This window comes from Sceloporus occidentalis, unplaced genomic scaffold (assembly GCF_023333645.1).
Source record: "Sceloporus occidentalis isolate IW3139 unplaced genomic scaffold, rSceOcc1.0.p SCAF_68, whole genome shotgun sequence".
Lineage (NCBI taxonomy): Eukaryota > Metazoa > Chordata > Lepidosauria > Squamata > Phrynosomatidae > Sceloporus > Sceloporus occidentalis.
Window position 1 is genome coordinate 3,622,388 of NW_028317048.1, and position 72,089 is coordinate 3,694,476.

General features: G+C 39.7%; 1 protein-coding gene across 1 annotated transcript; it reads left to right on the forward strand.

Annotated features, from left to right (window-relative positions):
- The first annotated feature begins 26,715 nt into the window (after positions 1 to 26,715).
- Positions 26,716 to 50,274, forward strand: LOC149286530 (protein lifeguard 2-like). Its single transcript, XM_089494018.1, has 12 exons — positions 26,716 to 26,730; positions 29,851 to 30,032; positions 33,607 to 33,706; positions 33,904 to 33,968; positions 34,432 to 34,485; positions 36,923 to 36,973; positions 37,494 to 37,533; positions 38,317 to 38,354; positions 39,313 to 39,400; positions 41,317 to 41,412; positions 49,069 to 49,122; positions 50,125 to 50,274. Exons 1-12 carry the CDS (start codon positions 26,716 to 26,718, stop codon positions 50,272 to 50,274), a joined length of 933 nt encoding a protein of 310 aa, XP_089350144.1.
- The last annotated feature ends 21,815 nt before the right edge of the window (positions 50,275 to 72,089 follow it).

Genomic DNA, 72,089 nt, shown 5'->3' on the forward strand with positions numbered 1-72,089 from the left:
TCACTACACGTTTTATAATGTGAGGAGCATTGGATCTATAATTTGTTCTTGGGGCTGTCTTAGAATACGTAACAATACATTTTTTTGCTGCTGGTGGTCACAGTGAATATTTTGATGTCTGTAGGAGCATGGTTGTTAGATCCAGTCACACATAGGAAAGCACAATATAGAGGGGAACTTTGAGCCAAATAAAATCGATGCTTATGTATTTTTTTGAAATGCCACCCCAAGGAGGAGAGCATAAAACTGGCATGTTTACAATGTCTGTATTAAACAACAATTTCCATCTTTGTGTGTACATACACAGAAACTATACATTTTTTAAAGTCAGGTAGGATCTTCTTTTTGGTGACATTTTTTCTAAATAAAAAACAGAGCAAGAAATCAGCACGTACCCATCAAATTCAAAAAACACCTAAGGCATAAACATTTGGGGATTACATCACATTATATGGCCATATCTTGCTTAGCCTGCCACTAGGTCAAAGTGCCTCATTAATGGTGTCCAGAGAAGGCTTTAAATTGCTTGAGAGTCTCTGTAGGTTAAAATGCAGTGCTCTTCCCACTGATTCAGCTCCTTGTGAAGCAATATAGCCATGAAAAACCAGATAGAACTCGTCAATATTGGTATACTTTGACATAGTGGTGGGCTAAGAAATATGACATATAATGTGACACAATCCCCAACATTTATGCGTTAGATAGGTGTTTTTTGAATGGTATTTGCTGGGTATGCGCTAATTTCTTGCTCTCTTTTGTGTACATATTGGTCATTATTATTTTAGCAGCAACCTAGTCACTTCCCATCCTTTATAAACCCTCAGTGGACATCAAGACTTTGCCCTCTGATGGTCGTGCCTATGTTTCATAGTGCTACTCCACAGTGCGCCTTCTAGTTTTGTCTTCAGTGTTTGGCCTTGGTTTGTTCCTGTTTACTCTGACCTCCAGATTTCTGACCCCTGGATTCCTGAACTCCGGATTCCTGACCTCGGCTTGACTTTGACCTTGAACCCGTCTGCTCCTTGTCTCCTACTTGCATCAGTTTCTCCAACTTCGCTGTGCGTGACAACTATATAGATATATATAAAAAAATGTATTAACTTCATCTCCAATTCCTCGGTCCTCTCATATTCATATCTTGAACTGTGTGTTTAGAGAACAAAAATCAGTGTTTTATAGAAAATACCATGCAGATATGAAAGAAATTAATAGAAAAAAAATAATGAAACAACATTTGGGCATCTGGGCAATTTCTGGCATGTCCTATGTCACCTATTGATATGTCAGATTAGATGTGAATGGTCCAGATTAGATGTTCTCATGATTCCACATTTACACTATTTTGGATTTATTCCAAGATGTAAGAAACAAAAGGTTCATTCCTTTTCTTAATTAGTACACATAGTAAACAGGATGCCAGTACTGACTAGCCAGGCCGGTTCCAATTATTCTTTGCTTTGACGTATGAATGTAAAAACTATTTAGTCGCCAATGGATCTAATTTTACGATTACAACATTCCAGTCTCTGTAATTTTATTACGGTACATTATCATATCTTTATAGATTTATTTCTGGCAGTCCTAATACCCAGTTGAACAAATACATTAATATTATCCTTTGACATTAATGGCTTGAAACAGGGGGAGTAGTATGGGCATTCCTTCACAGAATGGAAAAATCTATTTATCAAGGTATTTTTGAAATCTGAAAAATATATATTATATATAAACAAGGTATTTGTTATCTTGTAATGTATTAATTTTATTATTTGATTTCTTTGAATATGAATCATTCTACAGTGGTTATGTAAAACACATATCAATCATTTGAGATAATATGACATGAAATAACTTGACCAGTAAATGAAATAAACATTATGGTAGCTGTTCTTTTGTGACAATAGATAAGGAAACATTAATACGCATTGTGGAATAAGGTATCAGACACAGAACAAAAAAGACAGAATGGTACAGAAAAATGGTTAATATGGGCAGGAAATGTAGATGAAGGCAAAAGGATCTAATGAAAAACTACTCTAAGTAGTAGGCTATTTAATGCAATATACCAAGTAAAGCCACAGTGGAAAATGTAGTACATTGTTAGGCGTCTCAGGCATTGTGATTTGCTGAAAATCTGTTTTTTGGGGGATTTTTGCTAACAGCGTGTTTAACTTAAATACTAAATCATTCTGTATATTGGTGTTAACTCTAGGTTGAGTGTGGTTCCCGGGTTCCTGAGGTCAAATTCTCTGTATTGGCTAAAATGGAGCAACTTCAAAATGTACTAAAGGCAGGTCCACAAGGGCAGCAGCCCTTATGCTGCATAACCATCAATCTGGCTCCCTGGTGCACCACTACTTTAGAGATGAGAGATTACTGTTACAGTATGGAGGTTTGTGCCCCTGACATTTTCTGCCTTTTATGCACTGTACACATATCATTGTTTGGGAAATCGTTGTTGTGCTTTCATTTTATAGGCTTTTCATTTATAGACATTTAATTTGCGAAATAAATGGAAGAGATGAAATGCATGATTTCCATCATATGCTCCAGGATTTACAATATGTTGACAATAATATTGTCGGAAAGGTGGGTGCAGAACATCACAATCAAAGCTGATTTACGAGCTGTATGTGTTTGTTGGGTGTATTTGAATTTCAAAACAAAACTTAAGGACATCATGAAAAATAGAAAGACTCCAACTAGTGTGTCAATGTAATAATAAATAATATAGATTATTAGCACTACAGGTGAAGATTATAATAAAGAATTACCATTAATTTTGCCATGGTTAAGGAATCAGCAAGAAGTGAAATCAAATCAATTGGCAGTTTATAATATGAATAATCCACTGGGGTGCAAAATATATATTTTTTATTGCAATATTATTTGTGCAATGGATCCCCTATTCTACTTTCTGGTATAAGGCTCGTTGATGGTAATAAAGCACCCAGAAACAAATACATATGGTAAACATGCTCTTAGTACATAATTAATTTCTTCAAGATGCACACCTTGATAATGGGATTTGAAAGAACACCCAACATATTTGCATCTTATATTACCCATTCCTATAATTTGTTTTTCAGTAAACTGTTTCCCAGTAAAATGAAGAATTTAAACTCAAAACCAATGCTGTGATAAAAATAAACAGCAGGTGAGTAGAATACACTGTGACATTAAAACTAAGAAAAAACAAAGTGTAGTAGTCAATAATAACATATCAACAGGCAAATAACGTTATTAGATCCATTCACAAGTAGAAATGATAAATGTGCATGTACAAGCCACAATGTACAGTTTCCATAGGGTCACTATTAAGGTATCTGTCAGGACTCGGGTGATCAGGTCAGGTAGGAGCCCATGCGCAGGGGATACTTGGGGTTCAGTATATAACCCACGGTGCATGATTATGCAAACAAAGACACCACAAACAGAAATCCAGGTAATGCAGTGTATTTCATGTATATAACAGGACCAGCAAATAAGGGTAATATAGTCTAAGCAAGTAACCGGACGTATGGCAAAATAAAATACAGGTAATAAGTCTTTTGGCAGGGAGCCCACTTGGAAGGGCACGACAGACAGAGAGCCCGCTTGGAAGGACACGACAGACAGAGAGCCCGCTTGGAAGGGCACGAAAGGCACACAGCCCGCTTGGAAGGGTACAAAAGGCACACAGCCCGCTTGGAAGGGTACAAAAGGCACACAGCCCGCTTGGAAGGGTACAAAAGGCACACAGCCCACTTGGAAGGACACAAAGCAGGGAGTCCACTTAGAAGGACACAAAGCAGGGAGTCCACTTGAAAGGACACAAAGCAGGGAGTCCACTTGGAAGGACACAAAGCAGGGAGTCCACTTGGAAGGACGCAAAGCAGGGAACCAGGAACAGTACAGGTGCAGAGCCACAGCAGGAAGGTCCATAGACTTCAATACAAAGGCCCTGACTGAACGGCAGGGCAGGTTCATAAAGGCAGGGTAATCCAGGTAACAAGGCCCAGCTGGATGTAGACTAGGGCTCAACCCAGGTAACAAGGCACACCTGAGTTCTGAGTGCTCCAGAGGGTGAAGGGTGGCCACTAGTGGTTGCAGATGTAAACACCACAGGTATAAAAAAAAGCCATTGGTTCAGGCAGTGAAAAATTGATTCCTGACAGTATCATACATTTTACAAGCTTGTAGATAAAATACCAAAATGTCAATGTTTCACAGCAATGCTGTTGGTCTGTGCAGATATGGCCATGCTCTGATAAATACAAGGTCTATATATTTCATGTTTGTTACATGGCCATATAGGCCTTGGACAACAGCGCTATGTGCAGTAAAATGATAAGTAGTAGCGGTAGAAAATACTTTTTTATATTTTTTCAAGAATATGTTTGGTTTGTAGCAATTGCCTTCACTAATGTTGCAAATATTTGTATCTAGTAGCTTTTTTTCAGTCAATAAATTAATTTATCACTTTGTTCAGCTAAGAATTTGTTTGCACTTGGACAGATGTTACTATAATTAATACATTCATTTATTTCTGATTCTATAAAAACCTTTTTCGCAACCTTCATGTGACATATATCTCACATGGGAGTCGAAGTCTACTATCAGGCTTTTGTAGTAGATGCAATTTATTATAATTTTTTTGAGGGTTTCTTAGGCCTAAGACTCATATAATTCACAAAATGTTATGTATAGCAATAACTAGGGCCTTAGGGTTTTAGTAGGGTCCCTCCCACAAATTCAGGTATTATATGTATAAATTACCTGAATGGTTCTGCAACTGGTTTGACAATTTAGTATGTACATTGATACACTGAATAGGTCTGAACAGGCAGATTCAAGAAAGCTGAAGATGTACATAAAGTTAAGAACTAACATGTAAAAAGTGATTGGGCAATTGGCTCTTTTCTGTCACCTTTTATTTATGATGTACCTATGCAATGAAGCCATTTGACGTAAAACAAATTGATTGCTACCCTATGGTTTAGAAACAATACATTCCTTTTATGGCTATAATATTATTTGTCACATTCCAAAAAGGAATACCAACTGCGACATACATAAAGTATATGCCCGCATTATATAACATGCTATAATTAAAGGGCGTAGTAGATAAATATTGCATTCCAATATTGTAACAGTACACTTTCTTCGCCTGAACATCTCCACACCCATATATGCAAGTTCTAAGATGACCTGGCAATACAGTAAATGCACACTGTGTTGATATTCTGTGACCAATAGTTGTGCATTAAATCCCTGAACTCTGGAAAATAAAAGACCATGAAATGTATTTAACAATGTCACACTACCATGAAAAGTCTCTTTTAATAAAATGGCCACGCAAGATTACATTGTAATATAATCCCTTACTTTGTGAAACAATGTGTCATGGTTTAACTAGAATATGTAAGCACCAGAGGGTATTTGGCACTCAAATGATTAAAGATTCATTAAAGATATTTTAACTCTAGTCTTCCATTTTTACTGCCAATACCATTTGTAAGGTTAAAAAATGCCATTTCATACGATCTTAAATATAACTCCCAATTCACGTACCATAAGCATGGTGCAGTTTCACCGACATTTAACACTTTTATAACTAAATGTAACATTAGAAACATCATCCTAGGGGTACTGAATGCCCAAACCCTTCCCAGTAATAATTCTTTAATCATTTAAACTTTGTCTCACTCATAATTGTCATGTAACACAAAAAAAACATGCATGCATGTTAGAAAGACAACCACTAAATATTTACTACTAGTTGGTGACTGAACTACCATAATACAGTTGTAAAATAAAACACAAGAATAACTGTATATGCAAACTAAACTATATAATAAATTTGTGCATTCAGATTCACGCAAATTGCAAATTTAGCTCGAGGGCCCTTTCACTCACACTCTCTCACGCTCTTATTTTGCTTTACTCTCTCGCTCACGCTCTCTGAATGTTTCCCTACCTTCTCTGCCAACCATGATTTGGGCAGAAGTTCACTATAGGGTAAAATGGCTTATGTTGATATTCTCTACCCAATCATCCAATCGGGGTAGAAGAAGCCACCGAAAGCGTCGCCATTTTGGCGGAAGTTTGTGCCCGACTATGTCCCAAAAAGGTAAGGATAAAGATAGAAGATGAAGAAGATGCGGAAGTGGTTTCCAGAACCGCATGTGATCAGCAGAGAAGGTAGGGAAACATTTAGAGTGCATGAAAAAAAGAGTGAATGAGAATGACACTGTGAGAGTGAGTGAATGACACTGTGAGAGTGAGTGAATGACACTGTGAGAGTGAATTTGGGTACCAGGCAACAAAGTTTGATCCTGAATAAAAAATGCCCCTGATTTTCGGCCAAACCGAATGGGCAGGAAACAAAATTTGTTGCCCGAAAATTAATGGGCCAAAATTAAAAACAACTTTACATACATCTTGATATACATAATGTAATATACATAACATTTGTAGTTTAACCATGTGAATAATCTACTTCAGGAGTGTTTTTAGGATTATAAAAACAAGTAAATTATGTAAATGTGTTTGTTATATCATTAACTAGTCATGGATTAAACACTGGGTGGGGTGACAAATTGATTCACTTAGTACATCCTATATCATTTCCAGATTATCCCATGCATTTTTTAACTACATCAAGCACATTTCCTTTTTACTGGGAGCAGTCATGATTAAAATCATGACAAAAAGTGTATTAAGTAAAGGCGAAGCAGGTCATGTGTGATGGAGACCCGTACTCGGACTCAGTAGCTCCACCATAGAGCTCTTCCTTGCCGCTGAAAACTTAATTGCTCAAGGGATTAACCCTTCATATTCCCCCAAGCACTAGCCGAGACTTCGTGTAGGGGTAAAACAGAACTCTCTTTATTGAGGAGAGCACAGATATTTATACAGGATAAGGGGTTTAATCCCATCAACTACCAGACAGCCCGGCGCCTCCATACAGTTCTATGGCCAACAATGCCCACCTGACAAAGAGTCACTATTTCGGGGTGATCCTGGGGTAACAATGGAGAGCTCAGGATCTGAAGATGTTATGATCCAAAAAACTACGTGATCCGACGTCGGGACCCTGAGCGACAGCGTTGGAAGCTTCCCTGAGAATAGTCCGTGCGGTAGCTGGGCCAGAGTTCAATAGCCGCGTCTGGGTAAACCCCGGTCCTAAAGATTGGTAATAAAACCAGGGTTCCCGAACGAGCTCCCTGTCTGTAACCACCACCAAGTGTTTGCCACCACAAGCTTAATGTAATCTCAAAAGAGCGCTGAGGTGGGGCAAAGGGGGTCCGTAGCGACGCTGTTCTAATTATCGGCGGGGATCGCCGTGGTTCCTAGCTGCCATGCAGTTCTATGAATTTGCGGCAAGGTCCCGGTCAGGCGAATCGAGCTTTCCCTAGCTTGTAGAGCCCTCACAGCTGGCTAGTCCACGGGAGTCTGATTCCTGCAGACCAGATGGGGTTTCCCGGTCACCCTGTGCCCCCAATTAGCACAGGGTTACTTAGACATAAGAGGGGACTGGGCAGGCAAGTAAGGAGTCTCCCCAGGAATCCATCAGTGCCCCCCACCCGAACTCAAACATACCCCCATGAGTCCTCAGCCTTAAGTACGTTATCGATGCATATATAGATGTGTGTGTGTTTCTAAAATGATCACATCATTTACATAAATAATTTTGTAACATGCATTTTAGAAGAGACTACGGTTGATTTTGAATTTTATCTGTATTCAAAACTCCAGCAAGTTCTGCTTAGTATTTCGGCAGAAAATATCTGCCGAACTGCTATCCCCACCCCTTTTCTTTTGATTGTACTATTAACCTGTTTAATCCTGTACACATCAGCTTCACTGATCCATAAGGGAGAAAAACACATATGAATGCACAATTTGAGTATTTTTGTGTTCTTAAAGGAAAAATACACATAAGCTATGTCTATTGGTGTTAAAATTAGGGCATATAATTGGAATGACATACCAACCAATATCTTTAAGCTAAAATGTTTTTTATTCAACCACTTAACTGAGAAATATTATTACTGTTCTAGGTATTCAGCAATGGCTTTTAAATCTGCCATCGCCTTCCCAGTTATATAACCATACTTAATGATCACACAGTAAATGGTGGTTAATAAATGGATCAACCTCCACTTAATTTAAAATGTGTAGCAACAGATGCATTTCCATGCCAAAAATTAAACCAATAAAGTAATCTGATTTCACCAGCTCCCCGGGTAGTGCCTTCAATGCACAGAATTCTCTGGTTAGTTTCATTTGGGGCAGTTCTTCCAATGAAAAGGTCACCACTTGTTATCTTCTTGTCAGGGGGGAAGATTTTCACAGACAAGTTGCATAAGCCTTGAATGTATTTGTACACTGTGTTGTGATTTACCCCTTTATCACCTCTGTCTTGGATTAATTAAATCCGGTTTTACATTTCATTAGTAGCAAGCCAGGTACCCTAACAAAATTACTGCTGGTCGACTTTGATGTGTTTCATACCTTGAATGAACTAATGAAAGTTATGTTTTGAAGGGGTTAAGGCACACTGTTTTTATTCTTTTATTCCCATTGATGCATTTGCATGTAATCCATTGCCTTAGATAGCCTTTTGTTTTGCATCACTGTTTATCTTGTTTGATCAAAAAAGTTCAGAGCATTGGTATGACGGTTCCTGGTCTTTTACACAACTCTGAGGAATTGATGGTTGCCGTATGTGCTTCTGTCATTTCCCCCCCAGAATGCTTTTTTATTTGTGAGTAATTTAATCTATGTGCAATAAAGTTGCTTTAACATGTCATGTTCTCGTTTGTGTCTTTTATGAGTTTTGGACATTCTCACAGCTTTATATTGGCCCCATGCCTGGACATCACTGCACAGATGACTTTGTGTAGAACTTTACCCACAATACAGTATGTAGGCGGTGTTATAATGTCACGTCATCATTGGGAGAATTAGTGTTCTCTAGAAAAGCATTATTGTGTGTCAATGTACTTTAATTTTAACAGATACATAATCAATAAAGGGGTAACAATGGCAAAGAACAATAAATCAATTCTGGGGATCTGGATCTTAGTCTTATTGTCAGACCTCTGTTTGAGGCTGGATTATAAAATGACCTTGAACATAAGACGAGGGGTATTTTTCAGACCATTTGCTCTGAAAGAAAACTAATCTTATATTCAAGCAAATACGGTAATCAGAAATGTTCAGTGAGCTACATAGGTGCGTTGGAATCCAAATAAAACCAGCAGTGGACTAAGACTTGAATCTTTTCAGAATTGATAGAAAGAGGAATATTATTATTACTAGACAGAATAAAACCAACAATAATTATATAATTTGTAAAGTGTTTTTTGGAAAAAAGGTCTGTCTGTCTGTCTACTGATTCCATCTACTAGAATTACTTATTTAACTTCTATATAATATTTCTATAAACCTAATGTAAATGTGAAGAGCATAAAAATGTTTAAAAAAATCCTAAGTAGTAGATTTTTTACAAAGATGGCCTTATAAAATGTGTCACTAAGGAAAAACTTATCAGGGAAAAAAATAGCGTCTTTCTACAAATGGTTAAGCTTTCTTAAGAGAATAATGACAGCTCTGTTTCTCTGCTGCCCAGTCAACCTGTGTTTCGAGTTAACTACAACGGAAGGCATTTTTATGTTTCTCCCAGCAAAATGAGGGATTCAGGTATGACATCATGTTCCTGCACCTTTATTCAATTTCAGAAATAAGAGAGCAGAACCAATCATTGTTGCTTTGTGGTATCAAATAAGCAGTGAGTGCGTGAAAGGGGGAAGATACATGATAAATATTGTAATGTGCATGTTGGCAGAAACAATGGCACATTAATAATTTACAATGGGAGATTCTATACTGCACATAGTGTTACTTTATGCCCATTTTACCCAAAAGTACAGAACACTTTCCAAACTTTGTACCATTATACATTTTTATACATAACCTCTTTACATGAAACAATGATTGTTTCTACACATTTTTATGAATATTACTATTTAGGAAAAACTGCAAAAAGTATAATAAATCATTTATGTTACTATTATTTTTTATATTAAAACTAAACAAATATAGTAGGGTAAAGCAATAAATATTTTTTTAATATTTACTTCTAATTAATGGGGAGGTGGTGAGCCTTACAGTTTCACACATTTTCTTAACGTTATCAAGAACAATGAAAAGAGGATCGCAAATAACAATTCTCTTTATGCTTATGTTTAGATGATAGCTGATCCTCTTGCCTCACCAACAGACATGTATGGTGACCACAAGTGTGTGAGAACATGGGGAGGTGTACAATTGCTGTATGTACTAAACGGATTATCTGATTCATCGTGAGGTCACCTTTCTATTGTGTGCCAGCAGCTGGCATATGCATGTGAACAAGCTTAACTTTCCCAAGAGGTACCCAGTCTAGACCTCACCTGTTGAAAAATGCTTCAAGACAAATTAATTTAACAGATTAATTGAATATTATCCAGTTCAGATATTCTCCACACCCTTTCGGCATGTCATTTTTTTCTTCCTTATAGTCAAAAGTACCGGTAAAAGATGTATGTAATTGTTAATTTTCCAGATGATTTCTATATCTTTAAAATGACTATACGGTTCCTTCTATAATAATTTGGGAGAATGTTGACTTAAAGCACATTACATGGTCTGCAGATGTATGCAATCGTGCAGAACTGGTGAAGCTGGCCTGGTATTCTGTAGCCCAAAGTTTTTTTTACAGAGGTGTATGATAAGCTAACCTAAAACATTATGTTTCGTTAAAATCAATATTAATTTGGAAAAATGTTGGAGCCAACCATTCATGTTCTACATGGCTGGCAAAATGGGCTCAAGAAGTAAGACAAACAAAAAAAATTAATAAAGGTCCTTGCAAGTTGGAAGGTCATAACATACGCTTTTGGAAAGGTTTGGGTGTCTGTAAGATAAGCAGTCTGGTTTTACAATGTGAAGTCATCTGCATAGTAATGCAGATGGGATATTTAGATACTCTCCAGGGGAGGCCAGGCACTTAAAGAAAGAGGTGCTGTATTTTTACATACATGAGTACATTTTCACATAGACTGGGTTATACAGGAGCTCTCTGGAAAATGGTGTTGAGTGAACCACTTTTTGGGAGGTACAAGGAATTCTGGGATAACTAGTTAGGGGCTGCAAGAGTGAGAAAAGGAGAGCACAATGAACAGACGTGTGTTGGGTCAGGAAACTCAGAATGAACCTGTGCAAGATGGTGTCCGGGAGAATGCTGTGATTTGAGAGAAGCATCCCAAGGATTAAGGAAAAATAGAAACAACTACATCATTATTTTAATGCTTAATTATTATAAGTTTTATAACCTGTAACAGTGACCTAATTCAATTTAAATATACGCTTGTGCCTTATTCGCCAAACATTCCATAAAGAATAATCCTGTAAGAGGGTCATAATATCTTACATGACTCTCCGAATTATGATGGTTATCGAACTGGATCCCAACAAATTTTTTTTTCGGTGTGTCATGGATTGACAGGACAGTCTCATAATCGGGAGGCCTGTCCCCTCTGTCTCAGACAATATGATTCAGGGACAATATCCTGTTAGTAAATAAAGATCAGCACTAACAAACTAGTGGAGCAAAAGCATTTATAACACTGCAGAAATATTGTCAGGTGTATCACTAAAATATATTTCATAGGCATAGACGTTAGTGAAAAAACTACTTTTAAAAATGTTATTGTTGGTTTTTCTACCAAAGACTTCCTTTTTTAGCTGATGCAAACAAAAACAACAGACCACTACAGCAGTATAGTATATGAAGGCCTGGCAAATGTCATCTGGCCTGCCATTGGAAGGTGATGTGGTGGGCTTTAATATCTGAGAGTGTAACCCACTGCAGTCTACACAGTGTCAAAAAAAAAATCCTTAATATGGTATCCATAGAAAGGGGAAGGGTTTTGGTGTGGGTTTTTGTATGACACAAAGATGAGTAAGAGTAAAGGTACATGGGGAGTGTACAGTGCTATACAAAAGTATTTACCTTTCCCAGTTTCTTCTGTTTTTCTTTATTTGTCACATTTAAATGTTTTAGATCCAGGGGCGTACCTAGAGTATTTGGCACCCGGGGCGGATCCTGTAAGTGGCACCCCCCCCCCACCAAATGTAAAGACATCTACAAAATTATGTTAAGAATATTTATTGCACCAATTTGTAAACTGTATGTCAACTGTAAACAACAAGAAATCTGAAAAAATAAATTAACTTATAAGTAAAATAAATACGTTTAAATAACATTTACTGAACATATAATAGTGCTTTCTTTAATAACCCTCCAAAAAAAACAGCGTCCACATTGCCCACACAGAACCTGACCAGCACCCAAATTACACACACATAGGACGTGCCATCTTTGCCCCCAAACAGCCCAGCATGAGTCAGCATTGTTCCCAAACAGCCGAGTGTACGCCATCTTTGTCCCATGAACACGCTACCTGTGCCATCGTTGTCCCATAAACACTCTGCCTGTGCCATTTTTGTCCCATAAACACCCTGCTTATACCATCTTTGCCTTTTTGACAAATCAGCTATACACCTATGATTAACACAAACACTTTTACAGTCACTCACTAATTCACTTTCATTCACACAATCATTTATTCTTTCACACAAATTATTTACACATATTTATTGATGCATTCTCACAAATTCATTAATTCTCTCACTCATTCACACAATTCATCCACACATTAATCCATTCATTTTCGCTCTCTCATTCTCTTTATTTCAATATTCTTGCTACCCTCCTTTCTCCCTATCTACCCATTCTCACTCCCTTCTCCCTATCTACCCCCTATCCCCCCGTCTCACTCCCTTCTCCCTATCTACCCCCTCCTAACTATCTACCCTCTGCCCCCTTTGAAGTTCACTTACCTTTCAGGAGTCCTGCGGTGGGGGTGCAAGGCCTCTGTCTTCCAGCTCTGCCACTGTATGGAACAGTATAGAGTGATGGAAGTTATGATGTACTTTAGAGCATAATAATAATGAAAAAGACATTGGAAATGGTACAGCATAACACCCATCACTTTCACACATTTACCAATCCACACTTACCAATCCACAGATTCCACACATACCAATCCACACATACCAATCCACAGATTCCACACATACCAATCCACACATATACCAATCCACAGATACCAATCCACACATATACCAATCCACAGATACCAATCCACACATATACCAATCCACACATATACCAATCCACACATTTACCAATCCACAGATTCCACACATACCAATCCACACATACCAATCCACACATATACCAATCCACAGATTCCACATATAACAATCCACAGATTCCACACATAACAATCCACAGATTCCCCACATAACAATCCACAGATTCCACACATAACAATCCACACATATACCAATCCACAGATTCCACACATACCAATCCACAGATTCCACACATACCAATCCACATATACCAATCCACAGATATACCAATCCACAGATTCCACACATACCAATCCACTCTCACTGTCACTCAGTCTTACTGAATGATTTCGTACCTTCTTTTCTACCTCTTTTCTTCTTACAGCAGTCTTCCTCTTCTTCTGTCTTCTTCCGGGTCAGAGGGCACTGTGGGCGCGGCTTCAGTGCCACCGGGATCTGACAACAAACCCCGGCGCACAGCAGCAGTTGCAGCGCGGATCGCAAGGGAGCAGTATCGGAGGTCTTTAACAGACCTCCGGCTCCCTTGAGTGATTTTAAGCCGGTTCAAGGGAACCGGCTTAAAATCACTCAAGGGAGCCGGAGGTCTGTTAAAGACCTCCGATACCGCTCTCTTGCGAGCCTGCTCCTCCAGCGGCGGACATTACTGTCCGTCTCTGGAGGGGTGCCGGGTGCCGGCAAGTTGGCACCCCCCTGATGAGCGCCACCCGGTGCGGACCGCCCCCCCCGCCCCCCGCTAGGTACGCTACTGTTTAGAGCATCCCACTAATTTTAATATGAGGCAAAATGAATAAACACAAAATGCAGATTTTAAATGATCATTTTATTTATTTAAGTTATTGCGCCCTTAAACCTAACAACTGGTTGTACCACCCTTGGCGGCAACTACTGCGATCAAACATTTGCGTTTCTGGCAGAATTGTTTCAATTTAGCCACACTGAAGGGTTTTCAAGCCTCTGCATGCCTTTCCAAGGTCATGCCACCCCAAAAAGTTAATTTTGTTTCTTTTAAACCACTCAAAGGCTTACTTGCTTGTGTTTTTTGGATCATTGTCCTTCTGAATAACCCAACTGCACTTGAGCTTTAGGTCACAAACTAACATTCTCCTTCAGAATCTTATGATAGAGAGCAGAATTCATGGTTCCATCAATTATGGCAAATCACCCAGGCCATGGAACAGCAAAGCAGCCCCAGACCATCAATGCACGGATTATTATGCCAAAAGTCTTGAGGTCATCAAGATGTTTTTTGGCAAACGTGAGATGAGCCTTTCTGTTCTTTTTTGGTCAGCAGTGATTTTTACCTTGCAAGTCTTAAAATGGATAACATTTTTGCATAGTCTGTTTTTTATTGTAGAATCATCAACATTGACCTTAACTGAGGCAAGTGAGACCTATGGTTCTTTACATATTAGTCTGAGTTCTTTTGTGACCTCCTGGATGAGTCATGCAAATTCTAGGAGAAATTTTAGTAGATCAGACACTCCTGGGAAGGTTCATCAAGTTTTCTCCATTCGTACACCGTGGTTTGCTGGAGTCTCAGAGCCTTAGAAATTGCTTTGTAACCCTTTCCAGACTGATAGATGTCAATGACTTTGTTTCGCATTTGTTCTGGAATTTCTTTAGATTGCAGCATCATGTGCTACTTTTTTATACTTTTTTAGCCTACTTCAATTTGCAAGACTGGTTCTATTTAATTGATGTTTAGATTCATCAGGGCAGGTAGTAATCATGCCTGGGTGTATCTAGTGAAATTGAACCCAGTTATCAATTACATTTGGTTAATTGGTGGATTTAGTAAATAAGACGAAAATTACTTTTTCACATAGGGCCAGGTAGGGCTGGAGAGCTTTTTTTCCTTCTGTACATGAAATCATCATGTATAGGAGGAAAAATAGAAAAAAATTGGGAGAGCGACAAATACTTTTTCACAGCATTGTAGATAGTGTTTGTATTATTAAATATAGGGGCAGAGGAACCAAATAGGATTTTCTAATGAGGAGCAGGTAAAAGAGACATTAGTGGGTTTAATTAGGGTTGGAGCTGGTAGAAGGGGTTGATGGAGACGTGGATTGTGAGGAGAGGTCGGCTTTTTTGTTTATAGGGGATCCTGTAGTGGGTTAATGTAAGGTGGATGTTTATTTAAAATATATCGTTGGAGGGTGCAGATAGTAGTGGGGCTTGGTTGAAGTGTCTTAAAATATAGGTCATTCACAAGCCCTGTGTGGTGTCAACTCACTCCATTGTTCTAGACTAGGTTTGGAGGTCTGTTCAAACAGAACAGGGCTCCATTGAATGGACAAAATAAGCACAGGAGGTATATGAGTATGAATGTGTGGTAGAGATTTTTTGGTGACTTGGTGTGTGTTTAAGTTTAGCTGAGAGGAAAATTTTTATTTCAGAATTTATGTGTCACTTTCACTATGAATTGTCTGTGTGTTTGTATATCAACTGTGTTAAAAAGCGCGATAGCAGGATCTGGAATGGTTTTTTCCTCTTGCCTAGTGAGTCTGAAGGTCCAGTTTCTCTAAGGGGGATGTGCTCCAACCTCTTGTACTCAAAGTGTTTTGATATTTTCTAAGTTCAGTAAATCTCATGAGCTTTTTTGAAACATTTATTTTAGGGTTGGCATACCCTTTACCAGTCATCATCTGTTTGTCTCTTTTAATTGCTTCATTTATCCAATATCATGGCTGTTCATTTGTTTATTATGTAAGAGAAATATTGTCACAGAGCATGGATATAAAAAAAAAAAGCAGCGGTAGTACCACCTATTGTTTTTATACTGCTAGTACATTCAAATGTAAGAAAAAATATATTTGAGTGGTTATTTACTTGTTTAAAGATAAAACGACAATCCTCAATATTTTATACATCTCTTTTTTCCATATCCACTGCATTCAACTGCATAGCAACTTTGCAGCTAGAACTAACACTAACGGCTATTCTCCATACCTTATTTTTCACTTCACCTCATTCCTTCTTGAGTGTAAGCGTGCTATTGTATCAGTTTGTCTTAGTCTGTTAAACCTAGTTTTGTCATACCCCTTGAATATATGTATTATAAGAAAATTGATTGCTCCACGCCACTTTTTGATGTGTTGGAAGCCGGAAGCAGAGCGTGACATAAACGTAAAATTATGTTATATCATTGTACCCACTACTATGTGGGGTCACATAAACGAGAGACAGATCTCTCTGAATTCTGCCCCCACACACTCTTTCTGCCGCTAGGCAACCAAGGAGCCTGGTGTAACTCCATAATCTAAAGACAATTAATTAATGCAACATGAACATATTCATTTAGACTTTATTTGACATGATCTCCCAGTATCAAAAAGGAACAGGCTGACATTTTTATTGGTGTTAGCTGTTATTCCTATAAAAAAAATATTTATGTCCTTCCATAGTATAACTGAAAACACTTACAGGTTTTCAAGTTTTTTCAATTTATTTGTGAATCGTAGCTTCTTAAAAGTACAACAGCGCCACCTAGTGCCATTAAGGGGTCCCTGTCATCACAAACGCAATACTGTATTTCTTTAGACGTAATTATATCGGTCTGAGACCATTATAATACAACTTTATATAAAGGATGCTTATGGAAATTATATCAACCGATAGGTAAACAATGGGATAGGCACAGACATGGTCCATGTCAGACCTTTTTAAAGTCACTATCATTTTTTTTAAAATTAAAGTAATACTAGATAGTTCCCCAAGGTTAAAATCATTTTGCTCCCGTTACAAATGCTCAAAAAGAAATAGTAATGGAGAGACTGTTATGATATACACACATATATACATTCAGTGGTGACTCTAGAAACAATATATGGGGGGGCGCACAAGATACCACAGTCAAACTGGGGGGGGGGCATTAATAATTTCCACCATTAAATCATACAACTAAAAAATTACCAAAAGTAATGTGCTATGGAATGATACTTTTGTTATTGGACTAACATAATACTTGATCATTAAACATGGGAAGCCTGAAGCCACAATTTAGTGCGACTAATCCTTGAAATAAATATTATAGAGTAAATAACACAATACCTTAACTTTTCCACTAAATGATTTCAGGGCCTTGAATGTTTTTTCCCCTGAAGTCACTACAACTTCAGGAGGGCATTTTATCTCTGGATAAGTGTAAATGAAATAATTCCTACTGTAAATTAAGTGCCAGGAAACAGATGACCAAACACACACACCAACACAGGCACCGACACCCAGACACACACCAGGACAGGCTCTGCCACACTGACACCCAAATGCACACACCAAGACATGCTCTGCCACACCGACACCCAAACACACACACACCAGGACAGGCTCTGCCACACTGACACCCAAACACACACACACATACACACACACCAGGACAGGCTCTGCCACACATCCAAACGCACACACACCAGGACAGGCTCTGACACACTGACACCCAAACACACACACACACACACACACACACACACACCCCAGGACAGGCTCTGCCACACCCACATCCAAACACACGCACACCAGGACAGGCTCTGCCAGACTGACACCCGAACACACACACCAGGACAGGCTCTGCCACACCAACACCTATACACACACACCCCTGGACAGGCTCTGCAACACTGATAACCAAAAACACACAAACAGCAGGACACAATCTATGTCACAGACATCTACATCAGGATGGATTTTTAGCACTGCATTGTCGTTTATACCCCCCTTAGTGTTTTTGCCCCTTGTGTATTGATGCCCCAGCCAGCACCCTTTTAGTACAGATTAATGTGGTTCCCCCACACCCTTCTATGATCGCCTCCAGCCACCACTATTTGTAATAATGCCCCCAGCAAGCCCCTCCCTTTATTATTGACTTATGTGATGGCCCCATCGCATATACGCGTTAGACATACATTTTTACCTACATAATGAGTACTTATCTCTTTGAAGTAAAGACTATGATTGAAACATGATTTTAAAATTACAGCTGAACTGGCAGTTTCGTTAATATTAGATCCTGCTGCTGATATATATATATATATATATATATATATAAATATTAGCCCCTGCTGCCCATATATATTAATATTAGTCCCTGCTGCCGATAGCAGGTATAGATCAACACATTAACACACAAACCCAGCTTTGCATGTATAGATCAATCGAAATTCACTTGTGATCGCAGCACTGAAGGTATATATCAAATAAACAGAATCAGACATACAAATCCTGTTATTGCAGGTATACAATTATAATATATGAAATGTAGCATTGCAGGTATAGCTCAAATAAATACACGGAAACAGCATTGCAGGTATTAATCAACTGAATAAGACATACAAACACTGTATTTGCACAGGTATACATAAGTAATATATGGAAACATAGCATAGCAGATATGGATCTACAGAATAACAAAAAAAACAGCTTTGCAGGTATAGATCAATTGGAATTCACATAAAAAACACAGCATTAAATGTATATTTAAAACCCCCTAAATTACAGGCATTGATCACAGGTTGCACACCCCAAAGCCCTGGCGTCCACATTGCCTACATAGAACCTACATAAATCTTTGTCCCCAAATAGCCCAGCACAAGTCAACTTTGTCCCAAACATACACCCTGCCTGTGCCAGCTTGGTCCCCAAGGCTCAAACATTCTGCTAGTGCCATCTTTTCCCTTCCAGAATTATACATCTATGATACACACAAACACTTTTACAGCCACTCACTAATTCACACTTTCATTCAGACAATTCATCCACACATTAATTCATGCTCTCCCTCATTCAGACAAATCATCCACATATTAACGCATGCTCTCCCTCATTCAAGACAATTCATCCACATATTAGATCATGCTCTCCCTCATTCAGACAATCCATCCACATATTAACTCATGCTCTCCCTCATTCACACAATGCATCCACATATTAACTCATGCTCTCCCTCATTCACACAATGCATCCACACATTAATTCACTCTTTACTTATTTCACTATCTACCCCCTCTTGCTCCCTTATCACTTTCTACCCCCTCTCCCTCCCTTATCACTTTCTAACCCCTCTCCCTCCCCTTTCCCTACTACCCTCTTCCTCAATATCTACCCTCTCTCCCCCTTTCTCACTATCTAACCCCTCTCCCTCCCTACTCACTATCTACCCTCTCCCCCTTTTGTAGTTCTCTCACCTTTAGGTCCAGCGACGGGAGCACAAGGCTTCTGTCTTCCTGCTCTGCTGCGGTGCCCGCTGCTTCACTGCTAAGCGCCGGAATATGACATCATATTCCGGCGCTCACCATTAAACACCGGCACCGCGACGAAGGTCGAGGCCTCACGGAAGAGGCGCCCCTCTCTCTCCTCTGCATAAAAATACAGCGTTTAAATGCACAGGATTTAAAGTCGCATTGCGACTTTATTCGAAATTTGGCGCCACTGTATACATTTGCCCTTACACATGCCTGCCAATATACTGTACAGCCACATTCACACTTGCTGTCACACAAACATCATAGCATACACTTGCCCTTACAAACACACATGCCCTAACATACAAAGTTTCAGCTGAAACTATTTTAAAAAACACTCCCTCTCTGCGTTATAATTTTTTCTCCTTCTCTCTCTCACCTTGTTTGTTTCCTCTCTTATTCTTTTCATTTATGTCTCACTCTGTTCTTTTCCTCTCATACCATCTTCCTATTCTCCATCACTTCTTCATTTTTCCCCTACCATTTGTTGTCTTGGGACTTTCAGTGCTTCCTCACAGTGCATTTGGCTTAAGTGCTGAGCACCAGAATATAACATAATATCTCTGCGCTCAGCATCAACATACCTGGGAACTCTCTGGGTTTGACCCGGAGATTGCCGGGTGAGCCCCGCACCCCCATTTTTTTCCTTTAAATGGGGGTGTTTCCTGCTGCCGTCAGCGGGAACTCCCCCGACGCCGGCGGGACCGCCCACCGACGTCAGCGTGCAGTCCTGGCCGCGTCCCGCAAGGGAAGGCTCCGGGTAGCCGGAGCCGAGAAGTTCCCAAGTATGAGCATCAATAGTCAGCAAACTGTGCAAGGGAGCACTGAAGTAAAGGTCTGTAAGAACCGACCTCACGCTCCCTTCATTTTTGGCAAGTAAAAGGAGATCAACAATCTCACAGTTCAGTGTACAGACACCCTGCCTACCCTTTATAGGTGTAACATCGCCGAGACCCGTGCTGCCAACTAGTACAAGGTCTCCAGGTGGCGTATACTTCCCAGATAGCAGACTGGAGTGTGGTCATATCGGGTAGTTTCTGCTGGCGGCGTGCCTGTGATGCACAAGAGGGGGTGCACCAGTGATACGTAGCAGGTAGACACCCTAGTATGGTCCTACTTATTGTATTTGCATTTTTGGACTGCTGTTATAAACCCTTGGCTTGCCAGACTACTCTCTAGCCTACCCCCTCTCCCCACTTTGTAGTTTACTTAACTTGCAAAAGTCCTGCAGTGGGAGCGCAAGGCCTCTGTCGCGATGCACGCTGCTTCACTGCTGAGTGAGCTAGAAGCCTCGCGGAGTAGAGCGAGGGGCGCCGAGCGGTTGCTGAAAACGTATTCTTGAGTGACCACTTGGCGCCCAAAAAAAAAAACTTTTCAGGACAATGCAATGTCCCTGATTGAGGCTGCGCGGGACCCAGGACTTAAAGTCCCATTGCGGTACATGTGTGGGTGCTATTTCCAGTATCTATAAAGCCAGCCAATGCAATTTACCCCATCAAACCATATATTTCTGAATCTTAGACACCCCAAGGTATTTCAAATGCTGGTATTTTAACCCTTTCCATGCACTAATTCTACTACCACCCTCAAACTTTGTGGTAGTAATTTATTTTGTGTTTTTATCACAAAAATTGCATGAATGGATGTACAGCTTCTGGTATATGCCACTGTCAAACAACAACCCAATGTGTTCCGCAACATCTCCCTAGTACAGTGATAACCTCATGCATGGGTTTGTCAGGTTGTTTGAGAGGTAAAATGGCACATTTAGGAAGTGCGCATTTTTTAACTTTGAGATCTGGCAAACGGTACACCATGGAGCACATATACATAGGGGGGAAAAAAAGAAAATAAAACAATAGTGTAATATGTAAACACCAAATAATAATTAATGTGATGTCTAATCCACTCACAAGCGGGCTGAACAAAACGGGCTCATCAACGATTTCAATCAGAAGTTTCTGTTTAATGTCTTCAAAAAATCTATTAAAACAAATGGACCGGCAATAGTGCAATATTTTCCACAGCAAAGATGTCAAATAAGGCTGAAATACACTCACAGTTCAACGTAGCACAACTAAGTCAATAGTGTGCAATAACGTAAAAGGGTGAAATGGTCTGGATCAGCAGGTATTCTGATGTGGATTGCAGATGTTTCAGTTCGTTTTCTCTAAAAAATCTCCAATGTTTCTCAACGCGTTTCGCCGATTGTACGTCGGCTTCTTCAGGAGAAAATTGAATAATAAAATAATAATGCAGATGTCAATAACTATGACATCTGGTCCTACAGCCCCCATGTCCTAAGTGGGCCATCTTTGAAGCCAGCTAATTCAATTTACCCCTTCAAACCATGGGGTAGGCGGCAGCAAGTGTAACAAGGCTGTGAGATACAAAATTTAAATACAAAACACACAGAAGAAAGCCCTGCGCTCAAACTCCCATCTTGGGCTGTGTTTTTTTGGTGTTTGTTCTATGTATTTTGGGCTGATGAATACTATAGCCATTGCTGCTGCCCAAGATGGGAATTTGAGCCCAGGGCTTTCTTCTGTGTGTTTTGTATTTCAATTTTGTATCTCACAGCCTTGTTACACTTGCTGCCGCCCACCCCATGTGGTCCCTATTAAGGCTCAATAATTGTGTAGGGGTTTAGAGAATAGCCTTCCTGTCTCATTAGAGATTTTTACCTGTAGCTCATAGTAGCAAGGTTACACACTAAAATTGGACAAAAAATACAATGCCCAGCCAACCAGTACATGCTGGAATCTGGGTTTGCCTGAGATTGCTGTTAACAATCATAATATATAATTTTTTTGTACAATTTTGGTGTGTAACTTACTTTTATTAAAAGTGTGTGGGGGGGTCACTTTCAGTTTCGGCTAAGTGAACCCTGAATTTTCGGTTTTGGTCCAGAATTTTCATTTTAGTGCATCCCTAAAATAAATAGAACTATTTTATTTTTACTTATCCAGAATCCTGAATTTGTAGGCCCAGAAATCCCAGAAATCAGTGAGAGGAAAAGTAAAGGTTTTGTGTCATTTACTTTATTTTTATCTGCATATCTTATTAAAGGCCATATTTTCTCTCAGTGAAAAATGAGTGCGGCCCGCGCACGTATACAATTCTGATGAAGTGGCCCACTGCAGAATAAACTTGGACACCCCTGTCCTAAGCGGAGACACACCATAGGACAGGCTATGAAGTGGCTGTCTGTTCTTGATGAGAATCTCATACTCTTTTCTGTATTGCAGTCCTTTTGATAATTCTTGCAGCACTTAAGAACATGAAAACCATTTTGCTATACTACTATAAGGCTAGGTTTCCACTTGGGTTTTTGTCCTGCGTTTTTTTTCTTGATGAAAAACGCCAAGAAAACTGCCACTGCATTTTCCTGCATTTTGGCGTTTTTTCTGGAGTTTTTTCTGGCGTTTTAGCCTTTCTGTGGAAATTGCTTTTTTTGACCTTAGGCAGCTTTTCCAGCCTTTACAAGTTAGAAGTTTCACCCAGCTAAAAGGGATTAGGATAAATGGCAAGTATCTGCCCCCTGATGTCATTTACTTGGTAGAGTTTGTCTCTTTTCTGTGGTTTGTAAAGCATGCTTTATCCCGAATGTCTGCTCCTCTAGGAAGATTGGCCCCAAATGATGGTGCAAATTGTTTGCTGTTGCTTTTGGCACGCAGGATCCAGTTGATGCGTCGCGTATGTTTGTTTGTAATGGCATGTTTGTTCCAAATGGTGTAGAATTCAATATGAACTTTGTTTTGTGTGAAACTGTTTGTTTCCAGCCTATTTCTCGTAGGACACACAGATACTGGGTCCATCCTCTGCATTGTAACTGTGGAAAAAACACCATAAAAAACGCCAAGGCAATAAACCCACATGGCTTTTTCATGGCGTTTTTTCTCTCCCATAGACTTCTATTGGAGAAAAACGCCAAGATTTCCTTGCAAAAAACGCCAGAGTGTCAACATGCTGCGATTTTGAAAAACTGCCACAGAGCCCAAAAAAGCAGAAAAACGCCAAAGAGGACTGAAAAAACGCCAAACAAAAAAACGCCAAGTGGATATGGCATTGTGCGATTTCCTATTGAAGAACAGCTAACATCTGGCTGCAACGTTTTTTCACAAAAAAAACGCCAGGTGGCGCTATTGTTGTTTTTATGGGCGTTTTTAGCAAAAAAAAACCAAGTGGAAACCTAACCTAAGAATACTGTAAGGCTAGGTTTCCACTTGGTTTTTTTTTGCTAAAAACGCCCATAAAAACGCCAATAGCGCCACCTGGCGTTTTTTCAGAATCGCAGCATGTTGACACTCTGGCGTTTTTTGCAAGGAAATCTTGGCGTTTTTCTCCAATAGACGTCTATGGGAGAGAAAAAACGCCATGAAAAAGCCATGTGGGTTTTTTGCCTTGGCGTTTTTTATGGCGTTTTTTTCCACAGTTACAATGCAGAGGATGGACCCAGTATCTGTGTGACCTACGAGAAATAGGCTGGAAACAAACAGTTTCACACAAAACAAAGTTCATATTGAATTTTACACCATTTAGAACAAACATCCATTACAAACAAACCAACGGGATCCTGCCTGCCAAAAGCAACAGCAAACAATTTGCAGCATCATTTGGGGCCAATCTTCCTCGAGGAGCAGACATTCGGAATAAAGCATGCCTTACAAACCACAGAAAAGAGACAGAAGGGTCCACCGGGGCGTTTAAGTAGAACTCTACCAAGTAAATGACATCGGGGGCAGATACTTGCCATTTATCCGAATCCCTTTTAGCTGGGTGAAACATCTAACTTGTAAAGGCTGGAAAAACTGCCTATGGTCAAAAAAGCAATTTCCACAGAAAGGCTAAAACGCCAGAAAAAACTCCAGAAAAAACGCCAAAACGCAGGTAAATGCAGTGGCATTTTTCTTGGCATTTTTCCTGGCGTTTTTCATCAAGAAAAAAACGCAGGACAAAAACCCAAGTGGAAACCTAGCCTAATAATGGCCTGTTTTCTTCTACTGCATGGACAGTGCAAACTGTTGTCTTGTTGTCACATCTTGTTTTAAACTTTCTGCCTTGCCTATAAAATTCTTGACAGAGAAAATACACCAGATAAAATAATCTATCCCACTATGTGTGTCACACCTGGAGGATAACCTTGTGGTGTTTGAGTATGAAAACCAATGGCAAGGACCTAATAGATCAGCGGCTCTCAACCTTTCACAGGGGCCGCCTAAGACCATAGGAAAACACATATTTCACAATATATAGTTACATAATTTTATGGTCGGGGGTCACGACAACATGAGGAACTGTATTAAAGGGTCGCGGCATTAGGAAGGTTGAGAACCACTGTAATAGAGGTTCAGGTAATCCAAAACAGAAGAAGTAGACAAGCCGTAGTCAGGAACAGATCCGAGCTTGAGGCGGGCAGCAGGCAGCAAGGTCAAAGGTGTAGCCAAGGTATGGTAACTAGGAAGCCATATGGAAGGATCAGGGACCAGGAGCATAAACAGGAGTAAAAACACTGGGGTATGTTCTACACAAAAGCTCAAAATAACCTAGCACCGAAGGCATGGTGCAGAGGGTTTTTATACTTCCTGGTATCCAAGGTATGCCTCCGTTGCCAGGGATATGGTAGTATTCAGAATTTCACAAGGTATGTCGATACCCAGACAGAGGTGTCAGTTCTCCTTTAATTTGAATCTTGCGTCCTCCATATTAGATGTTGGAACGCATGCTCCAGTTAGTGGAACGCACGCGTCCGCCATATCGGTTGCTGGAACGCACGCGTGTGCTGCTCCAGAGAACCCGGGATCGTCGGTGACCAGCGTGGAGGCCGTCAGGGATGAGAGGACACCCGCGTGGACCCGAGGACCGCAACAATTTGCTGTCAAACAACACAGGTGGTGTTTGGAATGCATTCTGGGCTGGCTATAGGATTTCAGTTCTAAAGTGGGTTGGTCATTCTAAAGGTGAAGTAAATTTCAGTATATTTTTCGGTTTAAAATTTCATTAACCCCTTCGCGACCGGGACGTACAAGGTACGTCATCCAAAAAAAATGCCCCACGTCACCCCGATAGCGGGGGCACTGCTGCTGCTGTCTGCCCAGGTGTCTGGGCAGACCAGCACAGCCACCCCAAGCCCCGCCGAGCCTTTGATCACTCCCACGGAGCAATTCTGCAGGCTCAAAACGCAATCGCGGGTAAACCGGCGATCGCGTTTTCAGCTGCCACAGGCAGCTTCAGGGAAGGGGGTTGTTTGGGCCTGACACAACATTCCCCTGCTGCCTGATTGCTACATAAGAGCGGCAGTGCAGCGTTAACCCCTTCAATGTGGCATTTTAGGGGTTAATACCCGTTTTGTACGGGGCACTGTGGCTGGGAGCTGTTGTTGTTTAACACTGTTAGAGTAGCCAGGGGGGCAATTTCTCTTCAGGCCACCCCTTGCCTCCTCTGAATAGAAGTATGCCACAGTTTCCAAATGAAGGATGTCTTTCTGCAATTTTTTCCATATAATCATACCTTGGAACTTTCTGACTCCGGCTACCCAGAGCCCACCCTTGCAGGATGCAGGCGGGAGATCCTGCTTATATCAGATGGCGTTCCTGCTGATGTCACAGCGCTGTCCAGCTAATGTTGGAGGGGAAGTGGGCTGTGCTGCAATGCGACTCCAGCTACCTGGAAATTCCCTATAGTTACCCAGAGTCTCCAGGCAAAACCTATAAATAAATAAACGCCGTATATACATATATATATATCAATCTGATGCCTCAGTAACAATCCTGACAAAGTTTGAATAAATGAGATATGCATTTTTAAAGCTAATATAAATAAATATATAACAAAAAAGTAAGCACTTAAGTTTTTAATGCTTTATGTCAGGCCTTTTGTGAAAATACTTCTGTTCTCGCATATCAGTATTTCAATACAGTCTAATGTCTTCTGAGATGTTTTAACCACCTTCTCATAAATTAACTTGTTTTAAAATTTGCTTCCATTATTGTTTTAATCTTCCCGGCTGTTCCAGCACTTGCTATCGTTTTGTACAAGCATGTGATTGTGATCTCGTCAGTGGGCCTGCACAGAGTCACACTGCTCCCCCTCTTGGGTTGTGGAGGAATGGTACGGTCCAGCTATCGATATGCAGCCCGCTGGATGTTGCTAGAAGGCGTACGTAGCATCGCTTGTTCGTGTACCGGAGAAGCGCGCAGCTCAGACGAGCTCAGACGAGAAGACCATGACCCAAGGAAAGGTAATGACTGCATATTCAACCCAGCTGGACGGGAAGCTGTATAGGGAGGCACACAGCAGTACGAATGCAAAATCCAGACAGGTTATCTGTAAGAATAGACCTGGTGCCAGGATGCAGTGCCTTACAGGTGGGTGAACAGTGACAGGGGCAGCCTGGCACAATGACAGCAACTTTGGAGCAGGGCTATCATATTCCCCATTACATAAGGAAAGAATGCAACATTTAACCCTCCCCCCTTGCTGTCTGTGATCCTTGTCAGTGTAAGTAAAAGTTTAGGTTTGAAGCTTTGGCAACAGTATGATATTTTAAAGGTGGGCCAAAAAACCTCGTTGCAGAGTTTATGTTTTTGAAGTGTGGCAATCATATTTAAACACTGTGTAGTCTTTCTATCCTACGATAACATGGCCATTTTGTCAGTTAAAAATAATTTAAAAAATTGGGAGAAGAAACCATTGGAATAATGAGATAATAGGCGCTCATATAGGTAAAGGGAAATTATCTTGGTTTGGGAAGTATATTCTACATAACCATAACAAAAACTTCACCTATATGGTTAGACTGTAAGCTCTATGGGACAGGCTCCTACTTACCTATTTTACCCAAATACAAAATGTAGATCACTCTACTTATTATGCAACTTTTGGATCAACAGCAACAAATTAACAGATATAGGAAAGGCTGAACTTGATGGACGCATGTCTTTTTTCAGCCTATATAACTATGTAAATACTTGTACCTCCCTTTTTATTCTGTAAACATAGAAAAGTAGAACGTGTCTGCGGATACGAACCATTTCCTAATTTCTGAATACTTTCCTTCAGGTCAGTGGGCCTTATCTTATATTTAGGAAAGCCTTATCCCTATCCAATACACGCTTAAACTCCTTTACTGTATTAACCTCCATGGCTTCTTCTGGAAGGCTATTCCATGCATCCACTACCCTCTCATTAAACTAATTTCCTGCTTTTACTTTTAAACCTTTTCCCCTGCAATTTAAAACTATGTTCTCTAGTTGTTGTAGTTTTTTTTTTCTTTTAAATATACTCTTCTTCTTCATCGTAATTCCCTTTATGTTAATATTATTATCTTTTATTTATATAGCCCCAGCAATTTTCGTTGCGCTTTTTAGAAAACATATATTCAAGGGGTCTGAGAAACCTAAAATTGACAAACCGATACATTAAGCGGAGAGGGTCCTGCTCGCAAGCTTACAATCTTTATGTATTTAAATGTTTTCATCATACCCCCCTCCCCCGGCACGTCTTCCTTCCAGGCTATATAGGTTAAGATTCTTTAACCTTTCCTGGTAAATTTCCTCCTGTAATCCGTGAACCATTTTAGGAGCCCAGTGCTGTACATAATACCCCAAGTGAAGTCTCACCAGTGATCTCTACAACGGCATGAGTGCTGTTTGATCTGTTAAAGCATAATAAGTAGAATATTTCCACATATGTTCATACCAATAGTTAGAAATAGAGATATATATATATATATATATATATATATATATATATATATATATAATGTAGATATATGGTTGGTTTATGTCTTGGGCCATGCACGAAAAGAAATCTTCCACATGTCCAGCTGTTGTCCATGGTACTGAAAGCGAGAACAGGGCCTTTAAAGCTGACACACCCTACCTCAGCCTCATTCCTTCGCCCATAAACTGCTGCTGGAGGGCTATCTCAATGGGCTGTCTTTAAACTCTAATCAGGGGCAACAGGACCTTACTTTTCTCTAGTAGTTTCTAGGGATGGCGCAGGTCAGGGCTAGTTAAATTCTGCTGGCAGAGTATACATGACACCTAATTTTTACTGCTTGTGCCTTAAGTGGTATGATTGACGAGGGTAGATTATCTGACCCCGTCTTCCAGTCATCTGTGAGGGAACACAACTATTACATAATGTAGAGGAAGTGGAGTTATGCTTGGGTATATTTACATATTTCATGACTATGAGTAAGTGTGAAGATGTAGAAAGGGGGTACGTATAGCTGTAATATTAAAGAGTAAGTACTGACGTTCTTAAAAAAAGGGTTGTGTTCATCTGTTTGTTTCCTGGCAGTTCTTGCGGCTGTGTTTAGGGGATAAATCATTTCATAGGCTTGCTCCATCATGGAGAGCTGGAAACTTTCCACCACTGTCACTGAAAGAAAAAGAAATAATAGTATCACCATAACGGTGAATTTCCTTCTTAATAAAGCATTACATAACGCTGTGGTACCCCTATGGTGTTTTCTGTCAGGAAGTACCCAGCAAGGGTAGTAAGGCCTGCACTCTTTCATGGTGCTGCAAACGGAATCACAGAAAAGGTTTTATCGCATCAATATGTATATGGAAGGAAGAGAAAAAAAGGATGTTAATGATAAATGTTTTTTAACAGGTAGCGTTACACTTAGAGCATTGCATAGTCTTTGATAAAAGTTTACATACCGGTTATTTTAATACAAAGCTATTAACTTCATATTGCTTATATAAAGTGTTTCAAGGCAAGACCGTCATGTCACCATGTTTATCAGGCTAGCATGTCATTGGGATGGACAACTGGCAGCAGGGTTCAAACCTGAAATCTGCCTCTAATGCAACGGGAAGTATCACAAGTGTGTAAGCTTTGTGCATGTGCATAAAGTGTAAAAATGCCCTTGTTTCCCTAAGAGTGAGACAAACACTGCTTTACTTTGCAGTGGTCACTGGCATTTACAGCCCTTTAGTGTACAGCATGTTCATGTCAGTGCTATGTTGAAAGCTATCTTAAGCATTTTGAGGTTCTCTAAATTGATGACTTCAATAGTATCGGTGCATACCATCAGACAGACACACAAGGTCATTACAGGAGTTTCTAAATGAACATTTAGGAACAGACTTTGCTTGAAACTGGAAAAAAAACAATGGAAGGTTGATGAATATTGATCAGATATCAGGCACACAAAGATAACATTTCATCATGGTCACAAAACCTTTCTTTATAAAAGCACACCAAAATAAGTTTGCTGGACTAAAGTATATGGAGGCATTGATGCGCTGTACCTTAAATTTTGTTAGTGTAAAGCAGAGTAGGGGTTGCTAGTATTGTTCTTATAGTAAGCAATGTTTATGTTCTATGTGCCTTTGTTCTGTAGGTTTCTGTCAATAATAAAGGTGCAGGAAATGGGGGAGGACAAGTTGAGACAAACACTCTTGCACCCTCTGTACCCCCATCATATGAGGAAGCTACAGGCCTTGATGGGAAGAAAGGTGATTTTCTTCAACCATCACCTCCTATAGCCATGCGATCCCTCTGGACACACGAGGATATGAGTAAGTCCTGTATTAATAATTTCTATCATAGTTATTCTTTTTTTTTTAATAAACCATGGTCAACAAAAAGATTCAGAGCCATAGTATTGGCTCCACTTGATCATATTGTGTTCTGTTGGAAGCTGGCATGCTTTTCTCTGCAGACCTCTGAGCTCCCCTGCAGGCTGATCACAGGTACTACAACCAGCAATACTGAGCAATGGAGCCCTGTAAATATAACCTTATAAAAAATTTAAAAAATATATCAAAATGTTTGAAAATGTTAAAGAATAAATATAAATGTAATAAAATTTAAAAATCATAAAGACTCCAGTGATGTCACCATGATGTCATAAGGGGAACCATCCAGTGCTAAAGAAATGTAAAAAAACTGTCAAAAACACCTTGTGCTCCTACCTCTAGAAATATACATTAAGAAACAAAACATTCTTGCCCCAAAGTAAAAAATAGTGTAGAATGTAAGGGGGCATTTTACGCTCTTATAAAATCTCAAAAAACTACTTGTACTTGCAAAGTGCCGCCCCTTCAAAAGTGCCGCCTGGAGCGGTTGCCCGACTCGGCTCCATTGTCGGGCCGGCCCTGTGTATGCCAATACAAAAACCTTTTTGGATTTTGATTTTCCATTAACCCCTTAAGGACCAGGCTGTGTTTTACCTTTTGTACAATTGGGACCGAGGCTGTTTTAACACTTGCAGTGTTCATGTTTAGATGTAATTTTCTCTTCACTCATTTAGTGAACCCACACAATGTTGTTTTTTTCAGATACCATTGTTTTAATCATATTATCTAATTTCCTATAAAAAAATAATAAAATATGATGAAAAATGTAAAAAAAAACACATTTTCTGACTTTTACCCCAAAAATCTTTTACTCATCCAAAAAAGCTAATGAAAAAACCTACTAACTATATACTACTATTTGTCCTGAGTTTAGAAATACCCAATATTTTTATGTTTTTTTGCTTTTTTCTGCACGTTATGGAGCATTAAGTACAAGTAGCGTTTTGCTATTTCAAAACCATTTTTTCCAAATCTGGTAATTCTTCCCCCCATGTGCCATTTTGGGTATCTTTGAAGCCAGCCAATGCAATTTACCCCATCAAATCATATATTTTTGAAAACTAGACACCCCAAGGTATTTCAAATGCTAGAATTTTAACCCTTTCCATGCACTAATTCTACCACCAGTCTTTGTCAAACTTTGTGGTAGTAATTTATTTTGTGTTTTTTATCGCTAAAATTGCTCTTCAGGTATGGATTTACAGCTCCTGGTATACATCACTTTCAAACAACACCCCAATATGTGTTCAGCAACATCTCCCGAGTACAGTCATACCCCCCATGCATGGGTTTGTCGGGTTGTTTGAGAGGTAAAACGCCACATTTAGGAAGTGCACATTTTTTAACTTGGAACTTTTACATCTGGTCATTCTGCCCCCATGTCCTAATAGGACCATCTTTGAAGCCGGCTAATTCAATTTACCCCATCAAACCATATATTTTTGAAAACTAGACACCCCAAGGTATTTCAAATGCTAGTATTTTAACCCTTTCCATGCATGAGATTCTACCACCAGCCTTTGCCACACTTTGTGTTAGTATTTTTGGGGTATTTTTTTTTACACAAATTGTACTTTGGGTATACATTTATAGCTCCAGGTATACATCACTATCAAACAACACCCTAATATGTGTTCAACAACATCTCTCGAGTACAGTGATACCACCCATGCATGGGTTTGACTGCTGTTTGGGGTTAAAAGGCCACATTTGGGAAGTGCGCTTTTTTTCCCCTATTTTGGTCAGTCTGTGCCTATGCCCTATCTTTGAGCCTGGCCACTACAATTTACCTCATAAAACCGTATATTTTTGAAAACTAGACACCCCAAGGTACTTAAAATGGTAGTATTTAACCCTTTCCATGCATCAGATTCTACCACCAGCCTTTGCCACACTTTGTGGTAATATTTTTTTTTTTATTTTTTTCACACAAATTGTACTTTGGGTATAAATTTATAGCTTCGGGTATACGTCACTATCAAACAACACCCTAATATGTGTTCAGGAACATGTCCCGAGTTCCGTCATACCCCACATGTATGGGTTTGTCTGGTGTTTGGGGTTAAAATGCCACATTTTGGAAGTGCGCTTTTTTTCCCCCCATTTCGGTCAGTCTGTGCCTATGCCTATCTTTGAGCCCGGCCACTCCAATTTACCCCATCAAACCATTTTTTTAAATTAGACACCCCTTGGGTATTTGAAATGCTTTTATTTAAATTTTTTCATGTCAGGATTTTTGGGACGATACAGCGCTAATTTTAGCACTTGCTCATAATAATAAACTTTATTTTTTTATTTTATTTATTTTACTCTTTTTGGACTTTTTTTTTAAATTTTGCTGGAACTGGATAGTTCCTCTAAAGCATAATAATTTTTAAATGTTACCATGTTTTTTTTAAGCTTTTTCTTTTTTTTTTATATTTTACTAATCACATAGTGATTAGAAAGCTGGGCTCCATTGACTTGTATGGTTGAATGCAGTACCTGTATTCAACCTGCAAGTGAAGCCAGAGTTCTCTAGAGGGTCTGGAGACCCTCTAGCGAACTTTTTCAACTTTATTTATTTTTTTCCCGGGCCGCCGCCATCTTGCGGATGGCGAAGACTGCGTGCAGCTGCGGCTGTGACCGCTCTCCGGAGCGGTCACAGCCCGCCCTGGGGTAAGTATTTGGTGTCGCTGGATGCCTCCTGATCGAGGCATTCCAGCGACACCATTGAAGTTTAGGAGGTGATCGTTGATCGCCTCCTAAACGCTTTTAAAACGGGCGTCCGCCGCCATACAATGTATGGCGGATGTTGACGCCCCGGGGAGGGGCCAGAGATGGCCCATCATGCCGATCCCGGTGTTGCTGAATGCCTCGACATCGAGGCATTACAGCAACACCGTTTAAGCTTAGAAAGTGATCGTTGATCGTTAAGCTTGTTTAAGTCTCATGACATGTCAGGCACGTCATAGGTCGTTAAGTGACCGTTTTGCATGACGGCAATGGATGTTAAGGGGTTAAAACATTTAGACAGCGGAGGTTATTGTGGCTAGATATGACTCGAGGACAAACAGCCCAGTCCAGATTTGCCCAGGACTGTTGTTCTTTCATGCACATTGTGCAGTTTACTGCACAATATGGAGTTTGCATGACAGTTGTGGTTTTCAACTCCCTAAAATCACTATGCGTTATAAAGGGTCGGTCCTAGCAAATTTCTCTCCAAGAAGCATTCACCTGGCCCTGCATAATGCAGTAAGTCAGTGAGGTACCTTCCAAGAAATCTCACTGATTTCAATATGCTTTATACAGGGCAGTGCCAAGAGATTCTGTGAGCAGGAGCTTACTTGAGTGGCACTTAATAATGTACAGTAAAGTTAGGAATATGTAGCTGCAAGTGTCCTGCAAACTCCTTAAGCTCCCTCTTTAGATAATAAATCCAAATGTAGTCTGTTATATGCTTTTAGATTTTGACTTCCTACTGTTTTCTTTCAATGAGGGCTCAGTGTCCAGCTGACCGTTTTCTCTGTTTTAGGCAGCAGCCCTGGGTGCAGTAGTGCAACATATTCTGGAGACACAGAAATGCTGACATCAATGAGCTGGGATGACGAGAGGGTGAGAAGAGCATTTATAAGGAAGGTATGTAATATCACAGATAGATTTATGTGAATCATTAAAGAAACTGCTGGATATTTTATCAAAATTTCCTGCTGTGTACAGAAAAGGGCTGTGGGGAAAACAAAGCTATGCAGAACAAATGTGTAACATCATTGTTAGTGAAAGGTGAGCGGCAGAATAATTTTTGGTCTCATGAAAGGACTTTTTCTCTGTTTCAGGTTTATTCCATACTTATGGTCCAGCTATTAGTCACTATTGCAATTGTGGCTTTGTTTACATTCTGGTGAGTGTTCAATATGAATAGAAACACCCCCTTTAATATTATCATAGGGTTTTTTCCCATGGGTAACCTGAATATATATTGATTTTATGCCAGAGTTTGAGGGCCAAAATTACAAGGATTAATTGGGCAAAAATAATGGAGTAACTGAGTTCAGCAGCGTAGATAGGCAATCAGGTGGACTAGGCAGATTTTTCTGATTAACGTAGTTTTGTAAAAAAATATTGATCAATGGAGCATAAAACTGCTATTTTTAATATATTACCAATAAAACACATGCCTAAACATATCTGATTTATCCCCTTGATGACAATTGACGTGCTTGGCACATCACGCAAATACATCCCATTAACAACAATTGACATACCTGTCACGTCATGGGGGTAAATGGGTTTAGAAAGCAATCAAAGATCGCATACCTTAACACCATGAGTATAGTTGTTACCATGTGTGCTTTTTTTTCCAGTGAACCCGTGAAGGAGTATGTTCAGGCAAACCCTGGATTGTACTGGGCTTCTTAGTGAGTATGATCATTGTCTTTTGGTTATTAGAAGCTAATCAGCAACACTAAGACTGACACATAAACACATGCAATGTTATTTATTTTGTGAAAAATAAACTTGCATCAAACATACTTAATGGGATTGCATTAAATGCACCTTCAAAAGAGAAAACTGTAGATAGTGTGTATTGCAAATCAGCTACAAAAGTAACTTAGTAAGATATCTTGTATAAAAAATAGCTTTAATTCAAATTATAATCCACTTATATCCCACTGTAGACATAAAACGACTACCTAGAATACATAGCAATAGCCTTCACATAACAAAAAAAATATTCTCATAGGCCTGGAGTTTGCACTATATGTTAACCCCTGTGAACATCTCCTTCTGGATGTTTTGAGCTGGAGATGCTCAATCCATAGTGAGCGTACCTCAGTCTTTTTAGAGACCATGGGATCATTTCTTGTAACTTGGAGAAAGAAGAAGAGTTTGTGTTACAGTGTATTATATTATCTGTACAGGTAGTGCTATACTAATACGATAGTATAAAATGCATTCCAAGAATCCCCTATGGACGTACTGGTACGTCCTGCCCTGGACCCCCCCCTGACAGCAGAAGCCAGTATCACTGGCTTTTTGCTGCACGATCTCATGTAACAGCTTCCGTCACACACGCCGGAAAGCTGTTACATTTTTAAATGCTGATGTCACCCAGAAGGTCATCGGAGGACAGGATATCCCCTGCAGGGTCTGTCACTGGCATTAATAACACGTTCAAGAGGTCCCTAAGAGGACCTCTAACCATTTTTAAAAAAATACAAAACAAATAAAGAAAATACAAACTTTTTTTAAAAATATATAAAAAAGATATTAATAAGGAAAATATATATAAATTAGGTATTTCTGAAATCCGGACACCTGGAGGGGATTTTCTATTACTTGACCTAATATTTTTCTAATTTTCGCTAGTTTTTACTAAATTTCTCATCCTAAATTTTTAGCTAATCATCTTACTATGGTATCAAAGGAAAGCTCTATCTCTCCTTGAAAAAAACAATATATAGTTTACATGGGTACACTATTCAGAGGAAAGGAGAATAATCACTGAACCGACATACCGCAAAAATGACAGAATTGCTCCAGGCTTTGAGGTACCAAAAACCCCTGGGACTGAAGGGGTTAATCAAAGATGATTTGTATATTATTATTGTTCAGTGTGGTTCTTGGTCTTTATTTGGATCAGTAAAAATAATAGGGATGTGCGATCTGTTGAAGTCGCAGACTTGCTTCTTTTTTTTACCTCACAACAATATATATACTATATATATATATATATATAGTATATATATTGTTGTGAGGTAAAAAAAAGAAGCAAGTCTGCGACTTCAACAGACTTCACATATATATATGTGTGTGTGTATATATATATATATATATATATATACATATATGTATATATTGTGAGACTGTGAACCCCAGGGAGTTGATTGGCATGGCATCTGGGTACAACTGCTATGCAGATTATACATATGGGTCCCTGGGGTGGAGCAATTGGAGAGCAGGGTGGGCCAATGCTCCGTTTCCCATTTTGTGGAAATTCCATGCCGGGTTTTCCAGGAGGCAAGAAATCTCCACAAAATGGGGAAACGGAGCATTGGCCCACCCTGCTCTCCAATCGTAAAAACTTATTAAGTTCGACAGAACATCATTATCTACGTTTTGGTACCTTTATCAAGAACTTTTGTTCCTGAATTAAGAATATATATATATATATATATATATATATATATTCATAATTAGACTTGTGCATTCAGATTTGTACGAATTGCAAATATACCAAATTTTGGTAAATTTAGTGATTCCAACGAAGCCCCAAAAACTAGGCCAGACCCCCCACAAATTGGACGAAAACTAAGCAAAAAGCTCTGAATTTACATCCGACATTCGTGGATCCACATTCACTCACTCAGTGTTTCCCTACCTTCTCTGCTGACCACTTCCTTCTGCATCTCCTTCTATCTTTTCTCACTTTAATCCTTAATCCATAACCTGGCAACCTCTGCCAGCGAAAATTGCCAGGTTATGTCCACGGAGATGCAGCCGAAGAGAGAAGATAGAAGATGAAGATGCAAAAGAAGTTGTGAAAGTGGTCAGCAGAGAAGGTAGAGAAATATTTAGAAAGCGTGAGTGAGAGTAGGCACCGGGCAACAAATGTATTTCCCGAATTAGAAATGCCCCCAAATTATCGGCCAAACCAAATCGACAGGAAAAAAAAAAATCGTTGCCCGAAAAGGAATAGGCCAAAAATGAACTGGAAAATGCATCCAAATAGTTTTGCACATGTCTTATATATATTCTGTATGAATGTTTCCTTTCCAACTACTAAGAACGACAGTCATCCAGAAGATTATTATTAAGTGTTTTAATTTCTACTTTTGTTGTTTGTTTTCTCAGTGCCGTTTTCTTTGTCACATACCTGGTTCTGGCCTGCTGCACAGGTCCAAGGTAAGAGATTCCTCCTTAATTGTCCTAACAGCTTCGCTCAGGTATAGAACAACAATAATAGGCTATCAGAAATGTGTTTCTGGGAGTCATGGCATCTTCTTGTAAAACAAGAAGGTTTGGTTGACCTTGTATAGTTCTTGTTCAACACTGCTACTTTATTTTTACTTTAATGTGTAACCTTATTTATTGACATTATAAGTATAAAGGATTCTGAAATGTAGAACTGAAACTCAAAGGAAAGTGCTAATCATAAGGGGCCTATTGATGTATATAGACACATTTTTATTATATTTCTTATACTTTAATATACTAAAGTGTAAAATGCAGCAGCTGAGTAATAGATAGGTCCACTATACATCAGCTACCAAGAGTAACAATTATGATGTCATGCTGCTTGTTTTATCCCACATCCTGTTCACATGAAAACCCATAATTTGTACATGTCACACACACACATCAATTAACTGTTTAAAACACTCATTTTTTTAAATTACCCTGTTTTTATTCGCTCTGTTTACAGGAGGTATTTTCCATGGAACCTTATCCTTCTCTGCGTCTTTGTGAGTATGGTGTTTATATGACAGTATAAAAAATGAGATGAAAATTTGTATTTTTGGGGGGGGGGAAATGCATCAATTTATTTGCATTAAGGTTAAAGGTTATTAATTAATCGATGTATACATCTAAATAATGAAAGAAGGTGTTTTGTATTAAATCAATGTGATTTCAACAATTGAAATCAAAATTTTAAAAAATATAATTTTCACAACTGAATTGAACTTTTTACTATTGTCAAGACATTAGGCTTAATCCAGCTGGTCACATCGATGTAAAAAAAAAAGATGCCAACAAAGATGTAATAAAAGTGTACAGCAGTTGATTATTGCCACTAGCCTCACTTGAAAGAATTATTTGAACATTTGATCGGCTTATACGGTTCTAAAACCAAAGTTATTCACTCAGTATTGCAATTTTAGAGGTTTTTGGTTATATGGACTATTTGGTTATATGAGCAGTAGAAATGCAATAAGGTTATTAAAAAGGTGTATGCTGTCCTTTTAGGTTTTACTTTTAACTGATTGTAAAAAAAAAATTAGATAAAAAAATATAAACCATGTTAAACCATGTTTTCCTAACGAAAACATGTGATTGATTAAAAGAAACTTATATCTGCATATAAATTGTTACATGTTTTAAAATTGTTCATTAGAGTTAATTTTAGTTGCACTATTGTACATCTGCTTTAACACTACATTAGCACTAAATGGACACAAGTTTCCAGTGTATAACTTGATAGGTATCCTTGCAACATCTAGTGTATAACTTGATATGTCTTCTTGCAGACTCTGTCCATGGCTTATATAACAGGAATGCTATCCAGGTAAGGAAGGCACATGGCAAACATCCAGAAAGATTATGTTAAGCAGTATAAAAATAGTTAAAGAAAATTGTCCCCTGTTACTGTTGCTCGAACCCCAACTCCTGGAGTGCGTGTGTATGTATGTAGAGTATAGTGTAGAGCTGCCCCTGACCACAGTCATACCCATCCACACCATTATCCATTCCCATCCTCCACCTCAATCATTATCCCAGCCACCATATTCATACCCCCACCATCATCATCATTCCTCCCCACCATCATTTCCATCCCCTAACATTTTCACCCCATATTGCCCTACATATGACACACATATTTATGCACACACTCTTGCATTAACACATACTTACATACTCATGCTATACACCAACACACACTTGCACATTCACTCTTAACATACATACATATTCACTCACCTCAACCTTACATTCCCGGGTGCTTCTTTCAGCTGCTCTGTTCATCTGTACCAATCACCTGTGAGTGCTGAACATTTTTGGTCTCTGTAGCATTGCTTTGTAACATCTCATTGCATGACTCCTGTCTCCGAGTTGGACCGGCCCATTTTAAGATCAGTTGCCCTTGCCCCCCGGGTATCCTGGCAGTACATTCTGGCCTGGATGTAGAGTGAATGTAAAGTTGTAATGTAGAACTGTACAGCAATTTGAGTGTCAGTAGCTGTGGGACAGCTTCTACTGCATTTATTGCTCCTCTAGGTAAGGGATTATAATCTCAGGGGGGGTAATCTATTAAACTTTTTGCTAACAAGGTGCCCTATGAATGACATACCCTTGATTTAGCTTTGCCGCTGTACATTAATGGCATCTTGGCTTTTACCTTTAAAATAGCTGGAACTGAATAAACTTAGCTGTACTTCTTGTTATGCCATTTTGTAACCACCTCTTGTTCCACAGGCTTGCATGTTGTATTGGCTAGTTTCTCACATACCTTATTGTGTTCCCAGCTATTACAATACGAAGTCTGTTATCCTGTGTCTTGGAATTACTGCCCTGGTCTGCCTGGCAGTCACCTTGTTCAGCTTTCAAACTAAGGTTAGTACACCACTAATTGAAAAAAATACATCTACATTATAAATGTTATAATTGATTGTTAAAAATTTTTTTTACTTTACGAGCACATACAATACAATAAATAACAGTGTGGTGTATATAGAGCATATACATATAATAACTATATATAATAATTACTATTAATAAAGTCACAATTGTTTGAATTGAATATATTTTAAAAAGTAAAGCCTTGAGAATCTGGGTCTCTTGCAGACTATGGTAAACCTGTCAACTTGGAAAGTTAAAAAATAATATTCTCATAGTGAAAATGGGTTCTAAAAAGAATCCTTGCAACCATGACAATATTCTTATTTTTAAAATAAATTAAATTTGGTCAGTTGTTAATGTATTCATAATTATTATTATATAATAATCTTATTAGTAGTAGTAGACCTAATTAAGATACATGCATGCATAATTGCTAGTCACATACATAAGCAAAATAGTTATAAAGTATATATGATGATAATGGGTAGGATTTTAAATATATACAGTATCTCACAAAAGTGAGTACACCCCAAAGCGGAAATGACTAAATTGGGCCCAAGGTCTCAGGTGTGAATGGGGAGCAGGTGTGTTAAATTTGGTGTTATCTCTCTCACACTCTCTCATACTGGTCACTGGGAGTTCAACATGGCACCTCATGGCAAAGCACTTTCTGAGGATCTATGTTGCTCTACATAAAGATGGCCTAGGGCTAGGCTATAAGAAGATTGCCAAGACCCTGAAACTGAGCTGCAGCACGATGGGCAAGACCATACAGCGGTTTCACAGGACAGGTTCCACCCAGAACAGGCCTCGCCATGGTCGACCAAAGAAGTTGAGTGCACGTGCTCAGCTTCATATCCAGAGGTTGTCTTAAGGAAATAGACATATCAGTGCTGCCAGCCTGTCAGTGCGCAGACCGTACGCCGCACACTGCATCAAATTGGTCTGCGTGGCTGTCATCCCAGAAGGAAGCCTCTTCTAAAGATGATGCACAAGAAAGCCCACACACAGTTTGCTGAAGACAAGCAGACTAAGGACATGGATTACTGGAACCATGTCCTGTGGTCCGATGAGACCAAGATAAACTTATTTGGTTCAGATGGTGTCAAGCGTGTGTGGTGGCAACCATGTAAGGAGTACAAAGACAAGTGTGTTGGCCTACACTCAAGCATGGTGGTGGGAGTGTCATGATCTGGGCCTGCATGAGTGCTGCCAGCACTGGGGAGCTATAGTTCATGGAGGGAACCATGAATGCCAACATGTACTGCGACATACTGAAGCAGAGCATGATACTCTCCCTTCGCAGACTGGGACGCAGGGCAGTATTCCAACATGATAACCACAAACATACCTCCAAGATGACCACTGCCTTGCTAAAGAAGGCATGTCTCCTGACCTAAACCCTATTGAGCATCTGTGGGGCATCCTCAAACGGAAGGTGGTGGAGCACAAGGTTTCTAACATCCACCAGCTCCATAATGTCATCATGGAGGAGTGGAACAGGACTCCAGTGGCAACCTGTGAAGCTCTGGTGAACTCCATGCCCAAGAGGGTTAAGGCAGTGCTGGAAAATAATGGTGACCACACAAAATATTGACACTTTGGGCCCAATTTGGACATTTCCACTTCCATGTACCCACTTATGTTGCCAATGTTTAGACATTAGTGGCTGTGTGTTGCATTATTTTTAAGGGAACAGCAAATTTTTACAGGCTGTACACTCACTACTTTACATTGTAGTAGAGTGTCATTTCTTCAGTGAGATATTTACAAAAATCCTGCCCCCTGACCCTGTCACCCTAGGCCTAGCAGGGTCTAGCACCAATCACTTGGTGATTTTACTGAACAGTTGTTATTGGAAATACCAAGTATTATTGTGATGTAATGACTATCACATCTTCTCTTTGCAGATAGACATCACTTCATGCCAAGGAGTTCTGTTTGTGCTAGTCATGGTTCTTCTCTTCAGTGGGCTCTTCCTTTTCATTCTAATCCCCTTCCAATATGTAAGTGAATGTGGATACTTTTAAACCACAGAAGCATTTGACAGTGAATGTTTAACCCCTTAACGACCTTTGCCGGTTCAGGACCATCATGGAAAAACGGTCGCTTAACGACCTTTGACGGTCCTGAACCGTCAAAAAATTAAATAAGCTTAGAAAGTGATCAACGATCACTTTCTTCGCTTAAACGGCGTTACTGTAATGCCTCGATGTCGAGGCATTCAGCAAGGCCGAGATCGGCATCGGGGGCCATGTCTGGGCGTCAACAGCCGCCATACATTGTATGGCGGCGGACGCCCGTTTTCAAAGCGTTTAGGAGGCGATCAACGATCGCCTCCTAAACTTAAATGGTGTCGCTGGAATGCCTCGATCAGGAGGCATCCAGCGACACCAAACACTTACCTCTGGATGGGCTGTGACCGCTCCGGAGAGTGGTCACAGCCGCAGCTGCCGGTGATCTTCGCCATCAGCAAGATGGCGGCGGCCCGGGAAAAAAAACAATAAAGAAGAAAGAGTTCGCTAGACGGTCTCCAGACCCTCTAGAGAACTCTGGCTCCACTTGCAGGTTGAATACAGGTACTGCACTCAACCATGCAAGTCAATGGAGCCCAGCTTTCTAATCACAATGTGATTAGTAAAATATTAAAAAAATAATAAAAAAATAAAATAAAATAAAAAAATAAAGTTTATTATTTTGAGCAAGTGCTAAGATTTCTCAAAAATATCAACAAAGAGTTAAAATAAAAGCACTTCAAATACCCAAGGGGTGTCTAATATAAAAAAAAAATGGCTGATGGGGTAAATTGGAGTGGCCGAGTTCAAAGATAGGGCATAGGTACAGACTGACCAAAATGGAGAAAAAAAGCGCACTTCCCAAATGTGGCATTTTAAATCTCAAACAACACGACAAACCCATGCATGTCGGGTATCACTGCACTCAGGAGATGTTCCTGAACACACATTGGGGTGTTGTTTGACAGTAACATATACCAGAACCTGTATATCTATACTAAAGTACAATTTGTGTGAAAAAAATAAAAAAAAATTACTATTACAAAGTTTGACAAAGTGTAGTTGTATAATTGTTGCATGGAAAGGGTTAAAATAACAGCATTTGGAATACCCTGGGGTGTCTAGTTTTCAAAAATATATGGTTTGAATGGGTTAAATTGAGTTAACCGGCTTCAAAGATGTTCCAAAGAGGAGATGGAGGCAGACTGACCAGATTTGTTAAAAAAGATTTGGAAATCATAAAACGCTGCTTGTACTTATTGCCCTATAACTTACAAAAAACAGCAAAAAAACATAAAAACATTGGGTATTTCTAAACTCAGGACAAGTAGTAGAATCTATTTAGCTAGTTTTTTTACTTGCTTTTTTAGGTGAGTAAAAGATTTTTCAAATAAAAGTCATAAAATGTGGTTTTTTTCAATTTTTCACCATGTTTTTTTTATTTTTTTTATAGTAAATAAGATGATACGATCAAAATAATGGTATCTGAAGAAAGCCCATCTTGTCCTGTAAAAAACAATATATAACTTATGTGGGTACACTAAATGGGTGAGGAGAAAATTACAGCTGAACACAAGCACCACAAAAGTATTAAAACAGCCTCGGTCCAACAGGGTACAAAAAGTAAAAACGAGCCCGGTCCTTAAGGGGTTAACCTTACACCTATTCTAAAGTTCAAATAAAATATTTAACTTGCTTTCAGCTTAACTTAAAGCGGACTTGTCAATTACAGTTGTGTAGATGACATGGTCCACAGCTGGTGAGTATTGTAGTGTAAGTTTACAGAATGCTAGCCTGCCAGTCACATTCAAAGTCCTCGGTATGTGTTATTTAGAGATTTAGGCTGAACATTTTAGATGAGATCACTTTTTCACCTACGCTAGCAAAGTGGCTAGCACAATATATAAGTGAAATATTATACACTAGAAAACATCTCCTTGTTGTCACAGTCACAGTGACACATGCACTTGTAAACACTTGATTGCAAAGACTTGTTTAACTCCTTAACGTCCATTGCCGGGTCAGGCATGTCATGCAAAACGGTCACTTAACGACCTACGACGTGCCTGACACGTCATGAGACTTAAACAAGCTTAGAAAGTGATCAACGATCACTTTCTAAGCTTAAATGGTGTTGCTGTAATGTCTCGATGTCGAGGCATTCAGCAACACCGAGATCGGCATGATGGGCCATGTCTGGCCCCTCCCCGGGGCGTCAACATCCGCCCATTTTAAAAGCGTTTAGGAGGCGATCAACGATCACCACCTAAACTTCAATAGTGTCGCTGGAATGCGTCGATCAGGAGGCATCCAGCGACACCAAATACTTACCCCAGGGCACACGCAGATGGTGGCGGCCCGGGAAAAAAAATAATAAAGTTGAAAAAGTTCGCTAGAGGTTAACCCCTTAAGGACCGGGCTCATTTTTTCTTTTTGTACCCTGTGGGACCGAGGCTGTTTTAACACTTTTGCGGTGCTTGTGTTCAGCTGTAATTTTCTCCTCACCCATTTAGTGTACCCACACATGTTATATATTGTTTTTTTCAGGGCAAGATGGGCTTTCTTCAGATACCATATGTTTTATCACCTTATTTACTAAAAAAAATAAAACATGGTGAAAATTTGAAAAAAAAACACCTTTTATGACTTTTCTTTGAAAAATCTTTTACTCACCTACAAAAGGAAGTAAAAAAACTAGCTAAATAGATTCTACTATTTGTCCTGAGTTTAGAAATACCCAATGTTTTTATGTTTTTTTGCTGGTTTTTGTAAGGCAATAAGTACAAGTAGCGTTTTATGATTTCCAAACCTTTTTTTCCAAATCTGGTAATTCTACCTCCATCTCCTCTTTGGAACATCTTTGAAGCCGGTTAACTCAATTAATCCCCATCAAACCATATATTTTTGAAAAACAGACACCCCAGGGTATTTCAAATGCTGGTACTTTAACCCTTTCCATGCACTAATTATACAACCACACTTTGTCAAACTTTGTAATAGTAATTTTTTTAATTTTTTTTTTTCACACGAATTGTAATTTAGTTATAAATATAAAGGTCGTGTTATATGTCACTGTCAAACACAACACTCCAAAATGGGTTCAGCAACATCTCCTTGTTACCTTTCGCCGGCGGGTCTGTCCAGGGAGCTCCTCTGCTGCCGTCCTCGGTGCTATGGAAGTGCACACACGTGCACGCTGTCATGGCGGCCAGGAATCCTTACCCAGCAACTGCGTACGTCACGCTAGGGGGCGGGTCCTCCCGCTTTTTATCTGATTGGCTGATTATTGCCTGCAGCTGTTTGGCACCAAATTTAAGCCCACTGCTCACTCTAATCTGAGCCCTTGTGTGGTACATTCGTTATCACTGTCTCAGTGTGCTATATATCTGATATTCTGGTTTTCTGACTCCTGCTTTGTTCCTGACTACTCTTTGATCGCCGCCTGGATTGACTTCGGATTGCTTTTTGAACTTTGCCTGTTTGCTGCCTGCCTTGACCTTGGACTGTGACCTGTTTTTGCTATTTGTACTGTTCCGCTGCTGTCCCACTATTCCTCCTACAACTACTTGTCCGGATAGCTCACCACTCTGCATACGGGACCCGTCCCTTGTCGGATTGTTACACTCCTGAGTATGGTGATACCCCACATGCATAGGTTTGTCAGATTGTTTGGCTGGTAAAAGGCTACTTTTGGGACATGCGTAATTCAGGTAGTCATTTGGTCATTCTGCCTCTATATCCTCTTTGGAACATCTTTGAAGCCGACTACTTCAATTTACCCCATCAAACTATATATTTTTGAAAACTAGACACCACAAAGTATTTCAAATTCTGGTATTTTAACCCTTTTATGCATGAGATTCTACCACCTGCCTTTCCCAAAATTTAATTTTGTCTTTTTTTCCCACACAAATTGTACTTCAGGAATGAATTCATAGCTCCTGGTATGCGTCACTATCAAACAACCCCCCAATGTGTGTTCAGCAACATCTCCCGAGTGCAGTGATACCCCACATGCATGGGTTTGTCCGGTTGTTTGAGATTTAAAATCCCACATTTGGGAAGTGTGTTTTTTTTCTCTATTTTGGTCAGTCTGTACCTATGCCCTATCTTTGAGCCCGGCCACTCCAATTTACCCCATCAAGCCATTTTTTATTAAAATAAAAGCACTTCAAATAACCAAGGGGTGTCTAATTTAACTCTTTGTATGTTGAGATTTTTTTTTAGAAATTTTAGCACTTGCTGAAAATAATAAACTTTATTTTATTTATTTTTTTATTTTTATTTATTTATTTATTTTACACATTTTGCTGGTACTGGATGGTTCCTCTGGTGACATCACTGCATAATTATTTTTAAATGTTAGCACTTTTTTTTTTAAGCATTTTTTTCCATATTTTTTATTTTATTTTTTAAATATTTTACTAATCACATTGTGATTAGAAAGCTGGGCTCCATTGACTTGCATGGTTGAATGCAGTACCTGTATTCAACCTGCAACTTTATAATTTTTTTTACAGGGCGGCCGCCATCTTGCGGATGTTGAAGATCACCGACAGTGGCGGCTGTGACCGCTCTCCGGAGCGGTCACAGCCCGTCCTGGGGTAAGTGTTTGGTGTCGCTGAATGCCTCTGATCGAGGCATTCCAGCGACACCATTGAAGTTTAGGAGGTGATCGTTGATCGCCTTCTAAACGCTTTTAAAACGGGCGCAATGTATGGCGGATGTTGACGCCCCGGGGAGGGGCCAGACATGGCCCCTGATGCCGATCTCGGCGTTACTGAATGCCTCGACGTCGAGGCATTACAGTAACGCCGTTTAAGCGAAGAAAGTGATCGTTGATCACTTTCTAAGCTTATTTAATTTTTTGACGGTTCAGGACCGTCAAAGGTCGTTAAGTGACCGTTTTTCCATGACCTTTCTGTCAAAGGTCGTTAAGGGGTTAAAAGCAAATTTTAATGCATCTGCACATAAAATATATACTGTAACTAAATACACTGATCAGCCATAACATTATGACCACCTGCCTAATATTGTGTAGGTCTCCCATTTGCCTCCAAAACAGCCCTGACCCATCAGGGCATGGACTAAACTAGATCTCTGAAGGTGTTCTGAGGTATCTGGCACAAAGACGTTAGCACCAGATCCTCTAATTCTTGTAAATTGCAAGGTGGGGCCTCCATGGATTGGACTTGTTTGTCCAGCACATCCCACAGATGCTCGATTGGATTGAGATCTGGGGAATCTGGAGGCCAATTCAGCACCTTGAACTCATTCTTGTGTTCCTCAAACAATACCTGAAGCATTTTTTCTTTGTGGCAGGGCACATTATCCTGCTAAAAGAGGCCAATGCCATCAGGGAATATCATGTCCATGAAAGGGTGTACAGGGTCTGCAACAATGCTTAGGTAGGTGATACATGTCAAAGTAACATCAACGTGAATGGCAGGACCCAAGGTTTCCCAGCAGAATATTGCTGAAAGCATCACGCTGCCTCCGGCGGCTTGCCTTCTTCCCGTAGTGCACGGACACGCACCCGCCCATCCACGAGATGTAAAAGAAAACATGATTCATCATAATAGGCCACCTTTGTTCCGTGGGCACCATGACTGGTCTGCAGCTACGCAGCCCTATTGGCAACAAACTGCGATGCACTGTGTGTTCTGACACCTTTCTATCAGAACCAGCATTAAGTTTTTTAGCAATTTGAGCTACAGTAGCTCGTCTGTTGGATTTTACAGCCCCCCCCACGTGCATCAATGACCCTGTTGGCGGTCAGATGCTTTTCTTTGCTTGGAGCACCCACGAGCTGCAGTTTTGGAGATGCTCTGTCCTAGTTGTCTAGCCATCACAATTTGGCCCTTGTGAAAGTTGCTTATGTTTGCCCATTTTTCCTGTTCACTTGCTGCCTGATATATCCCACCCACTGACAGGCGCCATGATAACAAGATTATAACCTGTCAGTTGTAATAATGTTTTGGCTGATCGGTGTATGTGTGTACATATATATATATATATATATATATATCATTCAAAGGTTTGGGGTGGCAGCTGTGGAACTTTATATCAGTGTATCAGTGTATCAGTGTTTTTTTGCAAAAACGCCCATAAGGCTAGGTTTCCACTTGGTTTTTTTTTGCTAAAAACGCCAATAGCGCCACCTGGCGTTTTTTTAGTGAAAAAACGCTGCGGCCAGATGTTAGCTGTTCTTCAATAGGAAATCGCACGATGCCATATCCACTTGGCGTTTTTCTGTTTGGCGTTTTTTCAGTCCTCTTTGGCGTTTTACTGCTTTTTTGGGCTCTGTGGCAGTTTTTCAAAATCGCAGCATGTTGACAATCTGGCATTTTGTGCAAGGAAATCTTGGTGTTTTTCTCCAATAGAAGTCTATGGGAGAAAAAAAACGCCATGAAAACGCCATGTGGGTTTTGCCTTGGCGTTTTTTATGGCGTTTTATTCCACAGTTACAATGCAGAGGATGGACCCAGTATCTGTGTGTCCTACGAGAAATAGGCTAGAAACAAACAGTTTCACACAAAACAAAGTTCATATTGAATTTTACACCATTTGGAACAAACATGCCATTACAAACAAACATACGCGACGCATCAACTGGATCCTGCGTGCCAAAAGCAACAGCAAACAATTTGCACCATCATTTGGGGCCAATCTTCCTAGAGGAGCAGACATTCGGAATAAAGCATGCCTTACAAACCACAGAAAAGAGACAAAAGGGTCCGCCGGGGCGTTTAAGTAGAACTCTACCAAGGAAATGACATCAGGAGGGGGCAGATACTTGCCATTTATCCTAATCCCTTTTAGCTGGGTGAAAATTCTAACGTGTAAAGGCTGGAAAAACTGCCTATGGTCAAAAAAGCAATTTCCACAGAAATGCTAAAACGCCAGAAAAAACGCCAAAACGCAGGAAAATGCAGTGGCAGTTCTTCATCAAGAAAATAACGCAGGAAAAAGCCCAAGTGGAAACCTAGCCTAAAAAGGATTTTCCAATGATCAGTTAGCCTCTTAAATTTAAACTTGGGTTAGCTAACACAACGTGCCCTTGGAATGACTATACTGTATTTCTTTTTTTGGGCTTGAGACTAAATTGAAACAAAAAAGAACAGCAACTAGTAGATGCCACAAGGGTATGATACCATAATATGTTCTAAACCCTTACTGCAGGAATGGGATAATTGGTCTACAGATAACATATAGTTAAGCTCAATAAACCTTTCTGAACCCTTTATGAAAAAATCGTAAATTGAAAGAAATAAGCAGATAAAAAAAGTAACCAAATTCACATCACACTGTAAACATCACTTCTGGTGGGCTCATGGTGTCAGATTCTGTTTTTATACGAGTGGCATAACTTCAATCATTGATTGGTGATACAGAAATAAAGAAAGAATGATACCATTTGTGCAATCAATAAACAAAGTTTATTATACAATAAAATGTACCCACTTAAATAAGTAATGGCAGGGATAAAAAAATCTGTCTGAGGTCCTGTCTGTTGTATCAAGTCCTATATTATGGATGATTTAACACAGGAAAGCCTTTGTGTTTATACCTCTTACAAGACTTTGCCACACTCTGCCTTGCCTTACCATCCACTTGGATCAATGTAATTACTCTTCTTATTTTCAGATTCCCTGGCTTCATGCAATTTATGCTGTGCTTGGGTCCATTGTCTTTACCATGGTAATTATTCACTTTGTGTAAGAATCCTTACATATTTAGACACAGCACATTAAAAATGCATTAACTGGCTGTCATGCATGTTAGAAAGAGGTCCCAACTAGAAGTGTTTCAAGAATAACAGTCTGAAAATCACTGTTCTAGCATATGTGGTAATTTTAATGCTGTCATATATATCTTAAAATTATTTCATCGGTGGTATTAATAAAACCTAAGCAGAACACTCACTGTTAATGTCAGATTGGGTCCATAAACATAATCTTAAAAGGATTATGACACACTCAAAGCAGTCAAAGAGGAGCATAAAATAATATACATATATATGTATATATATACCCTATTGGCTCGATTATAGGCCGCACCCGAATACAGGCCGCACCCTAAAAGTTAGGTGCTTTTTTAAAGAAAAAATTTTCTTAGTAAAAAAAACAGTGGAATATATATGCTGCCACTCTGCCCACCCCAGATATGCTGCCACTCTGCCCTCCCCCGAGATATGCTGCCACTCTGCCATCCCCCGAGATATGCCGCCACTCTGCCCCCCCCGAGATATGCCGCCACTCTGCCCCCCCGAGATATGCTGCCACTCTGCCCTCCCCCGAGATATGCTGCCAGTCTGCCCCCAAGATGTGACCCCCCCCTAGACTTACCAGTGCAACCTCCGCTGCCGGCACGTCTGCATGATGTGCTTTAACAATATCCCTTGGGAATTCCCGGCCAACTTAAAGTTGGGGGAAAAAGTGCGGCCTATATTCCAAATACAGTATATATATATATATATATATATATATTTAAATATATATATATATATAAAAGTAGCAAAACTGGAATATCCCAGTCTATTATGGATGTGCATGAAGGTTGATCTTCTTCTCAGGATCTTGAAAGCCACAAGGAAGTGGGATAAGAGGTCAGATATTAGGAATACCAGGCACACAGAAGGCCTTGATGAATGATATGCAGATGGTTCTACTATTAAGTGGCTTTTGTTTGCTTTTTCCACAGTTCTTGGCATTTGATACACAATTGCTGATGGGAAGTAGACGCTACACTCTCAGTCCTGAAGAATATATCTTTGGAGCGCTCAACATTTACCTAGATATAATTTACATTTTTTCATTTCTCCTTCAACTCTTTGGCTCAACCCAGGATTGAAACAATACTTATTAAACGACATGTCTTTTTACACATACACATACAGCCAGCATGTAGAAACCTCTTACTGGCACATACTATAAAAAAATCACATATCCATCTTTGACTAGAGATAATAAGGAACATTATAACAGCAGCAAGACTGATTAGAGTTTTAGATGTGTCTGACAAGAGTATGAAGCTCTTAGCTCAAACTTGCATTGTTCTATATGAAATCCTTTATCGCTGCATTCTATTCCACCTGATGAAAAGAAGAGTAAGTCTTTTGCAGCTCACTGACGTTGGCATTGATGTGATGGAGAGTTCCCCTGTTTAGGGAAAAACAATAGATAAAGGAAGCCAAGGTTGTCAACCAAGAGACAGTGTTTTAGTTATGTATTAAATATTGTACATGTTTTTTAAATAAGTGTCCGTGTGACTTGACGCTTAGTTTAGTTATCCTTTAATGTTGCTTTACAGTAGGCATGTTTAACTTACGAGGAATATCTTTATAACTATGCTGTTGCTATTGTTATGTTCACTGGAATGCCTATATCTGCTATATTTACAGTAAGTGTACAGCTAATATGTAGGCTGACAAAATAAAGATTTTTATTTTCTTGTGAAGTTAAATATATTTCCTGTTATATTTCCAACATGACATTGTTGTGGTATAAAGCAAGTAGGCCTGAGGACCACAATCAGATCAGATCTCACAAGAAATGTACTATTTCAAAGACAGTAATATGCTCACTTTTACAAAGATATCTAGATGTTCCATTTGCCAGTGTCCACTTTGTAAACCGCATTCATTCTTGCATTAGCTGGGAACTCACCTCTGGGTGGGTGCAATTATCAGCGGTCACAACGCGTTTCGCTTTATCACAGGGCTTTCTCAAGTACTTAAATTAATTGAAACCCTTCCACAACTACAGTAATATTAATACTAATATTATACTAATATTAGTACTACATATCATATTAAAAAGTGTAGTAATAGTATAAATACATTAAATACATATTAATGTGCAAAGGTATTCTAAGAGATAAAGGATGTTTAATTGCCGTAATTGAAAAATCAATTTAATAAATTTACTCATAAGACAATATGTAAAAAAATAATATACACATATAGAAAACTCCAATCAATTCCATAAAATGATGCGTTGAATTAAGTTAATAAATATATTGTTATGCAAATATGCGCAGATTTATACAATATTCCGATCAAGCTTAATTTAGCAAGAGAATGTAAAGAAAAAGTGTCTGCTAAAAAAGGAAATAGGAGAAGGGGCACTGAATATCATAGAGCCCTTAAAATATTTTAAAAAAATGAAATAAACCAATATTCGGTCCTATTGGATGTAGGGTCTTATGGTGGATATCCATTTCATTTGAGTTTTCTCTTATCTTCCTAATAAAATTACCCCCTCCCAGCCCATAGGGACAGGGCCGGACTGGGACTGAAAAGCAGCCCTGGAAAAATTTGGAGACCAGCCCCATATAGTTTATCTCACGGTCAAGCTCTTATACCCACACGCACCCCTTATACATACCTGCATCACACTATTCGCCATTCTTTTTATCACATTATTTGTATTAAAATGCCAGAAAGCAAAAGTGTTAAAAGGCCCTAATAAATTAAATACATTACACATAATGGGATCAAAACATTTGCTACTGCGAACATTTTTAAATGAAAAAGTTTCATTTTATTCAGTGGAACAAAACACTGATCACATTATTCTTCACGATATTCTGGTAAGAAACTTTTATTTCTTTATTAATTCATGTAAACTATTTTTTTCCATATTTAATAAAAGCTATGATTGAGACATGTTTGGTTTTTATTTCCTTTCATTTGACAACCTACCCCTGAGTTATGCACCTCTGCCCCCAGGCTTGCCACTCTGCCCCCCTGATATGCCTTCTAACCCCCTATATGCCACTCTGTCCCATGATATGCCTTCTAACCCCCTATATGCCACTCTGCCATATAGGGGGTTAAAAGGCATATCATGGGACAGAGTGGCATATCGTGGGTATAAGGCATTCTGGAGGCAGAGTGGCATAAAGGGGGTTAAAAGGCATATCATGGGGCACTCTGCCTCCAGAAAAGCCTTATGCCCCCCTATATGCCACTCTGCCTCCCCGATATGCCTCAACCCTCGTATATGCCCCTCTGCCCCGTGATATGCCTTTTAATACCCTTTTGCCACTCTACCTCCAGATATGCCTTTTGACCCCTATATGTCACTCTGCATCCAGAAATGCCTTATACCCCTATATGCCACTCTGTCCCATGATATGCCTTCTAACCCCCTATATGCCACTCTGCCATATAGAGGGTTAAAAGGCATATCATGGGACAGAGTGGCATATAGGGGGTATAAGGCATTTCTGGAGGCAGAGTGGCATATAGGGGACACACTTACATACACATGCCGATTTTTTTTGTTTTTAACAAATACAAAAAAATATTATACAGTACAAAAAATACATTGGTTTACTGACCTTCTACTTCTCTTGACTTCCGTCCTCTGGTAGCTGCACACTGTTCTCCTCTATGCTGACAGGATGTCACTGACCTGACATCCGGTGCTGCAGCAGTCCGAGTGCGAGGAGACGGAGCTTTCACCCCTCACGCTGCTCCCATCACTATGCAGCCATCAGACTGCTGGGAATGTAATCTAAACGGCCGATGTGTGCTGATGCCGCCGGCCGGAGCTACTTTAACACTTTTTTTTTATTTATATGGTAAGCTGGATCGGCTTGCCATATATAGGAAAAAAAAAAGTATTAAAGCAGAGCCGGCCGGCGGCATCAGCACGCATCGGCCGTTTAGATTACATTCCCAGCAGTCTGATGGCCGCATAGTGATGGGAGCAGCGTGAGGGGTGAAAGGTCAGTGCGAGGTGGCGGAGCTTTCACCCCTCACGCTGCTCCCATCACTAGACGGCCATCGCACACGGCTGCTGGGTGCTGATGCCGAGCGGCCGCTTTGATTAGATTTCGGGCAGCCTGGGGGGCAATTGCCCCCCTGCCTAGCCCGCCCCTGGCGCCGAGGGAGGCCTTCAATGCCATTTGCAGCCGCTCAGCGGCTGTCTTCAGGGTTAGTCTGCCGGCCGCCCAGCCCACGGACCTGCCGGCCCACCAGGAAATTTCCCGGTATCCCGGTGGGCCAGTCCGGCCCTGATGCTCACACACACAGGTACACATCCATGCTCTCACACACTCACAAGTTACCATCCATGCTCACACACACACACAATTACATATCCATGCTCACACACACATTAAAAAGTACACATCCGTGATCACACATACACAAAAGTGCACATCCATGCTCACACACAGAAGTACAGAACCATGCTCACACACAAGTACACATCTATGTTTACACACAAAAGTACACACCCTTACTAAAAAAAATTACTGCCGTTTTTTGGACATGAAAAAACTGCAATACTGCACTTTTACTGCAGTATTACTGCACATTTACTGCAGTTTTATTGCATTTGTACTTCACTGTACTGCAGTTTTACTGCAGTTATTCTTGTACAGAAGTACAAATGCAATAAAGCTGCAGTACATTGAAGTACAACTGTAGGTTTGCAATATAAAAAAAAAGTGCAGTAAATGTGCAGTACAGTGAAGTACAAATGCAGTAAAACTGCAGTAAATGTGCAGTAATACTGCAGTAAAAGTGCAGTATTGCAGTTTTTTCATGTCCAAAAAACTGCAGTATTACTTCAGAAAATTTTTTGTAAGGGGCATCCATGCTCACACACACAAAAGTACACACCCATGCTCACACACACAGAAGTTCACAACCATGCTCACACACACACACAATCACACATCCATGCTCACACATACACGTATACATCCATGCTAACACACACAATTACACATTAATGCTCTCACACACACACACAAGTACACATTCATGCTTGCTAATAGACCCACTGGTACACATCCATGCTCACACACACAAGTACACATCCATGCTTACATGCACAATTACACATCCATGCTCACACACACACAATTACACATCCATGCTCACACACACACACTTACACATCCATGCTCACATACACACAATCACACATCCATGTTCACACACAAAAGTACACATTCCATGCTCACACATACACAAGTACAGAACCATTCGCACACACACAAGGACACATCCATGCTTGCACACATACATACATATATATATATATATATATATATATATACACAAACACATATACATATCTTCATCCCACCCCGCTTACCCCTCATGGCTCCTGCAGCTTTCCTTATGGCTGCTCATGCACAATGTGCGCTTGGGCAACCTCTGTTTCACCGCAGGGTTACGTGGGCCCCGATTCACTCCTGTCTCCCCTTGCCGGTTCAAAAAATAGTTTAGAAAGGGCCCTTTAGAAGTGTATCGGTGCGGTCCAGGTCAGAAGGGCTGTTTCTAAACAATTTTGAACCGATATAAGGAGACAGGTGCGACCCCTGTAGTTATGCCAGTGCTGTTAGGGATGCCACTGCACATGAGTGAATTTTATAGCTAAATGAAGCATTGGGAATGACATGTTTACTTTTAAATGCCCTAAACAAGTAAAATATGTTCTATACCGTATGTACCTGCACCTGGTTATATAAAAAATGTTGAAATGTCAGTTTAAATAAACTACCGCTACTTATTTTCAAAAAATCTACAGGAACTAATAAATCATTTACTTACTACAAGAAAATAAAGCATCCTCTTTTTGTTTGTTCTTAGCATCCTATGTGATACAAGTGACTACCGTATTACAGCCCTGGGCTGTTATTTAGTCCAAGAATGAAGACCATAAAAAACAGGTTTTTCCGGTTAGCGGCCCTGGGCGGTTTCATGGAAAACCCGGTACTATATATTAGCTGTATGATAAGCATATGCAAATTAGAAACGGGCATAGGAACATTCTGGTATATAATAATCCTTAAAAGTAACAATGCATCATAATCCAAACATTTATTTGTATCTGCTATTTTGTACATCACCACTTGGGGGAGGAATTGTTCTACATATGAAAAATTTAACTACAGAGAAGACTTGGCTGTTAGCGGTGCCACTGCACATAAGTGGATTTTATAGATAAATTAAGCATTGGGAATGAGATGTTTATTTCAAGATGCCCTAACCATATCTTTAAACATATCTTTAACCCCTTCAGTCCCAGGGTTTTTGGTACCTGAAAGCCCGGAGCATTTTTGCCATTTTTGCGGTATGTCGGTTCAGCGATTATTCTCCTTTCCTGCGAATAGTGTACCCATGTAAACTATATATTGTTTTTTCCAAGCATACCATAGTTAGATGATTAGCTGAAAATTTAGGATGAGGAATTTCATAAAAACTAGCAAAAATTAGAAAAAAACCCTATTTTTTTTTTTATATTTTCCCTCACAATCCTCACAAAATTAGGTAAAGTGATGGAAAATCCCCTCCAAGTTTATCAATTCCGGTGTCCTGATTTCAGAAATACCTTATTTATATAAATTTTCCATACTTTCCCAGCTTTTTTAGGGAACAAACTATAAGGTGTATATTATTCGTAGAATTTTTATGGCTTAACGCAGGGGCGTCCAACATGCGGAACCTCGAGGTGCAGCCTGCGTGAGATCGGCAGCCAGGATCACAAGAGCCCTGCTGCTTACTTGTGGGAGGGTCTATTCTCTGCTCCAGTCCTGCCTCCTCTGTGGGGAGAACGAGGGAGGCCGCGCCCCCTGCTGAAATCTGTGAGTAGCATCGAGAGCTGTAGAGCAGGTAAGGGGGTGGGGTAGGTTGTGTGAATGACTATGTCTGAGGGAATGAATCTGTGAATGAATGAATGAATGAATGAATGAATGAGTGTGTGTGTGATAGCATGGATGTGTAAGTGCTGGAACCTAGGCATGATGGGACTGTGATTGCTGTTAGCAATCACACTCCTATCATGCCAAGTCAGCCAGTACATGCTGAAACCTGGCTAGCTGCCCCCCTTGTGTATTGATGCTGCCAGCAGTATGGGGTCTGCACTTACAGCCACCCTGTACCAGCACGTATTGGCTGACTTGGGATGATAGGAGTGTGATTGCTAACAGCCAACAGCAATCTGCTAACAGCAATCACAGTCCCATCATGCCTAGGTTCCAGCATTTACTGGTTGCCTGGGTATAAAAAGAGTGTGTTTGCTGTTAGCAATCACACTCCTATCATGCCAAGTCAGCCAGTACATGCTGAAACCTGGCTAGCTGTCCCCCTTGTGTATTGATGCCGCCAGCAGTATGGGGTCTGCACTTACAGCCACCTTGTACCAGCATGTATTGGCTGACTTGGGATGATAGGAGTGTGATTGTTAACAGCAATCTGCTAACAGCAATCACAGTCCCATCATGCCTAGGTTCCAGCATTCACTGGTTGCCTGTGTATAAAAAGAGTGTGTTTGCTGTTAGCAATCACACTCCTATCATGCCAAGTCATATTGTTGATTTTTTTCCTCCAATTGTGGTGTATTACTTTTAATAAAAGTGTGGTTACACACTAAAATTGGACAAAAAATACAATGCCCAGCCAACCAGTACATGCTGGAATCTGGGTTTGCCTGAGATTGCTGTTAACAATCATAATATATCATTTTTTTGTACAATTTTGGTGTGTAACTTACTTTTATTAAAAGTGTGTGGGGGGGTCACATTCAGTTTCGGCTAAATGAACCCTGAATTTTCGGTTTTGGTCCAGAATTTTCATTTTAGTGCATCCCTAAAATAAATAGAACTATTTTATTTTTACTTATCCAGAATCCTGAATTTGTAGGCCCAGAAATCCCAGTAGAGAGGAAAAGTAAAGGTTTTGTGTCATTTACTTTATTTTAATCTGCATATTTTATTAAAGGCCATATTTTCTCTCAGTTACAAATGAGTGCGGCCCTCGCACGTATACAATTCTGATGAAGTGGCCCACTACAGAAAAAACTTGGACACCCCTGGCTTAACGGGATTAGGGGTTGTGAACGAGGGCCGGAGGGTTATACTTTTTAGGTGTTGTGTTAGGGCAATGGGATGTAAGGGTTTTTTAAATTATTTTTTATCTTTTTTATATCTTTTTTGTATTTTTTCTTTTTTGTATTTTTTTAAATATTTTCTTTAAAAAAAAATATGGTTAGAGGTCCTCTTAGGGACCTCTTGAACATGTTATTAATGCCAGTGATGTCACAATGACATCATTTAGCTCACTTTATTTTTTTATTATTATTTATTGTATTATTTTAGTGGGATTTTTTTGTTTGTTTCTTTAAATCACTAACAATTTTCTTTTATTCGTTTCGTTTTTCAGCATGGGAGAGGAGTGAGAAACATGGTTTCTCACTCTCCTCCCTGCGATGCCCCTGCACCGATCACACTGTGATCTCTATGCAAGTCCCCACAGACGTGCACAGAGATCGCAGTGTCTGTGCCTCATCGGAGTGATCGGATATCCCAGCAGGGTCTGGACAGACCCTGCAGGGGATATCCTGTCCTCCCATGACCTTCCCGGTGGCATCAGTAGTGATGCGACCCGGAAGGGAATGCACGATCGCGCATTTAAAAATGTAACAGTTTTCCAGAGTTTGTGCCGGAAGCTGTTACATGAGATCGGACTGAAGGGGTTAACAATGTTAATTTGGCAATTATTTTGTTAATTATTTCCTGTTGCTATATCTGTAAGAACCAAAAGTTATTGAGGAAAGAATAAAATCTGCTTATTTGTTACATAAATTGCTAATTTACCCATTAAAAACTCTTTCTATGTGGGAAAGGCACCTTTTTAAAGTGGCAATCACAAGTTTTTTAATAGGACCTATCATATCGACCTTTAAAGGGCTTGACCACACCTAACGTTATCTGTACATTGTTCAAGTTAACCTGCTAGAAAATAAAAAAGAAATCAAATTTCTTTTTATCACTATGAGAACTTGCAGAATGTTTTAAATTAACTCCTGATATATATGTGTCATTCTACTCACAAAACTAAAAAGAATTATTATATTATCAATTTAAAAGAAAGAAATAAGTAGCAATTACTCTTGTTTTTTTTATTCTGGATGAATTATTTATGTGTCTTGAGCACACCTACTGTCAGGGGTGCCTCCGCTTTGTCATAATTTTCCATATGATATTAATCAGTTGTATTGGACAGGCAACAACTAACAACTGATTAAGTAGATAAATAATTTTATATTTATTCTTTAATGGTTGGTTTGGATAAAGGAATCCAATTGTATTATCTACATGGTAACCTTATTTGAGCAAGATCCTCTTTACATTTTGTACATACAACGGCTCTATATAAAATATTGTATATCAATAAATAATAATAATCTGAGTCTTTACTACATATTGCATTTTTGAATAAGTAATTTGGGTAAAGACTTCTGTTGTGTGTGTGTTCCCAACTTAATTATGTATCAATTAATTTGCAAGTAGGGTATTTGAGACCCTGTTCAAATCTTCCATTATCAAGCTAGGGCTGTTGACGTTATAATCCCATCCTATGTGTGGCGGAGGCCGATAACTGAATCATGATTTGGAAAGCGTGAGTCCTAACAACAGGATTAAAATCCATTTGGACAGGGTACAGTTTCCAAATAGCTCCTGTATACCTGAGTCACAAACACATTGTGATCTTGACATAAATATAAGAAAAAGCTCATAGAAAATTGTCTCCAACTGCAGCTTCATCTAACTCCATATGGTGGTGCTCCTGTTCTACAGAAGAGAATTTAAAAGGCACAACTACATAACAATTCTTGGTTTTAAAATTTACATAGTCCGAAATGATGCAGACTTTTTAAAAAATGCCATGTGTATGGTAACCAGAGTTAACTTATAATGACCAATGCTAGATATAACTTTTGGGATGTTTCTGCATGTGTGGAAGTGTTACTTGTGCACAGCATATAAATGTAGAGATGTTCTGATTCATATCAAGAAAGTTACTTTATCATTTTGTGATCCTAACATTGGAGGTATAGAGGATCAACTCACGGTAAGCGAGTTTAAGCCACATAAATCACCTTATTTGTTGCCAACCAGCTCATCATCCGAGGACCTCACTGGAGGATTCGAATGGTATCACTATGAATAGAAGGTATTGTTTATGAAGGACTCTTTTGAACCCAAGAGAATCTTAGATTTGTTTTAAATGATATATAAAGTTCAAATAATCCACTCTTTTACTATATATTTCAGGTAGACTTTACAACCCTTTAACCCTGACATTTCCACTAAAGTCTGCATAAGGTATAAGCACTTTCTGCGCATGTGCATGGGGTCTGAACCCCCCATATATGCACTAAGTATATCATGTGCAACTAAATACATCTCCTGCATGGCATCAAGCTGGGACGTAGGGGGAGGGGCAGATGTATACGTGGTACAAGGTAAAGACCAAGAACATTTAAAGGGACCACACCCCTACTATAGTCACTAAAATACATATTATAGCTGGAGTGTCCCTTTAACTTATTCTGCCAAAATGTACTGACTGTAAAAAAAAAAAAGATAATTTTATATATGGAGTGTTCTACATTCATGAAATAACATCTACCTAAAAGGGTGGAATCTTTAACGTTTATCTTGAAAGCTGTCTTTACAAAGAAGATAACTTATTTTGGGCTGAAGAAAGGATTTGCGAGATGACAAATATCTTAAGTATTTGGCTCAAAGTCTTCTCTTTCAGGGTAGGGTACTGGCAATTCTACCATGCCAAGAGTACACTGTACATTCTTTCATTTATCTATTTATTCTGATAAGCCTTGCATACAAATGCATTTGTACATATTTAGGTTGTCATTTGCCAGCTATTTTTTTTTTTTTTTTTTTAAACATGTTATTCAGCAGCTATATATATATATATATATATATATATATATATATATATATATATGCAAAAAAGACAAAATAGAATGAAGAAGTAGAGATTTTGATGACAGATTCTTTCATTTTCAGTACAGCTATATGCCTATCCCATGTTTAAATTCCCTCACTGTATTAACCCATGCAACTTCTGCAGGGAAACCATCCTACTAATCTTTCACCCTCTTAGTAAAGTAACATTTCTTTCATTACACCTAACCCTCTAGTTTTAGACTACAACCTTTTGTCGTCCCTCGAAATATTCTTCACTTGTGTAAACTTGAAGAGGCTCTATCTTTAATGTCAATGCTTTAAATTATATAAAGTCAATGTCATACAGCCAGTGAGAAATTAAATTCCCATTGTCTAACCTTTATTCCAGGAGCAGTGGTATAACACAGAACTGACTAATCAGAGTCATTAGGAGGAAGTGTAATTAATGCTGCTTAAGGCCTACTTGCGCACCAAGAATCTCTTGAGTGCCCTTCTAAGACCTGGGGGCTCGCTTGTCCTTCTGGGGCCTACATTAGCTTTTAAAGTTTTTCTTTACACACATGTAATCCTCTGATAAATTTGTCCAGTCTGACATCATTATGTGGCTGTTGTATTCATAGTTCGAAAGATCAGTTTTCTTCTTATGACAATGAGGAGGGAAGGTAGAATGAACAAATAGGAAAAGTTCCCATAACGTGGTGCAGCCTGAATTTACTCATCAACGCAGTGGTGCTGTGCTTATGTAAACACACTCACAATGCATGCAGTGTAATAAAAGATGCCCTGTGCTGTGTCTGAGGGTCAGAGATCTGTGTGAAGTGTGTGTGTAAACTTTACAAAGATAATATAAACAGTGCATTCATAATATCTGCAAAAGAGGAGTGGGTGCACTTAAAAAAAAACACCCTTCCATATCATCCCTGTTAGGAATCACCTAACATAAGAAAATATCCTGTGATATCTGGCGATTTAGTGTTGTTCTATATCAACATTAAGGGAGAGGACGTCACTGGGCACGCCACCATATTGCCCAGTGACGTCCTCTCCCTCAATGTTGGGCAAAATGGCAGTGCTTTCGGGGACATCCATTCTCCCGATTAGAGGATGGGGGAGAGGGCATCACCACTGCCATTTTTGTTGAAGTTCCCGCTGGCTTATGTCCTTGAAGATCCGGATGAAGATAGCAGGGAGCAGAACATGCAGTGAATAGAAGATGCAGAAGCTGAAGTGGTCGGTGGAAGTGGTTGGCAGAGAAGGTAGGGAAACATTAGAGAACGTGAGAGAGACTGAACAAGAATGAGAGTATGAGTGAGGGAGAGTGAATGTGGGCACCGAGCAATTGATTTAGTTCCCAAATTAAATATATATATATATATACAAACAGCCTTTAAAGTGAAATGGTTACATGATCCACTAGTTATTATGTCCTATGTGCAGCAGTGTGGCTTATGATGGTGCTATTTTAGTCAATAAGAAATGATATAAGCTACACCTGCATTATCCTTAACCTTGGTTTGATTGATGCAAAAAAGCATAGTTTCATAACATTTATATGGAAAAAGCAGCTTGCTGTAAATTCTGCACCTCACATGAGCCTGGTTTTAACTTATGATATTCATGATATTAATTGGTAGAGAACAAGGGGCTGTTAGTACCCAATATCTGGTGACTTTCCCTGCCTTTCTGCTTGGTTGGGAAATTTTCTTTGTAAAGTATTTGCTTTTTCCTGCCCTTTGTTCACTTCTGAAACTGCACTGGGTGTGTTTCCCCTGCAGATCCTTGGCAGGAATGTGTTTCCATGATCAGGTTTCCTATGCAGCCTGTGCTTAAGCTGCTTTAGACCAGAAACTCAATACTCTCTAATACTCAAAAACAATATCTTAATATTAAAGACACAAGCCTATATTTCTGCAGCAAAGATATGGTTCATTGCTGGGTTTGTCATGCTGACTATTGCACTGGAATATGCATTCATTGATTATATACTTCACTTTTTGGCAGATAACCAACTGCTGAGAGATGGGCGATGGCTTGGAGCCATGCATGTCTGAGCCTTTCCAAGGATTCAGCTAAGGTATTTGGTGGATAAGAAGAAAAAATAAAAGTCAATGGTTTGGGGAAGTTGCCCCTTCTTTCATGACTAAAAGACAGCATTGTCTATATGTTGAAATAAACACAGTCAACATCTACAAAGCAACATCTACATCATCTAATGCTTTTCACTGCAAGTTCATTTTTTATGGGGTTTTTTGTCTCACTCAATTGAGGGTATCTTTATGGTCTTTAAATGTGCTGGATGTTACAGATTCTTTTTTATTAAATTCTTTGTGTCCACTCCATAAATGAGTGTTTGGAACATATCAATGTGCATTAACTAGAGTTTAAAGAACGTGCAGCAAGATTAATCCCTTAAGGACAATGGGTGGTCCCTAAACCCATTGAAAACAATGCATTTTGAGCCCGTACATGTACGGGCTTTGTCATTAAGGGGTTAAAATTTACAGTCACCAAGATTGTATTTCCATTCTTTAATACATGTTGGATCCCATTTTGTATGGAGTCTAATGCATTTTACCACATGCACATGGGAGCATGCATTATTTATATATTAGAGTTGAAAAAATGAGGCCTCTGTACAGTTCTTGCCACTGGAGTCACTGAAGCAGCAACCGATTGTGTGAGGTATCCTCCACAGAAGTGTTCCAGCTCCAAGAATTAACGAATGCTTGTGCTCATTTATATACAGTAAAATGCACTGAAATCCATGCAAAATGGAGTCCAGTATACATTTAACTTGAAAATAGGGCTAAGGTGCTCTTGTAAAAAAAGAAGGTTTAATCATTGAACCATTGTGGTGAGACGAATATTTCAACGTATTAACTTATAATGCATTTTGAATGGGTGACTAGTCCCTACTGCATGGAGGGCTCAGTTAGCTCCTCATCACACAAAGCTGATCGGAATGTTCATGTCATTTTTAGTGAGCGCTCGCCATGATGTATTGTTCTGCAAGTCTCACTTTTACTTCCCCCTTTTGATATAGTGCCAACAATTTATGCAGCATTTCTGACAGTACATTCAAAGGGTATGACAAAACTAGAATTGACAGACTAAGACAAACCGAAACATTAGGTAATAAGGGCCCTGCTCTCGAGCTTACAATCTAGAGGTACAGTTCCTGGCAATCTCCCTCAGGAAAAGCAGTGCAGGATATTATGGGATGTGGTTAATCTCCTTATTGTGTACAAAGAAAGAAATGGAAAGTTGTTCTCCTGTCCTGTTTAAGCAGTATTGTTGGCCGTATTGTCTGTCAGGTCTTGTCTGTGCAGGCATAATAGTTACCTATTCACATTCCCTGTGCAGTCCTGCAAACCTGCCTCATCTTGTAGGATTAGCTATAAAGATCACAGACAAAGGTGCTGAGAGAGACAGAAAGCAGCGTTCTGTTGCATGAGGGAGGATTTTCATGGGATGAGTACTGTATAGTATATTTAACCTTGTTCCATTCTGATGTGAACATCAAATATTATTATATTTTAATTGTTGAATGATTCTGGCTGATGTCTAGGTCACAGCACTGGCCCTAGGGTTTGTAGTGTGTATCTAGTGCCATAGGAAGTCTATGTTCATATTGACAGCTCCTCCATGTATTTGTTTTTTTTAAAACCTGGTGGTTTCTGGAAAAAACAGGGAGCAGCTTCCCTGTCCTGCTCGGTACCCAAGCAGCCACCATATGGTATGGTTAGCTGTGACAGATAAATCCAAGAAATCCTATGATTTTTTTTTTCTCCTGACCATTAATAGGGGGTTAACGAACATCCTTGGTTTTGATCCATGCAGATACAGAGCAGGTGGCGCACATTCTGGTAATACAGGGTACATGAAGCTCTGGAGAACTTGAACAATATTAAGACAGTTTGTAGCAGCAGAGTGCCAGTACAAGATATACCGGTATTTATTAAAACATACTACTGGCTTTTTGTGCAAATTGCCACCTTGCGTTAATTTGTTTAAACAAGCCCAGCACGTTAGATCCAAAACAGAAACATACATTCTCAGATGGTCCTATAAACCACCCTATGTTTGCATTGGGGCTCCGGCATTTTGTACACTTCATTCTAACACACCCCTCATTGGAGATGTTTAAGGTACTCCTACTGACATTGGAAGAAAGAAGGGCCAAATTATTTTACGTGAGATTATTTAATGTTGTATGTGACCACATTTATCATGTGTAGGGTATATATGCCCTGGGGGCAGGAATTCACAGCATGGTTGGCATTTGCAGTATCCGTGGAATGAGGAGAGGCCCGGAACTGGTTTTGTCAGTGTCACCACCTTAGCTAAAATCTCAGCCTTTTATGATTTGAAAAAATACCTGAAGAAAAAAATCTTTATACTTACATAGTACTTAAATTATGACACAACAAAATATTATACTTGATCATGTAACTAACCATATGCGGGATATGGTAGTGTGAATATTGTGGAAACAGTTTAATACATTATGAGAATTAAATTCCTAGCCTGTGATGGGTCAGCTCCAATATTTGACAAATATGTAAAAGAAACGATTTGTCATATGGTTGTATGTTGGTATATCATGTTACCACCCTCAAATATAAAATGCTTACTGGTCGGATTAAATGTATTATTTGTTTGTTGTCCAGTCATCCGTTGTAAATGCTGGTAACAAATGTTAACCTTTCATTGCCAATCAGGGCCAGCATAAGAAATCTTGGGGCTCAGTACAAACCACCCCATGTCTCACCAACCACCTGCCCAATGCTTCTCCTGGCACCAGGCCCCAATCGGCCATCTGTGCCCATAAACTTGAAAGTGGGTAGAGGGCCATGAATGCCCAGTCTTGGGTAGCATGCCGTGAGTGCCAATGAGGAGTTCATGACAGATCAGAGAGACCGGCTCCTCTATTTCACTGTGCCCAATACAAGGGGTACTAGTTGTACCTCGCTAATGGCAGACCTGGGGCCAGCAGAGTATGACAAATCACATTTTCTAGATGTTTTGCATTTTCATTACTATCACACAGGACTGCCTTCAGAAATCTTGGACTCCCATCAGCCCCACGCGTACATACTAACACTCAAACTTGCTTGAACAGATTCTCACTTCTACCACCATACACTTACATACACACACACATTCTTTCTACTGCTCCTCCTCACCACTTACACCTGACACTCCATCACTATAAGCTGACGCTCACACACATGCTAACACCACATATTAACACACATGCTAACACCATTCACTTACATACTCTAACACCGTACCGTAACAGAAAAATACATGCTAACATCATATGCTCACAAAGATTAACACCTTACTGTAACACACACATGCTAACACCATACACATTCACAGGCATGCTAACCCCATACACAAGTATACACAACATAGGCAGAGATATGCTAACACCACATTGCTGGCATCGCAGAGGGTGCAGAGGGTTATTGGAGCTGGTGCTATTGGCTGCAGGGGCCTACTTTACACCAGTGTCTCTACTCCCACAGGGTTAGGTAATGCATGCCACATAACCCCACTGGGCACTTCTCAGGTGATAGAGCAGGGCAGCTGGCCCCTGTACACTAGAACCGGTGGTACCCCCTAGTGGCAGCCCTACTATTGGTAATGGCAAGTCTGAATTTTCACCTTAGCTGTTTATTTTGGGGCATTGGGGTGAACAAGTCTAGTGACTGTCTGTAAAAGTTCCTGCCTGTATGAGGTTGTACACAGAGGTGAAAACTGCAGAAACAGGCAATGCTATCTGTGACGGAGCGCCCTGTACCCCGACTGGGTACTCCCGTCAAACATTGCTTCCTCCTGCCGGGACACCAACAATTAACCCCTTCTGTGTCAGACAGAACCAGTGTTGTAGAGAAAAGGGGGGATGTCGCTGCACCAGAGCTGCGTTGGCACTGTGGCTAGCTGAAGCTGAGCCACACAGTCTGGCTATTGTCCTGAAAAGGACAATAAAGGATCATAGCAGCCCATCCCAAGCATCAGACAACACTTATGTTGACGTGAAAACAGTAATCAGTTTATTTGGAAATACGTGGGTATTTAAACAGTACAAGGGGTAATTTACATACAATAGACACAACAAACCACACAAAGTTTTCCATTAGGTCCTCCTTGGCATACAGCTCAGTATTTGAAATCAGCCCACCTCAGCCCAGTAGGGGGTCTCTATTGTAGTCTGTGGGGAGGATGGTAAACACGGGCGGTTCCCTGACTTCTGGCTGAAACCTTCTGGATATCAGATCCAGGTGCAAATACTAGCCATAGAGGTCTCTGTCCTGCAAGTGCTGACGCAATGGAGAGTAACACCACGCATAAACTCCCTCCCAAAAATTCAAGTGCTACAAATCTGTGTCCGAGCGTCAGTCTTTAGAGTCTCTTGTAATTTGAGAAACGTGGCACTCCATACCAGGGCCCATAGGAAGCTGCCACTCAGTCCCCTCCAGGAGCCCATGGCACGGAGGCTTTGGTGACACCCTCCTACCTAAACCATAATTTCTGTTTAATTACCATGAGATGTGGTATTTTATGTTATATAATTCGAGGGCGGAGGAGGCTGTAGCTTGTTTGGAAAAGTCAAGTTTGTTAAATACATAAAGCAGGAGACCCTACACTCTGCTGATGCCAGGTTCTGACCTGTATATTATGTCACAGTTCCCAACTATCCCAATTTAGTCAAAAGGAGTTACGGGGGCAGGACTCATGCAGTAAGTATGTATTTTTCTAGTTTTGTGGACTTTGCCTGTTGACATTTACCTATTGTACAAGAATGAATCAATTCATGTTTCATTGTATTGTGAGGGGATGATCTGTTGTCTCAGGGTGGGATTCTCAAGGTCACACAATAAGGACTGCTTCATACTCTTTTCTTACTAGAATGCAAGCCAGCAGTAATTATCTCAAATAATTTGAATATTTATAAATTTTAGCACTGAGTACACAGAATAATTGGAACATTACATATTTAACTATAGAAATCCAAGAGAGGTGGGCAACTCCTCTAGCTGAACTAGAGCTCTTGGAGGACAGCTGAGCACACAAAAGTAGGTAGCTTTCACTGGCTAAGGATGGCTTAAAGTGATTATTGATTTATGGAGTTGAATCTGCTCCATAAACACATACATAGTTATTTTTAGTATGCGATTCATGTTAAATTACATTAAATCTGTAATTGCATTGATTCGAAGGTTTTTAGCATTATTATTGTCTTTTGTGCATTTCTTCCTCGTATTCGTAAGATTAACACTGGCCTGTCCAAGTGTAGCACATGTTAATTTTGCGTGGCTCATTATATTATTAAATACCTACGCCTTTGACCACAGCCTGTGATTCTGAATGATTTATGGCTTTCCTCATTAACTCAATACAAACCTAATGCGTCAGAGTACTCCTGTCTGAACCTGCCGGCTGAGAGACAATAATTAGGTGCCCTCTAACCTCAGGTACAACCTCAGGTACAATTCTAGAAGAAGCTTTCTAGCTGTGAGCAATAACATCCCCCTTTGTTATTTCTGAGTTGTCCTCTGGGGTCCATTTATGGTGAGAGTCAGGGACCTGGCCTTAGGAGGGCAAGGACATTTATTTACAGTCCTCACGGGTATAGAGGTCATATATATGCTGTAAACATTTTGCATTACATACAACAGTATACAGTAACTGCCATAACACACCGTCTATCTAATGTGTGTGTTTCCTGAAAGCGTGAAGTAGTAACATTTCCGTGTGTGTGGACTGATGGCACCCTGTCCCTCCCTTTATTTATTTCATCATAGCTTTCATGCAGAGCATTACCTCCTCCACAGCAAACTCATGATGGTACAGATTAATACAACAATCAATACAGGTTAACTACAGGTGTACCTGCATTACAGAGTGAGTAAACGCGATAAAGACGCCATTCAATTTCGCTAAACCTTTTTTATTTAAACATGGTGAGATCCAACATACCATCTTGCTAACATACATGGTAACTATGAAGTTGTGTCCCTTTTGCCTTTTTCCATTTGTACTTGTTACCGATACAACAAATAGTGTGAAACATATTGTATAATAAAGAACAAAGTCCTTCACTTTATACATGCTGCACTCAAACCAAAGTTATCTTTTAAGAGGTTAACTCACTAAAGGCAGAGTTGGCAGGCGAGTTGTGGTTGCAACAGCTTGACTTCAATATCCATTTTGAAGGTCCTATGCCAGTGATATTCTGCGGCGGGAAAAGCTTGGCTGGCTCTGTATAATGCATAATAAAATTAGTGAAACGTCTTTGATGTTTCCCTGCACATTGAATTATGCATTATGCAGGGCTTGCTCAGCAACTCACCCTCAAACACAAAAACCGTAAGAAAAGTGTATAATTATATCACGTTAAACATAAACATGTGAAGATTCATATATATATATATATATATATATATATATATATATATGTATACTCTGAAAATACAAATCAGAATATGTTCTTTCTTCAAGAATATTTTTGGAATTTATCATTGTTACCCAGACCACTGAAACTGCTCGAGGAACCCCACTCCTTAGGATAGGGTGTGCACAGGTATTATTTTTCGCATATTTTGTCTGTGGGAGGGAATGCTGTGAGTCTGCATATTTTGTTTATTGGTGGAGCCTGTAACATGCATATTAGTATATGTGAACCTTAGACACACACACAATATATATATATATATATATATATATATATATAATTTCCATGGAAACAGACAAACACTCCCCATTATAATGAGTTTTTCATAATGAAAAAAAATATATACACTCTGTTTTAACCATGATTTAGCTCAGCTCTATGCATTTTCCATAACCTTCATCATGATTATGTTCCCTATGAGGGTACGTTTAGTCACTGACTAAGTGTCCTGGAAGCACATTCTACAAGGTAGAATAGACAGAAAGGTGGTAAAGAAGGAGGTGAATCAAGATTAGTATAAGGAAATCCTGGTACTGGTACCTATACAGTAGGTGGTAGCAGAAGTCCAATGCCATCCTCTCTTATTTATCTCCTCTCTTTATCTTAAACTGTGCTGATTTTTGCAGCTATTGGGTGCTTTTCTTTAGAGTGTTTGGCTGGACAGAGGTACATGTACATTGTTTTGTGTCACACCTATTGAGTGTATAGGTACCCATCAATTGCTGCATCAGAATTTCACATGTACAACTTGAAATACAATGGAAGCTCATTATTTGATGAGGTGAGCGTCCAATGTTGAATAGACTGTTAGTCAGAATAACAGGTCATGAATCAGTTACTTTGTAGATGATACAACTGACAGGAGTTGAGCATTCAGCAGTTCTGTTTACCCTTCCCAAGTTCCCACCCTTGATTAATGTTTAAGATCTTCCATTGTTTTCAGGGCCATTTCCCCTGACTCAAATCATAACATGACAATCGAGTAAAACAGAACTAAAGTTGGTACTGTGCAGGATATTAAAACCTACATAACATACATGTATATAAAGACCCCAACTGATTAGTATCCAGGTCACCGACTGTACTGAAATGTTGCCTCTCAGTGACTGTTTTTTTATTAACTAAAATGAAAATTCTGGACCAAAACCGAAAATTCAGGGTTCATTTAGCCGAAACTGAAAGTGACCCCCCACACACTTTTAATAAAAGTAAGTTACACACCAAAATTGTACAAAAAATTATATATTATGATTGTTAACAGCAATCTCAGGCAAACCCAGATTCCAGCATGTACTGGTTGGCTGGGCATTGTATTTTTTGTCCAATTTTAGTGTGTAACCACACTTTTATTAAAAGTAATACACCACAATAGGACGAAAAAAATCAACAATATGACTTGGCATGATAGGAGTGTGATTGTTAACAGCAAACACACTCTTTTTATACACAGGCAACCAGTGAATGCTGGAACCTAGGCATGATGGGACTGTGATTGCTGTTAGCAGATTGCTGTTAACAATCACACTCCTATCATCCCAAGTCAGCCAATACATGCTGGTACAAGGTGACTGTAAGTGCAGACCCCATACTGCTGGCGGCATCAATACACAAGGGGGGCAGCTAGCCAGGTTTCAGCATGTACTGGCTGACTTGGCATGATAGGAGTGTGATTGCTGACAGCAAACACACTCTTTTTATACCCAGGCAACCAGTAAATGCTGGAACCTAGGCATGATGGGACTGTGATTGCTGTTAGCAGATTGCTGTTAGCTGTTAGCAATCACACTCCTATCATCCCAAGTCAGCCAATACGTGCTGGTACAGGGTGGCTGTAAGTGCAGACCCCATACTGCTGGCAGCATCAATACACAAGGGGGGCAGCTAGCCAGGTTTCAGCATGTACTGGCTGACTTGGCATGATAGGAGTATGATTGCTAACAGCAATCACAGTCCCATCATGCCTAGGTTCCAGCACTTACACATCCATGCTATCACACACACACTCATTCATTCATTCACAGATTCATTCCCTCATAGTCATTCACACAACCTACCCCACCCCCTTACCTGCTCTACAGCTCTTGAAGCCGCTCACAGATTTCAGCAGGGGGCGCTGCCTCCCTCGTTCTCCCCACAGAGGAGGCAGGACTGGAGCAGAGAATAGACCCTCCCACAAGTAAGCAGCAGGGCTCTTGTGATCCTGGCTGCCGATCTCACGCGGGCCGCACCTCGAGGTTCCGCGGGCCGCATGTTGGACGCCCCTGGTCTAAAACATTGCACTAATTTAAAGTTCTTAAACTACTGGGTGGAATTTACTTGCATACACCTATTTTATCGACTTCATCTCCAGAAAATGGAATTTTATTAAATAATTTTACCTAATAGTTCTTCAAACTACCTGGCACAAGGGTTTCTCCCTTGAGGCATGTTTAATAGTATTTTTCTGGGTGGTTTCTAAACATTTCTGAATGGCTGACTCATACAGTAGTAGACACTTTCGGAGTGCCAATACATGAGATGAATGATATAGATATCTTCATCTACTAGAACTCTTGAGCAGGAAAGCAGACTGTTACGCAACCATACTTAGTTCAAGCATACTTGTAGGCTGCAAGTTGGCCACCATATATATGTCTATACATAATTGTGGGTATAGCAATATGGAGCCACCCAAACAACGAAGTGTGCTTGTCTACAACCTTTTATGGCAACAGGTAGAGGTTAGGACATGATCAGAGGTCTTCAGCGAATGGTGGAATATGGTCTTCAAATTTGAACCAGAAGATCACCATGCCCAGAAATATGTTATACCTCCAGTGTGGAAGGTAGTGAATATAGATTCCAAATCAAGAGGTAATATTTAATAAACGTGTCGTTAACTGAAGAAAAAAACAATAATTAAATCTTCTGAAAAAAAGTCAATCTTCACATCCAAAGAAATTATATACAGTATATATATATATATATATATATATATATATATATATATATATATATATTCCTGCGAACCTCATACAATCCAAAAATGTGTAAAGTTTCAATTTGAAGACATCTACCCACTACCCAGAGAATGTTAAGGATCAAAGGACTCACAACTTACTACACATGGGTCCCTCTATCTTCCATTACCTATATCACCATACATGTTTTAGAATATATACATTTACACTGATTTATTTAATATTTTTCCTACTTTAAATGTGAATTTGAGCTGGAAACAGTTGCTTGTTTGCAAGGACAAGGTAATCTTCTTCTGTACCTGTATGTCTTAATGTGTGTTAATCTTATTACCAAGTTGTATATCGTCAGTTTCAATGTTATTGTTCATTTTCACTGTCCCCTTATTGTAATAGTGTGGCACAATCTGCCAACTCTCTACAAATAAATGCAATGTGAAAATTTACTGGGTTTGTACTTCTTCTAATCCTGCCATTCCTATTATTAGACTGTAGGAGGCGAAACA

What these genes read in the sequence shown, in the direction of transcription:
- LOC149286530 (XM_089494018.1), top strand. An exon ending in GCCTGCTGCACAGGTCCAAG is followed by an intron (nt 36,974 to 37,493) that starts GTAAGAGATTCC and finishes CTCTGTTTACAG; the next exon opens with GAGGTATTTTCCATGGAACC. An exon ending in TGTTCAGCTTTCAAACTAAG is followed by an intron (nt 39,401 to 41,316) that starts GTTAGTACACCA and finishes TTCTCTTTGCAG; the next exon opens with ATAGACATCACTTCATGCCA.